At 42.3% G+C, this 72,089-nt stretch overlaps 1 non-coding gene across 1 annotated transcript; it reads right to left on the reverse strand.

The window, feature by feature from the left end:
* Positions 1-21,280: 21,280 nt before the first annotated feature.
* On the reverse strand, positions 21,281-21,399 carry LOC145417104 (5S ribosomal RNA). Its single transcript, XR_013900417.1, has one exon. It is a non-coding gene; the product is annotated as a 5S ribosomal RNA (ribosomal RNA).
* Positions 21,400-72,089: the final 50,690 nt, after the last annotated feature.

The following is a 72,089-nucleotide window of genomic DNA, read 5'->3' on the forward strand; positions in this document are numbered from 1 at the left end:
GCAATGGAAATTACGAGCGAGTCTGATCGTCGCACTGGCACTAGTTCGCTCTTGGTACTCTGTCATTTATTATTCATAAAACCCCTCACACTTTATATTTCTATTACTATATAACACTTATATATATCTACAGTCTTTATCCATAAGTTTCCTTCAGTAGTATTAGTTTATTGTCACTGTAGGGATTCAATTTCTTTCAGTAAAATACGTAGCATTCACTTTCTCGTCCTGTATACTAGCAATGAGAGTGAATGTCACTTTCATCTTCACTCTCATAACTCATAGCATTCAGACATGCTAGAGTGAAACTTACACTTTCATTACTCCTAGGGTATATACTCGTATTCTTATAATACTACTCATTTACATTTCTATTTACGTTCTCTATTTTATTTACGTTATTTACATTTCTATTTTATTTACACTGTGTTATGCACTGTCACTTGAAGTAACTTATAAAACTATTTTCCATTGTTCACGTATATTTACATTCATTACTTTCACTTGCTGTTTACACATTATTTACACATTAATTACAATTCCACTTGCACTGTTTTACTCAATAGAAATATCGTAGTCACTCTTTTATCAATTGTCAGCCCTGTACCTCTTTCCACACGAGGTTTAGTAGGGGGTAAAGGTCACAGGGCCCTTTGCATGGGAGTGAAAAAGTCCTTGAAGTCAGCAAGGAGAAACATACGTACCCTCACTTCGGAAGATGAGAGTAAACTGATAACGGAGGGCCGGGGTGGAGGCCTACTTAGGGGATATTCAGAGCTACCAATGTTAGCTCTTGAAACAGCTATGTCTAGCACTGAAATGATTGGCAGGAAATCTAGACAATACATTATAAATTAGGTAGTTCCAGGTGAATGTAAATATCACTTAGGCTTCTCCCTTCCCTCCTTACATGTATATTTATTACGAAAATAGATTATACGGCATATTTCAAGGGGAAAAAAACAGCGAAAATTAGCGAACGAGTGCACGTGAGGTGTTGTCAGGTGATAATTAGCCAATTCCAGGTGTATGGCACTCTCACTTACCTTATTTCTTTCTTGTATATATTATTTGGTATAAGAATAGGACATAGGGCTTATTTCAATGGATGAAATCAGTGAAAAATTCCAGGGAAGATTTACTTAGCGTAGCATGGCCGGGCAGGCGAGAGGGTAGGGTAATGGAGGTGGGGTAGGGAGGGGAGTCAAGAACGGGGAGAAATGGCTAAATTGTCAACAATGGATGGGAGTACAGATGAGATTAGGAGTGCTGACTAGTGTTGGACATTGGCAGTACTGATAGATGATACAAGCCCCCACTTGGAAGCCCGGGTGAATTCAAAATAACACAGAATCACAAAAGTGACGCCCCGCGGTATGATCCCTTGCTCCCAAGCGTCACGAAAATGATGCCCCGCGGTTAAGGGGCTAGAGAACATTATCGCTGAAGGCCAAACCGGATGACAGCAAAGTGGTGCATTAAAATAAAAGGTTCAATTATCGTTTAAGCCCCCAACCTCATTTTATTTTATTTTTTCACATACCTTATGATTTTAGTGTTTTCTGTACGACTGTGAATGTAAATTTTACCGCAAAATGCTCGTTTGCCAGTTTTGGTCCCCCCCCTCCCTACTTCAACCCACCTGAAGCGGTAATGTTGTGATATACTCGGCCAAAAAAAAACTATTACATAAATCACTAAAATAGCTAAGAAAAATAATCAAATGTTTGAATAAATTTGTTTATCATTAACCTAACCTAACCTAAACTAACCTAACCTAACCTATATAACCTAACCTAACCTATATGAAACTCCGCTTTATCAACTGAACTAACCTTATTTCACTGGCTGTTTGCTTGCCCGTGTGGCTTGTGAAGACAGGCTGCAGCGACGAAGAAGCAGTGGAATGTTGCAGTGGTATTCTCTTTTAGGAAAAAATATCTAGCGAAATACTGACGGAAGTACTCGGTAGAAGGCTGTAATCACTTAGAAATATGATAGAATCATCATCATTTTCGTAAAACGTTACGGTAACTTCGTAAAATCCATAGTCACAAATCGAGCAGGAGCACTGGACTGTCACCACAGCTAGACTAAATTCAAATTAAAATGAATGCCCTCCTAGGCCTAATTAGCGAAAACAGGTCTGAAATGATTGGCCTAAAACAAAGAAAATTGTAAAGAGATCGCTCATTGGCCATACTCCATGATTCATTCAAAATGGCCACCCTTGACATCAGCTCGCTGATTGGCCGCCTCTCCAGGCCTGGAAAGCGCGGTGGAAACCAACGTACACACGCACTCATTACTTACCAGATCTGGCCGCGATAAGACCACTTTCGTACCAAAATTTCAGAAAATTAAAAAAATTCTGTATTGCCATTATTAATGCGTTGCAGTGGTAAGTGTTGGCACTCAAAATTCTTGTCATTGGGAGAACTATCCATTAACAAACAAAATAATACTGAATTCCGTTAGGGGCTGAAACAATAATATCTATATACCTAGGCTGCTTCCCCCAAGGAAAGGGAGGTATCTGAGACAGGACGACACACTCCCAATTTACTCACCCACTCAAACACATTCATTTGCATGTTAGCCCCAAAGGGAAGAAGGGACAGACCCTCACCACGCCACACTGCACGAGGGTCAACTGCACAGTGCAGTCAGTGACATCCGCAACAGGGCCCGACAGCAGAGCTGGTTTACCCCTGCCACATCATAATACACCCATCCCCTTACCTGCACCTGCCCTGATCAGCTGATCAGACACATGCGGGAGAATATCCCCCCAGGGCTGTGTCATCATTTATTCATTCACAGTTTCTCTCCATTAATTTCTATCACGCACAGCCATTCTTCCTTGTTCAACAGACATCCCTCTTGCATCCAACACTCTCTTCACACTGTCCATCCATCCTATTCGTGGTCTTCCTCTCAGCCTTAAACCTCTCACATCAAACCTAGTTATCTTTTTCACCAATCGCTCATTATCCATTCTCTACACATACCCAAACCATCGCAGCACTCTCTGCTCAACTCGATCAGCCATTTCCCACACAATTCCAGTTCTCCTTCGCACTTCATCATTTCTCACTTGATCCATATGCGTCACTCCACACATACTCCTCAGACACCTCATCTCCATTACATTAAAATGTTTCTTCTCTGCTACACTAATTTTCCGTGTTTCAGCCCCATATAATGCAGTCGGTACCACAACACCCTCATCAGCCTTCTCTTTACATCCATTCTAAGTGAATGACATCTAAACACTTTTTTAATTCCTCCCAGCACTTTCCTACTTCATTCATTCTAAACTTCACTTCTGCATCTATTCTTCCATCCACTGCAACACGTGACCCTAAATACTTAAAACACTCTATCTCCTCTAGCAACTCACCATTCAAAATTATATTCATCCTCTTACCATCTACCAACCTCGTACATTTCATCAATTTACTCTTATTCTCATTTACTTTCACTTTCTTCCTTCACACACCCTTCCAAACTCCTCTACCAACTGTCTCAATCTCTCCCCTGAATCAGCCACCAGTGCAGTATCATCTGCAAACAGCTGCTGCTTCAGATTCCACTCTCTGCCATCAACAGTCACCAGACTCAGACCTCCACCTAATACTCTTGCATTCACCTCCCTTACAACACCATCCACATAAATACTAAACAACCAAGGCGCCAACACACATCCCTGCCGCAGCCCCACTCTCACGAGAAACCAGTCACTCACAGTATTTCCCACTCTTACACACGCTGTACTATTTACATAAAAACTTTTCACTTCTTTTAGTAACCTACCATCAAGTCCATACAATCTTAAAACAGTCCACAAAGCCTCCCTATCATATCTATCACATGCTTTCTCTAAATCCATGAACGCCCAAAACACATCCTTACCTTTCGCTAAATACTTCTCACACACCTTTCTCACAGCAAACACCTGATCCACACATCCCCTCCCTCTCCTAAAGCCACACTCCTCCTCACCAATCATTCCCTCTGTACCCTCTCTAACTCAATTAACATCTACCATACACCTTACATACAACACTCAACAGACTCATACCCCAAAGGTAGTACATTCATACTTATCACCCTTACCTTTATACAACGGGACCACACAAGCACTTGCCCAGTCAATTGGCACCATACCCTTCAAAAAGCATACATTCAACAATCTTACTAACCAGTCACCAATAGTCGCACCACTACTTTTCAGACATTCCACAGCACACCCATCCATACCAGCAGCTTTCCCTTTTTTCATCTCCTTTACTGCCTCCTGCACTTCCTCCTTCATGATCAAAGAATCATTCAACTCTCCCAACACAGTTATTCCTTGCACCCTTCCATCCGCCACAATCTCAGCCTCCCTTTCCTCCTCTACATTTAACAATCTTTCAAAATACTCCACCCATCTCTTCCTTACTGCATCCATCACAATTAACATCCTTCCATCCTCTGCTTTTACTCGCTCTTGCTTCCCAGACTCTCCCTTTTGCACCCTTTTCACCTCCTTCCAGAACATTTTCTTATTCTGTTGAAAATTCTCAGTCAACCATATTCAATACCTCTCATCTGCTGCCACTTCAGCATCACACACAGCTCTTCTTGCCCTATTCCTCTTTTGCTTATATCTCTCATATGACACCTCATCCTTCCTCTGCAGCCACAGTTCATATGTATGTCTCTTCTCAGCCACAGCCATACTTACTTCCTCGCACAACCATTCAATTCCTTTTCTTACACCATCACCCACTCATCTCACACCACACACCTCTTCTGCATGCCCCACTGTAGTGACCCAAAGGGTTTTTTCATTGATATTATGACCGAAATCCCTCCGAGAAAACATAGCGTAACTGTTTTCCCTAATTGCTGGTTCCAAATTGGTGTCAATAGGAAATAAGTCCAAAGTACTCATAGCAATCTACTACTGTATGGGAGAGGAGAGAATAATTTAGTTGCCCCACTGAACAAGAAGGAGAATGGGTTTGTTTACCTTTTTAATTTTAGTCATTAAGAAGATTTTCCCACCATTTGTGATAAAATGTGATCTGACAAATTGCCAAGAGTTACTTACTAACAAATCTGTAATTTTTCTAATACATAAACCTAATATGGAGTGTGAAAGAACCATGGCTTAGGTTCTTTTGGGGTTTGGGACGACCTTGATCAGCTCTTTGTCTGGGGAGAGGTAAAGACTGGGTGTGTGGGCCGCGTCTGTTTCTTGGAATATTAGGGGTAAGATTATTTGTCAGTGGCCAAAATTAAAGTACAATGAACTAATGAGATAGTTGTGTATGGTATATACTGTCAAAATATCATGCCAGTATCCCCAAACTAGACCAAGCTTTGTTCTTTTCACTCAGGGTGAGGCACATGAAGCCCCCAGTTTTATAAGAGAACAAAGAAAGGAACACGTTTATGTAAGTTACAGTACTTATACCAATATCAGTGAATGTATCATGACATAGAAATGTACTTAACTGTGAAATACGTTGTTAAGCTAAGGAGTAAGATAAGAATACTCAGTGTATGTTTCTTATTATCCAAAGTAAAGCCAAATTTTGGTTGGACAGTGAGTAACATTAAGCATTAAACGTTCCTAAGTATAATGTTGAATTTATAGGAACGGTTCGAGTGTTCGAGTGCTGGAGGAGATTTACCAAGAGTTGGTCCCCCAGAGTCGTCAGGGACGGTTTCTAGGCCATGGACAACTTAGGAACCGGATCCAAGCAAGGAGGGATAAGTGAATGACTGATGATGCTGTGATAAGTGGATGATTCATGGTGCTATATTAAGGATAAGTGGATGCTGTACTTAGTACTCAATATATTTTTCTCATTTTTTATACTGTACCATTCTAGAATTAATAAGTAACGTAAGTCCTTAATCTGAGTCTCCTTTATAATTATATACCGTCTCACAATGATCATGCACTGCGCAGTTACCCCTTTTTTAATTAGTAAGAGGAATTTTAATAATAATAAGGGCTAACCTTGATCGGTCGAGGATTCCCTGAAGTCTGAGATAAGAGAGAGATTGGTGAGAAGAGAATCAAGACAGACCCTTAGTAGAAGAAGAAGGGAAAGACCTTACACCACCACAGCACTCTTAAACAACTGCCATTCCTCCTCCACCCTGCCATTCTCCTGAGTTTTCAATGTGTTCCACTTATCTTTCAATTTCTCCTGATACTCTATCATTTTCTCTCTTTTATCCAACTCACTCACTTTCAAAACCTCCCTGCCACACCTAACTCTCCTAGCTCTCACCCATCTCTTACCTTCTTAACTTTCCCTACACCAGGTAGTGGTCAGGCATATCTCCACCCTCCCCTCTCAGAACTCTCACATCCAACAATCTTCCTATTACATTCCTAGACACAATCACATAGTCCATCAATGCTCTATCAACAACCCTTCCACCCTCCTGTCTCTCCCATGTATACTTATATCTTTCTTCTCAGACAAGGTATATCCAATCACCATGTCTCGCTCAACACACATTTCTATCATTCGTTCCCCCATTTTCATTTCTTCCAGGCACACCACGCATACCAACTACACCAGCTGCTACATTTTCCACTCTAGCATTCAGATCTCCCATCATTACCACATTCACATTCGCTCCAAAACTCTGCAGACACTCATTAACATCATTCCAGGAAGGCTCCCTCTCTTCTTCATCCCTTTCGTTACCAGGCCCATATGCACTCTCAAACACCCATAACTCACGTTCAAATTTCGCTTTCACCCACATCAGTCTCGATGACACCTTTTTCCATTCAGTCACACACTGCCGTACTTTCTGACCCACTAACAAGGCCACACCTTCTCTTGCCCTTCCTCTATCAACACCTGACAATCTTCCATTCATACTTCCAAACTTAGACTCACCTTTCCCTTTCAACTTCGTTTCACTCAAAGCTAACACATCCAACTTTCTTCTCACAAACATTCTCCCAGTCTCCTCCCTTTTAGTCTGAATCGTACTACATCCACGTGTAATGCCACAAATTTAGTATTCATGTATGTGTTTAGAGATACTGTAATTTCTAAGTTAGATAGGGTGTAACCTGAATACTAGTCTATAAATTCCTGTCCTAAGTAGTAATTCATATGTTAATGACTGATGTAGGGTTAACTTTATTTTTATATGCATGCATCCCTGTATCTATGCATTGGGTGATGTAGTTGTGGATGTTGAGCTATGGGAATTCCTCCGTCTGGTCGAGTAATGAATAACATATGCGAGCAGTCTTTCTCCTTGTTGTGCGTCGTTGTTGGGCGCCAAGTTTAAACCTTAAACAGAGTAATGATCGGTATACAAATCTCTCTGTATCCTAGTTGTGAAATGCTTACTAATGAAGCTGCTAGAACCCAAATATGTAAGATTAACAGTCAAAAAGGCCTAAATAATGTCATTTGTGAGGATTTAATGGTCCCACTTGCCTTAGCCGTCACTAGATGGCATAAGCTGCCCCAAATTCAAGGCAGGATAGTGGTAAAATCAGTACTTAAATTAAGTAAGGATTGAATCCCAAATTTTCCCCAATCCAATCAAAAGTCCTTGCGTCATGTGTACACTGCTAAATAAATTGTGAAGAGAATTGAAACCCACTATATTTTAAAAACACCACCTCATTTGACCTAGCAGTGGCGTCTCTGGCGTACCCGGGAGGCCGCACTTGCTGCTCACACATCATGTGTAATGGACGTTGGTTCAAGTGAGCTGTCCACATTTCTCCTTTCCCCCCCCCCCTCCTTTTCCTTGTTTAATCCTTACTTGAAGTGAACCATATGAAGTAATATTGCTAAAAACTTAACGTAGACTTGCTGCTCACACATCGTGTGTAATGGACGTTGGTTCAGTCCCCAGACACCGGCTACGTCAGAGTGTGCACGAGGCCTTCTCGTGGTATTGCCCATAAACTCGAACATACACACGTACACTACCCATTAATTATTGTATAAACCAAATGTAGTTGAAATGGTGTTATTGATCTATCAAGTGAACTTTTTTTTGTAGATAAGGAATAGACATTTGAAAAGTGATGTGATCTTGTAACGGAAAGGCAAAGTTCAAATCCATTAACCGTTTTCTTTCTCTTATATTAATATGTTAGAAAATTAGGAGCGTGGAAAGGGAACTTAGTGGTTGTGAGCAATAATGTGATTTTGAGTGTTCCTCGAGGCTAAGCAAGCCCGAGTGATTATGTACTATTGGTGATTATGCAATTTTGAGTTGTTCCTCGAGGCTACACAAGCCCGAGTGATTATGTATTCCTGGTGATTATGCGAATTCGAGTTGTTCCTCGAGGCTACACAAGCCCGAGTGATTATGTATTTTTTTTGGTGCTTATGCATTAATGATGATTTTGAATTGTTAATAATTATGAATTGTTAGTGATTGGGAATTATAGTGAATTGCATTATTACAGAGTACTATACGGACGAAATAGAACACGAGTAATTATTTTTATTGGTTCGAGGCTATGCGAGCCCGATAAGACAACCCAAGCTCATAAATGTCCCTTTCTTGAGGCTATTGTCGAGCCCAAGAATAACTGACAATAAAGAGTGAGGTACGATGACCTCAGAAATCGCTTGAATGTACCAAATTGTTTCGCCTGGTGACAATGTTGTAGGAATGATCACCCAGACCATGGTTTTAATGTACAACCCCCTTTTTTTTTTTTTTTTCATGACTAAAGGTCATGTAATTAAAAATGTCTTTTGAAAACCAGTATAGAATTATTAAAGTATGTCATTTTTATTTGTGTTATACCCAATCAAGGGAATTATGTCCTCTCCTGCCTAACTCATTCCCCTTCCAATTCAAGATTCCTCCGCTTTGGGAACGACGACCACACGTGGTATTGACTTAATCTCGACTCGGCCAAAAACTACAAACGCTACCAAAACTATCTTAAACAATTATCCTTTACCATACCAAGTAAAAACACCAACCCCCTCCCCCTTTTGTTTTACTGAAGTGAATTTTCTATTAACCAAGGAGGGGAGACTAAGTCGAGTACCATTTGTATTATCAATAGGTAAGTTAACCAGTACCAACAACCGGTAAGATTATAAATCCTAACATTACACTGATGAAACAATAACGGTGGAAGTAAATTCATACCGTTACACTGGTGTCAACCGGTGGGATAAAATTTTCAGCGTTACACACGCACATTCGTAGACCCAATCTTCAGGGTACGGGGCACCGAGGCAAAGCAGCCTAGGTGCCTTCGTGGGGTGATGGATGTCCTTCCTGTCGTCTGGTACCATTCTTTGAAGGCATGGTTCGCAGCTGTGATCTTCAAAGACTGGTTTCACCGTCACTTCGTCAAGGAGGTCAATCATTACCAGACGAAGACACTGGGAATCCCGCGCGACTAGGTAAAGGCCCTCCTTGTACTCGACAATGCACCTGCCCACCCATGCGACAAGGACTTGGTTGCTGAAAATGGCCGTATTAGGTGCATGTTTCTGCCACCTAATACGACTGCTTTCATCCAACCAATGGACCAAAGAGTGATCCTGGCAACAAAGCGCCTATACCATCGGAAGTTCCTGGACAAGGTGATGGTTGTTCTCGAGGACGAGGACGAGTGCAGGGAGGGACGGGACACACGAGGCAAGCGGACTTTGGAAAACCTTCGCCACTACATCATCAAGTCTGCGCTGTACAACTGGGCTAGTGCATGGAAGGAAGGCCCTGTGAAAACTCTGGAAAATGGTTGGTCTCGTCTGCTTCTCGGAACGGATGTGGAGTACGATTTTCTAGGGTTTGACGTGGATGACATCCATGCACGGCTACGTACGCATGGTGACGATGTAGATGTGGACGATGTTCGTGAGTGGTTGGATGACGACGAGGGCGATCCTGGGTATCAGACGTTGTCTGATATCGAGATCGCATCTTCGGTTGCAGGTGTCAGTACCGAACTTGAAGATTCCGATGCTGAAGGCGACGATGATGCGGACTCCTCTCAGTAGGACACTGCTCCAGCCGTCCCCAAGCTGAGTGCACTCCGGGAAGATCTAGAGTTCGTCCTAGACTACCTGGAACACCCAGACTGCGACAGGGAGATGGGGCCCTTGGGACTCGTGGAGGAAGTGCGTGCTTTCAGGCAGCGCATCATCAATCGTCAGAATCGTCGGTCATTGCGTCAATCAACCATTGACAGTTTTTTCAGGCCCGTGACCCCCGCTGTGCCCAGTCCTGCTCCACTCCGTAGCCTCCCCAAGACAGACCCTTATGCTCCGAGCCACAGCCCAGCACATCAGCCTCGGTGGAGTCACTGCTCGACGTGAGTTTGCGGCTGTCTTCAGAGTCCTCTGCAGTGGGTACGCCATCACCACGACCCAGCGATGCACCCCTAGGTCGCCTGCCAGTGATACTCTCGGTCTCTGAGAGTGAATAAACAGCAAGAACTTCTCCACTAGACCACACGGGAATTTTGAGTGTTGTGCAGTGAAAAAAACTGTGTTGTGTTAAGGAATTAAAGTTGTGAGAGAAAAGACTCCATAGAAAAAAAATTTAACGTAAATAGACTTGTTTGTTTTGGCTTTGGAAAATGAAAAGAATGGAAAAAGTTAAAGTGCAACACTTAGTAAGTTACAATGGAGCATTATTTAGACAAAAGTGCACACTGTGAAGAGAACGGACTTCTGTGTGTTATTGACTAAGTTCAGTGCAAGACTTCAGGAGCAGTGTACTGCAAGTGCTTCAGGAAATTGTTCTTACTGTCAGAGTCTGAGAGGAGGCGGTTATTCATCGAGGTGGCCAGGGACTTGCTGTAAGTAGCCAGAATGTTTCATACTGTACTTTTTTCCATACTATACTTACCTCATTTCACTCTTTAATGTCCTTTATTGGTGTGAATAGGGTGTTAGTAGCTATGCATGTGCAGTAGGAATGTGTTTTTCTGAGTTAGGCTAGGTTAGGGTCCATAAGTACCAGAATGTTTATTTATGTATGAACATACTGCTAAACCCTCATTTTATGTTTCTTTTGCATTTATTTCAGTTATTTATGTGCCTTATTGGTGTGATTTGGGTCTTAAATAGGTGCTATGCATGTCCAGAGGGAGTTGTATAGGTGTTTCTCTGAGTTAGGGTCCATAAGTACAAGTCCATAAGCTGGGGCCCAATATCCGGACAAAACCAATAACCGGACCTACCTATGGCTCTATTACGTCAGATATTGGAGTGATTATTGTATATATATATATATATATATATATATATATATATATATATATATATATATATTGTGTGTGTGTGTGTGTGTGTGTGTGTGTGTGTGTGTGTGAGTGTGTAATTTTTGCCACCGAAAGATCCACCGGTGACAATATTCAGTCTCATTACTCATACACTCCATCAGACAGTTGGCCAATATGGAGATATCCATGCAATGGCCCTTGAGATTTCTGATGCATTCGACAGAGTATGGCACTATTCCCTGTTATCCAAACTCCCTTGCCACGGCCTAGCATCTTTTCTTCCTCTAATCTCCTCATATATCGGCCATAGAAAAATAAAAGTAAAGGCAGATGATGTTTATTCAAATTTTTATTCAGTTAATGTCAGTGTGCCACAAGGATCAGTACTGGCTCAAACCCTGTTTCTCATTCATAATACTGATCTGTTGTCTGTTTCCCATAATCCCATAATTCCATTCAGTGAAATAATGTTCCTTTGTGGTTGGCAGTGCCTGGCCACAGCAAGGTGAGGAGAATAATGTGGAGACTTGGTTCCTGGATGGAAGATATATTTGCATCTCTCCAACCACTTAACAAGGGCACCATAGGCTCCACTTCCTCTGGAATGTCAATACTTTTAGAGATAGAAGTACTGATTGCAGTGAAGGTAACAATTAGAGGAATCAGGCAATTACTATCGATTGGTAAACTGTGTATATTTGGTTTTAATGCTGGTAAAACCAAATTGATACAGATAACTGATCAAGAGATATTGCCTAATTCCTAAATTGCCTTCACTGCAACCCGCATTCCTGTTTCAAACGCTACTAAAATTCATGGCCAGTCACTTGACAGCACCCTCAGTTGGATTTTTCATTTTATATCACTTGATAAAGCCTTCTCAGTGAAATTGGATTAGTGTACAGAGTCTATAACTTTTTGACTGACGAGCAGATAGCTACAATTTACAGGAGTCATGTGTGCTCTCAGCTAGAATATTGTTCACCCTTGAGGAATGGATGTAGGGAGGCTGCACTAAAACATCCAGATAAATTCAAAACAAAGCCATAAAAGCAGTTAATAACAGCTATTATCAATAAGCTACCTCCCTTGCAAGTTAGAAGGAATGTTGCCTGCCTTGCATTATTTTACAGATACTTCTGATGTGAATGCTTAGATGAAGTTGCATCCATTGTGCTTTTCCATGCCTTCCCCTGTACTACCCAGGCGTCTGGTAGCGCTAATGACTTGACTGTGACACTGCCATATTGCAGAACTTATTCCTACCAAAATTCCTTCATTCCTCGAACAGTTTCTCCTAGGAATTCGCCTACCCAGATCAAATTCCCCACAGACTTCAACCCAAAACAATTTAAGTCCAATTGTTACATTTTTTTTTTTTTTAATTGAATGAAGGACACCTGTAGTCTATTCTATAGTATATTTGCAATTCCTTTCTCTGCTCATCTTGGATATATATATATATATATATATATATATATATATATATATATATATATATATATATATACTCGAACATAAGCTGACTCAGGTATTTCGGTAACAGGCTGAATATAACACTTACTTCAGCAATTACATACTGGACTGACAAAAACAAAAGTTTCATGAACTGACTGATCCAAGTAGAGACATTCAAATGATAGCTCTGTCGGGGTTACTGCATATGAAACACGTAAAAACAACACTAAACAGTAGTACTCATAAAACACACCATTTGTTGCATGTAGAAAAAGTGAAATGCAACACGGAGCGGTATTACATGCCCAGGACTCTGCTTTTAACAACAGTCATAATTTAGAGATAATATTGACATCAGTAGTAGGGAAAACGATTCAAGCCCACCCCTTTCCTTCGCTCGGGAGCGTGCTTTCCCCCTTACTCTCTCTACTACCCTCGGAAGGGGTAGGCCAATTTTTCTTACTGGTCCGAGCCGGTGGGGTTATCTGGTGATTTTAGGTCTGCTCAAGCGGAGATGGGCGTGAGGATGTTTTAGTGCCCAGACGATTTATTGTATAACGTCGTCATGGGCAATGTTATGGTGAGGTACTGGTTGGTATTCAACAGATGGTGTGAGCTTAACCTCAGGTGGTGAGGTGATGAGGGTTCAGGGCGTTGTGGTGCTGGTCGTCAATGGACGGTGGTAGATCAAAAGATACTGGATGATCATGAGTTCTGTCTATCTGTCTATTGCCAGATGCCTCAATCCCGCACGGGGTGGCAACAAACAATTCGCCTCCACGTCGCTCTGTCCCCCGTCATTTCACTGCCCTGCTCCCAACTAACACCCCCCTCTCTCATATACCTCTCCACTCCATCCCTACATCTCATCCTCGGCCTCCCCCTCTCTCTTCCCCCCTCCACCTCACTCACATACACTCTACTCGTCAGTCTCTCACCCTCCATCCTCTCCACATGGCCAAACCACCTCATTGTGTTCCTCCTAACGCTTCCTATCACATCCACATCTACACCACAACGCTCCTTTATATCCTCATTCGTCAGCCTGTCTCTCCATGTGACTCCATAGGCTCCTCTTAAATAACTCATTTCCACTGCTCTCACTCTTGACTTGTGTCCTTTCAACAACGTCCAAGCTTCACTTCCATACGTTAGAGTTGGTATCACAATACCGTCATGCAGCAACTTTTTCACCTTCATGCTCACTTCCCTATTTCTTATCACTGCTTTCAAGGAACCAGCAACCTTTCTTCCCTGCTGTACCCTTTCAAGCACTTCACCCTCCAAACCTCCATCCTTACTCATCACACTACCCAAGTACTTAAACGTACTCACATTTTCCAATTCCTCACCATCCAACCTCGCTGTACGTTCACTGACTTCACCTCTCTCAAAGACCATCACTTTACCCTTCCCTACATTCACCTTTAGCTTCCGTTTCTTACACACTCTCTCAAACTCATCCAGCAAGCCTTGCAGCTCCCCTTCGTCTTCACTCAACAACACAGTATCATCTGCAAACAACAGTACAGGGAGTTTCCAAACACTATCCTCTCTCATCAGGGCCACTCCAACATCCACTACCCTCCCTTGTACCTCTTTTATTACCCCATCCATGTACAGATTGAACAACCATGGAGACATGACACATCCCTGTTTCAACCCAACTTTCAAAGAAAAAAATTGATTTAGTTCACCATCCACACGCACTGCAGCCTTCGCACCATTGTACATACTCTTCACAGCATTCAACAACTTCCCATCTACTCCATATATTCTTAACACTTTCCACAATCCTTGTCTATCCACCCTGTCATATGCTTACTCCAAATCCATGAAAGCTGCATACAACTTCTTTCCCTTCTCTAGAAACTTTTCCACTAAAGATCTAAGAATGAATATCTGATCTGAGGGGGGGGGGGGTGAGTTGGGAGCAGAGCAATGAAATGGTGAGGGACAGGGCGACGTGGAGGCAATTTGTTTGTGGCCACCCTGAACGGGATTGAGGCGTCTGGCAATAGATAGATAGATAGATAGACAAAGAAAAAGGGGAAAAAGAAGTGTGTGGTAATTATAGGGGCATTTGTCTTCTTAGTGTAATAGGAAAAGTGTATGGTAGGATACTTATTGCCAGAGTTAGAGAAAGAACAGAGAAATTAGTTGCAGAAGGACAGGGAGACTTTAGGAAGGGAAGAGGTTGTGTAGATGAGATATATCATTCTTGGATCTTTAGTGGAAAAGTTTCTAGAGAAGGGAAAGAAGTTGTATGTGGCTTTCATGGATTTGGAGAAAGCATATGACAGGGTGGATAGACAAGGATTGTGGAAAGTGTTAAGAATATATGGAGTTGATGGGAAGTTGTTGAATGCTGTGAAGAGTATGTATGATGGTGCTAAGGCTGCTGTGCTTGTGGATGGTGAACTGAGTGAATTTTTCTCTTTGAAGGTTGGGTTGAAACAGGGATGTGTCATGTCTCCATGGTTGTTCAATCTGTACATGGATGGGGTAATAAAAGAGGTACAAGGTAGGGTAGTGGATGTTGGAGTGGCCCTGGTGAGTGAGGGTAGTGTTTGGGAACTCCCTGTACTGCTGTTTGCAGATGATACTGTGATGTTGAGTGAAGACGAAGGGGACTGCAAGGCTTGGTGGATGAGTTTGGTAGAGTGTGTAAGAATCGGAATTTAAAGGTGAATGTAGGGAAGAGTAAAGTGATGGTCTTTGAGAGAGGTGAAGTCAGTGAATGTACAGTGAGGTTGGATGGTAAGGAACTGAAAAATGTGAGTACGTTTCAGTACTTGGGTAGTGTGATGAGTAAGGATGGAAGTTTGGGGGGTGAAGTGCTTGAAAGGGTACAACAAGGAAATAAGGTTGCTGGTTTCTTAAAAGCAGTAATAAGAAGCAGGGAAGTGAGCATGGAAGTGATAAAGTTACTACATGACTGTATTATGATACCAACTCTAATGTATGGATGTGAAGCTTGGATGTTGTTGGAAGGACACAAGTCAAGAGTGAGAGCAGTGGAAATGAGTAATTTGAGAGGAGCCTGTGGAGTCACATAGAGAGACAGGCTGACAAATGAGAATATAAAGGAGCGGTGTGGTGTGGATGTGGATGTAATAGGAAGTGTTAGGAGGAACACGCTGAGATGGTTTGGCCATGTGGAGAAGATGGAGGGTGAGGGACTGAGGAGTAGAGTGTATGTGAGTGAGGTGGATGGGGGGAGAGGGAGGGGGAGGCCGAGGATGAGATGGAGGGATGGAGTGGAGAGATATATGAGAGAGAGGGGTGTGAGTTGGAGCAGGGCAGTGAAATGGTGGGGGACAGGGCGATGTGGAGGTTATTTGTTTGTGGCCACCCAATGCGGGATTGAGGCGTCTGGCAATAGATAGATAGATAGACGAAGACCTTTGACCCTGAATGACCTTGAAAAGTCCAGCTCAAGGTCACAGATATTCAGGGTCCTATAAATCGATATTGGTTGAAGATAGAGAAATATTTACTATTGTCAACAAACAGGAAATCCCATATGGGTTTTTAATTGGTACCTTCATCTTTGACCGTAAGTGACCTTGGAAGGTCAAACTCAAAGTCATGGATATTCAGGGGGCTATAACTGGAAACTCGTTGAAGATAGAGATTTTTTACTTTTACCATGGTATAAGAAATCTCATATGGGCTTTCATTTGGCAGCATGACCTTTGACCTTGAGTGACCATCAAAGGTCAAATGTAAGATCATGGATTTTCAAAGCGTGTAACTTGAAAACATTTGCACCATTACTTTAGACACTGACACTTAATGGGAGAAACGAGTAAGTATTTAACAACAACAAAATTGCTGCTGTTGGGAGAGGTTTGTTGTGCCTGGCTCTACTTGTTAGATAGTGGTTTGGTTATATGAACCCTCTGTTTTCAGCATGTCAAACCCTCAGTTGTGTCAGTTGCTACAAAAAGCTCATTTCCCTTAGGATACTCCCGGGGATGGGTTATAAGTGACTTCATGGCTGATGCCTGTCCAGAATAGCGACTAGCTTTCAATAGTTTTGTTTCCCAATTTGTACTCTATTCGGCTGAAGATTCATAAGACCGTTATTGGTAAGGGAGGTTTCACTCTAGGCCAAAATGAGTTCCAACTTCCTTCCCTCTCTTACCACGAGATTATAAGTAATTCCTTGATGAGAGAAGGGATAGGTCCTATTTTGGAAAACGGCTTGAATGCCGCCTGATTTCTTCAAAGTAGTTCCTTTGTAGGTTTGTACTCCTAGTACAGTGCTCGAATCTATTGACCGAGTAATCTGCTTCCATTCTCGACTCCACTTGAAATATTCCATGGTGTTATGTAAGAAGAAATGTTTATTTCAGTGCAGTTGAAGGGTTATATTCATATTTTCACCTCGAAGACTGAGAACCTTTTGATTCTGATCCGTTAACCAGGCGTTTAATAGGCAAGTAAATCGTGGAGATTGGCTTTTCATTTATTTAATAGTCAACAGGGACATTAAGGAAAAAACTGTAGTGAGCAGACATTGCAGTCCATTCGCATAAGACATCACAGGATACCACAACTGACTAGATTACAGCTTACAGGTAAGATGTCCACCAATATCTGTCCCACACGGTCACGTCCGCTGTCGAGAACATACCCTCCATATCCAAAGAGATGTTGCAATGAGCGTGGGCGATTGATGAATATTTTGACGTGGGGTTTCTTATTGTGAATCATCCATTTCAGGGTAGTAGTACTCGCTGTGATGTCAACTGCATCTTCATGACCGTTGAGTGAGGGTTGCTTTTGTACTTTGTCATTAGTACAGTATCTCGAATCACATAAGGTCCAGTTGGAAAGATGATGGTAAACTCTTCATCTTCTTATTCCTAGATCGAATGGTTGTTACGATCATCGATATTTGGTACATATCTAAGCTGGGAAGTGCAGTTTCATGTCTTTCGTGACCATCGTGGTGAGTGGATGGATACAAGTCGCACTTAACGTTAGACGTATTGCTGGTCAGCAAGATACTTCAAGATTCGACTTACATAGAGATAAAAAACATAACCTAATTCTTTAACCTAGGGTTAGTAACCCAAACTAATGCATACTCATTTTATTTTGTATGTTTGTATTTTTGAGATGTTAGTAACCTGAACCTGGACAGTTTCAGGTCACCAAGTTCTACTCACCATCACCCAATTAAGGCCAGCAGTTATGGTCAGCAAGTGTTAGCAGTCTTGGCGTAGGGTTACTATCCTTAACCAAACCCATACTTTTTTTTTTTTTGATGGGTTAGTCATCCTAACCTAGTGTTCTAAACTTGACCTAATCATGCTTTGTCTTACAGTAACCGAGAGTAGTTATACCCACCATCACCTAATTAAGGCCAGCAGTTAGGATCAGCAAGTGTTAGCAATCTTGTCTTAGGGTTACTACCCTTACCCTAACCCATACATTTTTTTTTAGGGGGTTAATCATCTTAACCTAGAGTTTGTAAATTTCACCTAATTATGCTTTGTCTTACAGAGACCGAGAGTTAGTGTCTTGATATTATCCTTCAGTATGTGGCACTTATCACCTTTCCCGCACAATGCCACTTTGGTGGCATTCCACCCTCACTAATAGCGTTGTTTTAATACCTTATGGACAGAAACTGCTGAATAAAATTCCTCTTTACTTCTTCCTCATTGCTCAGAGTCTCAAAGTCAAACAATTATGCCCTTAAACCAACGAATTCCACGACCGGTTTCCCAATCGTCTCATGCTTCTTCCCCAACACCTTATTCTCGTTCGAAAAACGCCTGTGATCTGCAGTGTAGTTGGGCGTGTCAAAGACGTCTAATCGCATTTCCTTGTCTTTGCACAAGTCACCCGTTTATATGCAGTAGCACTGCACTCCGTGTTCGTGAATAAGAGCTGTGTTCTTTCTCCACTGGCATTTTTCATGTGCCCATAGCAGAAGTCGTACATTAAGATCTTGCTCAGTTACAAGATAGATATGCCTGCATAAATCGGTTTACTGAACATCAGTTTCGTCTTGTATATATGGAAGGTCATTAGGTTCTCTGTGAAGATTTTAAATCCCTAAAAGTTGGGTTTATTAACGAGCTTTCGCTTTCCTTCCTGGCTTTTGGTCAACTCTACATCTACCTGACCCCTCACATTCTCCAAAGTCTTACCGAAGACGAGTTGTTTGTGAGCTTATAAGTCTTTTTCGAGCTCATTCGTAGCCTGTTTTCGGTTCTCTGTATTTAGCCCAGTGTAGGACTTTGTGCATGGACTCTGATCGATGACTACAGGAACGAACTTTGGTTCTGTAATATTAGGATTGCACCTGCTATGAGAAGTCTCTTTTTATCGTCCAGTGAGATGGTTGTGGTTTCTCTCTTTACCATCTTTCTCATAGAATTCGCAACTGGCAGATGTAGCACTTGGTCACTTCCCTGTGGTGAGGCAACTCTTCTTCTGATAAAGCCATCGGTGTGTTCCTTTTAATTAGTTTACAGATCCTCTTACTTTCTCTCGTGAGGTAGTCCACGAATGTTTTAGAGAGATCAGTTCTATTGTAGGTTACAAATTTGGAATGTGCATCACTGCCACTGCATGTTTTACAGCAGCACAGGCTATTCGGTTGATGCACTTACAGGACCATGGTGACCATGGTGTAGAATTTCTTTGGAACAGGATTGAATGAGTGATTTTTTTTTTTCAGGGTACTTTCAGAGTGAGCAAAGGTCTATCTATATCTATCTATAGCCCAACGCCCTAATCCCACAAAGGGTGGCCGCAGACAAAATGTCTCCAAGTCGCTCTGTTACCCACCATTTGACTGCCCTCCCTCCCAACTCACTCCCCCCTCCCTCATATACCTCTCAACTCCATCCCTTCACCTCATCCTCGGTCTTCCCATCCCTCTCCCTCCCTCCACTTCACCTACATACACCCTCTTAATCAGTCTTTCATTCTCCATTCTCTCCACATGTCCAAACCACCTCAGTGTATTTCTCCTAATTCACAGTCACATCCACATCCACCCCACAATGTTCTCGCACTTCTTCATTCGTCAACCTGTCCCTCCATGTCACTCCACATGCTCCTCTCAGGTAAATCATTTCCACTGCTCTCACTCTTGACTCGTTCTCCTCTAACAAGGTCCACGCCTCGCTTCCATACGTCAGGGTAGGGATCACAATACTATCATACAGTGACTTCTCAGCTTCCATACTCACCTCCCTGTTTCTCATCACCACTTTCATTGAACCAACAACCTTCCTTCCCTGCTGTACCCTTTCAAGTACTTCATCCCCCAAACTTCCATCCTTACTCATCACACTACCCAAGTACTTGAAAGCACTCACATTCTTCATATCCTCACCATCCAACCTCACTGTGCATTGTGTAACTTCATTCCTCTCAAACACCATAACTTTACTCTTGTTTACATTAACTTTCAGATTCCTCTTCTTACATACTGTCCCAAATGATGTTTATGATGGTTTTGAAATTTTAACGGACCTTCAGCTAACTCCAGCTTCACAGGTGTATGAACTTTCCAGATCAATTTGTGATTCTCTTGCAATTCCTGCATGTAGAAACAGCTTAGGCAATGGGGGCAAGGGTAAGTTCTGTGCTTGTGGCTTTTATTGATGAATGGACTCAAATTTTGCATAACGATTGAGTGACATGTTTCATGTTTTGATATGAGAAATAGATTCACTTGTTTCTCCTTTTCAAACTTAGTGACCCTGTGTGAGTACAACACTTCTTCATCGTCTAAGCAGTGTAAGACTGATACGTTGTTCTGATTCTCAAGTCTGTTAATTTGTATTGACTCGAGTGGAAAGGGTATGGTGCTCCAATCGTGCTTCTCCGCCTCTACCCATACCCTGCCGAAGATTCTTTGAGGGTTCTTATCCAGACATCATGCACAACCAATGCGCAGTGAAAACATTTTTGTCCATTATTTTGCAGGTTATTGAGTTTGTAGTAAGAGGTCTCGTACTTTAATGGCTTTTGAACGTCTGACAAGGCTTTCAGCAGCTCGTATCGAGCAACTTTAATCTCCAGCCCAAGATATTTACTTACAATCCATCCCGACCCTTCATGCATGAGCATCGCTCCGATTTCATCAGTCTTCTGGGTCATGTTTGCCATCGCTTCGAGCTGAGAACGATGTGTTATCGGTCTAATAGACCCACCAATGAACCAGTTTTCTTTTATCAGTTTCTCTTAGTCTGGTGTCTTCTCATAGAACTCGCCATGGAAGCTGATGGAGAGCTTAAGTTCTTGTAACATTGTTCTTTCACTCGATGGATAATCTCCGTTATCATATTCCAAGTGATGAACACCTATGGATCTACTGCTTTAACCCGACAACTGCGGCATTAGGTCTCCTCGTCAACCCCCCTCCCCCCATCAGCAAAAAAAACAGGAAAAATAATTTTTCCTCACAAATAATTTTTCATTCATTCATTGCCAGACGCCATGTATCCCAAACGGGGTGGCCAAGGGCTTAGAGTTAATTGTTTTACAAGGAGGGGCACTAATCCTCCACCAACCCCACTTGACACGTAGGGATACCAACAGCATCTGGTGTTCCCAGGCGGTCACCCATCCAAGTACTAACCAGACCCAACGTTGCTTAACTTTGCTGATCGGACGGGAAGCGGTGTACTCAACGTGGTATGGCCGCTGGCAAATAATTTTTGCTTGTATGAAATGAAAGAGTGCATGGAAAAGTCTATGGAAAACAAATATGAGTCCATTATTTATCTTAGATCAGCCGTGGTGAAGTAATGAGGACATTCCTAGTCTGCCTCCCCCCCCCACCATGCAGAAAAAAAAAAACAAGATTCTTTTCTCAAAAATAATTTTTGTTCATATGAAATGAAAGAGTGCATGGAAAAGTATAAGAAAAGCAAATATCTATCTGTCTATTGCCAGACGCCTTAATCCCGTGAGGGGTGGCCTCAAACAAATCATCTCCATGTCGCCCTGTCCCCTGGCATTTCATTGCCCGGCTCCCAGCTCATACCCCTCTCTCTCATATACCTCTCCACTCCATCCCTCCATCTCATCCTTGGCCTCCCCCTCCCTCTCCCCCCCTCCACTTCACTCACATACACTCTCCTCGTCAGTCTCTCACTCTCCATCCTCTCCACATGGCCAAACCAATGTGTTTCTCCTACCGCTTCCTATCACATCCACATCCACACCACAACGCTCCTTCACATCCACATTCGTCAGTCTGTCTCTCCATGTGACACCAGATGCTCCTTTCAAATAACTCATTTCCACTGGTCTCTTGACATCTGTCCCTCAAACAAGGTCCAAGCTTTTCTTCCATAAGGTAGAGTTGGTATCACAATACTGTCATGTAGTAACTTTTTCACTTCCATGCTCACTTCCCTGTTTCTTATCACTGTTTTCAAAGAACCAGCAACCTTTATTCCTTGTTGTACCCATTCAAGCACATCACCCTCCAGACTTCCATCCCTACTAATCACACTACCCAAATACTTAAACACACTCCCATTTACCATCTCCTCCTCATCCAACCTCACTGTACATTCACTGACTACTTCTCTCGAAGACGATAACTTTACTCTGCCCAACATTCATCTTTAGGTTCCGTTTCTTACACACTCTCCCAAACTCATCTACCAAGCCTTGCAGCTCTCCTTCGTCTTCACTTAACAACACAGTATCATCTGCAGACAACAGTACAAGGAGTTTCCAAACACTGCCCTCTCTCACTAGGGCCGGTCCAACATCCACTGCCCTACCTTGTATCTCTTTTATAACCCCATCCATATACAGATTAAACAACCATGGAGACATGACATATCCCTGTTTCAATCCAATCTTTAAGTAGAAAAATTCACTCAGCTCTCTATCCACACGCACTGCAGCCTTAGCACCCTCATGCATACTCTTCAGAGCATTCAACAACTTCCCATCCACTCCATATATTCTTAATACTTTCCACAATCTTTGTCTATTCACCCTGTCAAATGCTTTCTCCAAATCCATGAAGACCGCGTACAACTTCTTTCTCTTCTCTAGAAACTTTTCCACTAAAGATCTATAAATGAATATCTAATCTACACAACCTCCTCCCTTCCTAAAACCTCCCTGTTCTTCTCCAACTAATTCCTCTGTTTTTTTCCTAACTCTGTCAATAAGTATCCTACCATATACTTTTCCTATTACACTAAGAAGAGAAATCCCTAAGATTACCACACACTTCTTTTTTCCCATTTCCTTTGTACAAGGGAATAATTACACCTGACTTCCAATCCACCGGGACTCTACCTTCCTCCCAGGCCAATCTTCACATCTTCCACATCCATTCTACTACTATCTCTCCCCCATGCTTCAGCATTTCACCACAATATCCATCAATTCCTGGGTCTCTCCTAATTTTGACTTTCTTCATTGCTTCCACAACTTCCATCCTACTGATTTCTTCCTCTCTTTTCACATCCCTCCTTCTCCCAGCCATTCCCCAGCCACTTATACTCGCATTACTTTCATTCTCTGTGTTCAGCAATTCCTTATCGTGTTCTCTCCATCTGTTCACCTTTTATCCCTTCACCACTAGTAATCTACCAATTTTCTTTCATTCCCCGACTAACTTCATCGCCACCTTGTCTAACTTGTATAATCGCTGCCAAGTTTCAGCACCAGGCTACTTACGTCAGTACAATAAACCAAGGATCCATCTATCTTGAAATATGGCGCAAATTCTTTTCCTCTATTTCCGTACCAAGAGAAAGTTGTGTCTGGATGCAGTTCTGCTGCATCTTTGGGGAGACCGAGGTCTCCTACTATATCTTTAGGTTCATCCTGAGAGAATGTCAGTGGTTCGTTGCTTGAACACGTTGGGACAAAGTATTCATCATCTACCGCGTAACTATTTTCCTCTGAGCGAGTTTTTACATTATCATGACTATTAAGTGGAGTAGGGATTAGTAGATCAGGTCCATGTGGTACAGGTCTTATTGCTGATGGAAGATTAGTGAATTTTTACATAATCAAAACTATTACGTGGTGTAAGGATTGGTAGAGAAGTTCAGTGTGGAACAGGTCTTACTGCTGATGAAAGATTAGGATAAACAATTGCTTTTCATTCTTTTTGTTGTATCCTTGAATTTTGGAGGAATAAAAAAAAAAAAAAAAACAATCGTTACGGTGATTTTTGGGCTCACTTCTTATCATCGTAATACCAAAAAGCCTTTTTTTTTTTTTTTTTTTTTTTTTTTTTTGTTTCTCAACACTGTCAGAGCAGACACTGTGAGGGGCCCGCTTTTTGTTGCGGTCACCAAGTTTTATTCCAAAGTAAGCATAATGAGCTCCTTTTTTTTTTTTTTTTAAACAAAATCTATTATGATCTATCTCTGTTTATTCACTACAAATTTTCCATAAATGTAGCAGCAATGATCAGGACTGTTCACACAACCTCTAGATGCCATAACATGATAGTTAACAGTACAACAACAACTGTAAAGAAAAAACACTCCAGTATCACTACTTCAATAAAACACCACTATTTTCAATAAATATCACTATAATGAAAAAAAGAAACTCTTTGCTGAAAGTAATTTACCAGCGCGCTAGGAAACTGAGTCACATCGAGATAGGTTTGCTGCAATCCAGTACTGTTTTGACTCATGACTGTTGTGTTCCAGCTGTATTCTGGCTTATTCTCTCCGACAAGGACAGTATGCTTTCACCCCTGTTTGTTTGTTGGTTAGTTTATCTGTTAGTAGGATTACACAAAAACTAAGAGAGATTTGGACCAGATTTGGTGGGTAGGTAGCCCACGTCCCAGAGAACAATCGATTAACTATTGGGACTAATTTGTATTGTATTACAGACTCTGGATCCGGAAAACATTTTTGGTGGAACCCTACTCAGTGATAAGAAAACCTAACCAATCATGAAAAGTGGTTGGAAATTACATTGCCCTTGTCGGACAGATGTGCTCCACTGAGTGTCTGTCTAGTTACAAAAAAAAAAAAATAAATAAATAATAATAGTAACTTGTTTTAATCATGGATTTTAATATCAGAAAATACTAAATTCAAACATATTATTGTAATATAATATCCTTATGTAAATAGTTAAATAGTACAATATGAAAAAAAAAATCACAAAAACTAAAAAAAGGTCATGAAAAAATGTTACTTGATGGAGAAAAATGGTTTCCATTGTTTAATTCAGCGCCCAGAAGTATATAAAATCACATAAAATAAAACAATTTTCTCGCTGTAACCCTGTGTTACCAGCTCTGACAATAATTGTTGTGGCGGCTGGAGTGTTTTGATAAATATGGCAGTGTTTGTTTACATCGTAGCTTCTGGGGTATGAATGGCCTGACAAACCCTGTTATTAGGATCGTATTACAGTATTTAAGATTCCCTGTCCAAAATAGGCTGAAGTGGTTGGTATATAAAGTATGTGTATGTTTTATACATATATGACGCATAGCTGGAGTTCTCGTAACATTTATAATTTACTCAAATAATGTATATTATTCAGTTAGGTATGTGCCTCGAGCTTGGTTCAGGCTGGGTGAAGCTTAAGTGCACTGAAACAACTGTATTTTGTGTGTGCAAGGAAGAGGGAACCAAAGGCAAGAAGCCCACAAATTGTTCCTTCCAAGAAGAAATAAAAACAAAATAAAAGAGCGCCAAATTCAAGATCCGTTCATTTCTAGATGCCTGGACACACTGCGTATAAAAGGCTGGAAGTCATAGGTAGTAGGAATTATAGACAGAGGAAGACGGTTCCAAAGCTGACTTGTTGCAAACGGGAAGGACTGGGAGCATCGGTTAACTCGGATTAGAGAACTGGATAGAAAAGTAGGTATAAGGCATGGTGTGCACTCAGTAAAGCTAACATACAGCAAAATATACACTAATTCACATGTTTTGCTGAATTTTAGTTATATGTATATGTTACTGGCAGATTGTGAAATGACATGAAATCAGTCATTTCGTGAAATTTGTAGTCAGTTCGTGAAATGACTATATATTTGATTGGGTTAATTGGCATTAGGTTAATTTAGGCTGCAGATTGGTTAAGTCGCCATAATTTAGGTTAAGTTTTTGTTTGATTAGGTTAGATTAATTTAGATGATAATTAGCCATAATTTACCTACCTTGCATAACTTAGCATTCATCTAAATTTACGAGACCTAACCAAACCTAACCTAATCAAACTTAAATTTAAACTAGATTATCCCAGCCTACCCTAACCGGAGACTAAATTAACCCTTCCAAATTTAAACTTATTCTATGAAATGACTTGGCATTTCACGAAATGGCTGATTTTACCATCTGCCTGCAACATATACAGTAGGCTATATATCTGGCGGATTCCAACGAATGTCACTTCCTTTTTCAAGTTCGAGTAATGATAGTATTTAAGATATTTATTTTAAAACGTTTACTAACGTTATGGACGCGTATTGTTAATATGAAAAATGAAAAGGCGAAAAATTTTAATGCCCATATTAAAGAAGCCCCCATTCCTTCATAGTGACACACACTCCTCGTCCCTTCTCCTACCTCTTACGTACTGTACCTTCTGCTTAGGCCTTCCGCTAGTAGACGCACACACTCATCATCCATGCCCACGTATCCTTTATCTGTGTACTTACCTAATTGTTCTTACCTAATTGTATCTTTACAGGAATGAGTCAAGCTCGTATTGTCCCGTGTCTTAAACCATATTTATCGTACACATCCTTAAATTTTTGAATTGTTTTAGCACAAACTATTTCATCTGGTAGTGCATTCCACTCTGTTTGGGAAACTAAATTTCCTTACGTCATTATTACCTCTCTTTTTATGCAGTTTTTTGCAGTCTCCTCTTGCTGATGCATCCCCATAGGTTAAGTAATCATTTATGTCTATTTTCTCCTTCCCTCATATGCATTTATATAGCATAATCATGTCCCCTAAATAGCTCACTTGGTAAGCTGCTGTACTCACGCAGTTGCAAGGGCTGGTTCGAATCCTTTCTCCCCTGGGGGTAGGGGGGTTTTCAAGAATACTCCCAGTATCCCTGCTTGTCGTAAAAGGCGACTAAAAGGGTTGGCGGAGGGTTAGTGCCCCTCCCCAAAAAACAACTAACTAGAAAAACAAACAATATGCCTCGGACAAGGACTGACCAAACGTTGTCGACCAAGGACCGGACAAAGGTCATGGTTATCTGAACGTGGAATGTAAGGGGAACGAATGATGAGGTGAAAGAGAGAGAGATTATCCAGGTGCTTGAGGGTGCGAGAGTGGATGTATGTGGAATAACTGAAACAAAATGTAGAGGAGAAAGTGTGAGAGAATGAGAGTATGGATGGGGTATATGTGCAGGAGTAGGTGAGAATGAGAGGGCAAAGGAAGGAGTATGTATAGTTGTGAGTAAAAGATGGAAGAAGAGCATAAGACAATATGGATCAGTTGGGTCAAGGATTGTGTGGGTAAAGTTGAAAGTTGGAATACAAATGTGGGCGATTGTGTGTGTGTATGCGCCAACGCAAGATCGTGCTAGAAGAGTGAGAGAAGAGTTCTGGACAAATGTGGAAGTGTGCATGGAAAAGTTTGGAAGGAATGAGAGAGTGTTTTTGATTGGTGATATGAATGGTAAAGTTGGGAATGTGAAGGTGGATGGAATAGTTGGTGAGTGGGGTGTGCCTGCTGAGATAGATGAGAATGGGAGTGCGTTAGTGGACATTTGTGCTGGGAGGGGGTTGGTGATAACCAATACCCTCTTCAGGCATAAAATGATCCACAGGTATACATGGCGAGTGATGAGAAGGGTGGGTGGTGAACTGAATGAAAGGAAGGCAATGATTGATTATGTGTGTGTGGATGAAAGGATGCGAAGATGTGTAAATGATGCAAGAGTGTATAGAGGTTGGGGGAGTGGACTTTCTGACCACTACTTGGTGGTGGCCAGAATTAGAATGCAAGTAAGATGGAGGAATAGAAGAAGGGAAAGACGAGAGGAAGGAGTAGTTGCAAGGAGAGTGGAAAGGTTACAAGAGGATGAGAAAAAGGCAGAGTATAAGAGAGAAGTGGAGGACGATTGGGCAAATATGAATTGGAGCAGATGGGAGACGTGGAAGGTGTGTGTAAGATATTTACAGAAGAAATATGTGCAGCATGTGATGTGGTGTGTGGAATGAAGAGAAGATGGAGGGGGGTGCAAGGAACAGCTTGGTGGACTGAAGAGGTGAAACAGGCTGTGGCACAAGAGAAGAAAGCATACAATGAATGGATGAGAAATAGGGGCATGGAAGAAGTTGAGAGGCGTAAGAGAGAGTTATATGTGGAAAGAAAGAGAGAGGTGAAAAGATTAGTAAGAGAGAGTAAGAAGAGAGTGGATGAGGAATTTGGAAGGAATTTGAGTGTAAAGCGGAAGGACTGTAAGGAAATGTTCTGGAGAGAAGTGAAAAGAGTAAGACAGGGTGGAAGTGAAGTTAGCAGGGGAGTGAAAGATAAAAATGGTAGATTACTAGTGGAGAAGGGAGAAAAAGTGAGCAGATGGAGAGAACACTTTAAGGAATTGTTGAACGTAGAGGATGGAAGTAATGCGAGTATAAGTGGCTGGGGAATGGCTGGGAGAAGGAGGGAGGTGAGAAGACAGGAAGAAATCAGTAGGATAGAAGTTGTGGAAGCAATGAAGAAAGTTAAATCGGGGAAAGCCCCAGGAATTGATGGAGTGTGTGGTGAAATGCTGAAGCACTGGGGAGAGATAGTAGTAGAATGGATGTGGAAGATGTGCAGATTGGCCTGGGAGGAAGGTAGAGTCCCTTATGAATGGAAGTCAGGTATAATTATTCCCTTGTACAAAGGAAAAGGGGAAAAAGAAGTGTGTGGTAATCATAGGGGCATTTGTCTTCTAAGTATAATAGGAAAAGTGTATGGTAGGATACTTATAGACAGAGTTAGAGAAAGAACAGAGAAATTAGTTGGAGAAGAACAGGGAGGCTTTAGGAAGGGAAGAGGTTGTGTAGATCAGATATTCATTCTTAGATCTTTAGTGGAAAAGTTTCTAGAGAAGGGAAAGAAGTTGTATGCGGCTTTCATGGATTTGTAGAAAGCATATGACAGGGTGGATAGACAAGGATTGTGGAAAGTGTTAAGAATATATGGAGTAGATGGGAAGTTGTTGAATGCTGTGAAGAGTATGTACGTTGGTGCGAAGGATGCAGTGCGTGTGGATGGTGAACTAAGTGAATTTTTCTCTTTGAAAGTTGGTTTGAAACAGGGATGTGTCATGTCTCCATGGTTGTTCAATCTGTACATGGATGGGGTAATAAAAGAGGTACAAGGTAAGGTAGTGGATGTTGGAGTGGCCCTGGTGAGAGAGGATAGTGTTTGGAAACTCCCTGTACTGTTGTTTGCAGATGATACTGTGATGTTGAGTGAAGACGAAGGGGAGCTGCAAGGCTTGGTGGATGAGTTTGAGAGAGTGTGTAAGAAATGGAACCTAAAGGTGAATTTAGGGAAGAGTAAAGTGATGGTCTTTGAGAGAGGTGAAGTTAGTGAATGTACAGCGAGGTTGGATGGTGAGGAATTGGAAAATGTGAGTACGTTTAAGTATTTGGGTAGTGTGATGAGTAAGGATGGAGGTTTGGAGGGTGAAGTGCTTGAAAGGGTACAGCAGGGAAGAAAGGTTGCTGGTTCTTTGAAAGCAGTGATAAGAAACAGGGATGTGAGCATGGAAGTGAAAAAGTTACTACATGACAGTATTGTGATACCAACTCTAACGTACGGAAGTGAAGCTTGGACATTGTTGGAAGGACACAAGTCAAGAGTGAGAGCAGTGGAAATGAGTTATTTAAGAGAAGCCTGTGGAGTCACGTGGAGAGACAGGCTGACGAATGAGGATATAAAGGAGCGTTGTGGTGTGGATGTGGATGTGGATGTGATAGGAAGCTTTATGAGGAACACACTGAGGTGGTTTGGCCATATGGAGAGGATGGAGGGTGAAAGACTGACGAAGAGAGTGTATGTGAGTGAGGTGGAGGGAGGAAGAGGGAGAGGGAGGCCGAGGATGAGATGGAGGGATGGGGTGGAGAGGTATATGAGAGAGGGGGGTGTGAGTTGGGAGCAGGACAGTGAAATGGCGGGGGACAGGGCGACTTGGAGGCGATTTGTTTGTGGCCACCCCAAACGGGATTGAGGCGTCTGGCAATAGATAGATAGATAGATGTCCCCTCTTTTCCTTCTCTCCCGTAGTGTTGGTAGATTCAGTTTTTTTAGTCTTTCTTCGTAGGTAGATTCAGTTTTTTTAGTCTTTCTTTGTAGCTTAGATCCCTTAAGCTTGGTATCCATCTTGTAGTGGACCTTTGAACTTTTTCAATCTTGTCTATGTGTTTTTTGAGATGAGGACTCCAGACTACTGATGCACACTCCAAGGTTGGTCTGATGAATGATGTTATTACCTTTCTTAGCATGTTTTCATTTATGTATGTGAACGCTATTCTCATATTAGCAAGCAGTGTATACATGTTCCGTACCTTCTCACTGATGTGGTCAGCCGGAGATAGTCTGTTATTGATAATCACACCTAGGTCCTTCTCTCTTTTTGATGTGTGTAGGGTTTTATTTCCTAACTTATAATCCCAATCAGGTCTTTTCCCACTTTTACGAAACTTGATTACATGACACTTGTCCACATTGAATTCCATTTGCCATGTACTACTCCATTCATGAAGTTTATTTAATTCTTCTTGTAACTCTTTACAAGAGTCTGTGTTAGTAATTCTCCTTTGTATTTTTGCATCATCTGCAAACATATTTAGATAACTTTCATTTCCAGTGTTACTGTCTTTATCATTTATATACACTAAAAACATGATTAGTGCCAGCACTGAGCCCTGTGGAACTCTGCTCGTCACTTCTCTCCATGATGAGTAATTTCCCCTTAGTACTCTTCTCATCTCTCTTTTTTATGAGAAAATCTTGCATCCAACAATACAGTATGCCTCAAATCCCTCCTTGATGGTACAGTTTCCATAAAAGTCTTTGGTGTGGTACTGTGTCAAATGCTTTCTTGAAATCTAAATAGATACTGTCCACCCATCCTTCTCTTTCCTGTAATCTGTCTGTTACTCTGTCATAGTAGCTCAACAGTTTAGTAACACATGATTTTCCTTTTCTGAAACCAAACTGTCTTTCTGTTACCATATTGTATTCTTCTAGATGATTTACCCAAGCTTTTCTTATAAGCTTTTCTAATACCTTGCTTACAACACTGGTTAGTGATACTGGTCGGTAGTTGAGTGGATTTTGTCTATTCCCTTTCTTGAATAAGGGAACAATGTTTGCTTTCTTCCAAATATCAGGTAGTTTACCTTGTCTCAAGGATTTCTTGAAAATTAAAAGTAATGGTTTACTTAACTTCTTTGCACATTCATGTAGCACCCAACATGAAATTTTATCAGGACCATTTGCCTTTCCTTTGTCTAATTTACTAAACTCCTCCTGTATTACTTTTTCTGATATTTGTATATCTGGTAGTACGGTATGTGTGGGCATGCATGTTCCATATAATCCCTCTCAAAATATTTTTCTTTTGTAAAAACTGATTGGAAATTCTTATTTAGTGCTTCACAAATATCCTTCTCTTGTGTATAAGTGATTCCCTCGTCCGTAATGGATTGTATTTTATCTTTTACTTTGGTTTTGCTTCTGATGTAGCTGTAAAATAGCTTCGGCTGATCACTGCTTCTATTTATGATATCCTCCTGAAACTGTTTTTGGGCTTCTCTCCTTATTCTTGTATAATCGTTTCTTGCCTGTTTATAGTTGTTATATGCCCTTTCACTATTGTGTCTTCTGTATCTATTCCACAACAAATCTCTTTTTTCTTTTGATTTTTTACATTCTGTATTGAACCATTTCTTTATTTTCTTTTTTGCTTCTTTGTGCTGTGGGATGTACTTCTGGACTCCTATTTCATAAAGTTCACAGAATTTTTTATATATAGCATTTAAATCTTGTCCTCTAAGCTCCTTTTCCCAATCAATTTCTAAGAAGTACTTCTTTAGGTCATGATAGTTTCCCTTTTTATAGTTTAGGCTCTTTCTGTAACTTTCATTGCTGTTAACTATGTCATATGCAATCCTGAAGTTGCAGTTTAGTACTGCATGGTCGCTTTTGACGAATGGAAGGTGATATATTAAATTGTCAATATCATTTTCATGCCTAGTAAATAAAAGATCTAGCATTGAGGGTACATCGAGTCCTCTTTTTCTGGTGCTTTCCCTTACATGTTGCGGTAGGAAAAACTCCTGCATGAGATCCAGGAGCTTTTGGTCCCAGCAGCTTTCTTGGCTTATTGTATCTAGAGTATTCCAATTTATATTTGTATTAAAAACTCCAGTTAGTATAATTCTTTCCGATTTCTCTTCCGTTCTGTGTAGTAATGCTCTTAAACTCTGAATTGTACTTTCTGCCAGGTCCTCATATTCGCCTCTTTCCCATGTGTTTGATCTAGATGGCACGTACAAATTGGCTACAATTACTCTCCCTTCAGATGTATTGATGTCTACTGCAATCAGTTCTACTTGTGAGGGTATATCTAGTTCTATTTCTTTGACTTTTAGGTTTTTCTTAGTTAATATTATAATTCCTCCTCCTTTTTTTAAGTTCCTATCTCTTCACCATATATATATTGTATTCCTCTAAGTTTAGGATGTCATTTGATATCCTTGATGTTAATTTTGTTTCAGTTAGGCATATTATATGTGGTTCATTTTCTCTGATATAATCATTCCTCTCTAATAAGTTAGATACCATTCCATCCACATTTGAGTACATCAACTTAATCATCTTGTTTATGTACTTATCATGACTTGGTTCTACTACCTTCCTCCTTTTTATTCCCTCCTGTTTATGTACCACTTTCTTACCTGCAATCAAATTACTTTGTAGAAAAAATGTATTCTCCTCCTCTGATCTTCCCTCATTTTTTGTTTTTGTTTCCTCCCTCGTCTCTTTCAGTAATTCCAGTTCCTCTTCTGTTAGACATCTTTTTATCCATACATTTTTGAACTCCTCTTTTTCCATAAGATTCTTTGCATTTTTTAGTATCTCCTTCACAGTGTTTACACTCTGGAAGGTTACCTTTAGGGGTCTTGACTTGTTTCTCTCATATTTCCCTAACTTTTTGTGTTCCTCTATGTCTTTACAACAGATTTCCTCTGATACTTCTTTCAATATGCTCATTACATTTGCCATCTTCTTTTTGTCTCTTGAGATCTTGTTTCTTACTGTGTTTTGGGCATTTATGGATTTAGAGAAAGCGTATGATAGAATTGATAGGGAGGCTTTGTGGACTGTTTTAAGATTGTATGGACTTGATGGTAGGTTACTAAAAGGGGTGAAAAGTTTTTATGTAAATAGTAGAGCGTGTGTAAGAGTGGGAAATGCTGTGAGTGATTGGTTTCCCGTGAGAGTGGGGCTGCGACAGGGATGTGTGATGTCGCCTTGGTTGTTTAATATTTACATGGATGGTGTTGTAAGGGAGGTGAATGCAAGAGTTTTAGGTGGTCTGAGTCTGGTAAATGTTGATGGAGGAGAGTGGAATCTGAAGCAACTGCTGTTTGCAGATGATACTGCATTGGTGACTGATTCAGAGGAGAAATTGAGACAGTTGGTAGAGGAGTTTGGAAGGGTGTGTGAAAGGAGGAAATTGAAAGTAAATGAGAATAAGAGTAAAAGTGATGAAGTGTACGAGGTTGATAGATGGTAGGGGGATGAATATAGTTTTGAATGGTGAGTTGCTTGAGGAGGTAGATTGTTTTAAATATCTAGGGTCACATGTTGCTGTGGATGGAAGAATAGATGCAGAAGTGAAGTCTAGAATTAATGAAGTAGGAAAGGTGCTGGGAGGAATGAAAAAAGTGTTTAAATGTCGTTCGCTTAGAATGGATGTAAAGAGAAGGCTGTATGAGGGTGTTGTGGTACTGACTGCGTTATATGGGGCTGAAACATGGAATATGGGTGTAGCAGAGAGGAAAAGTTTGAATGTAATGGAGATGAGATGTCTGAGGAGTATGTGTGGAGGACGCGTATGGATCGAGTGCGAAATGATGAAGTGCGAAGGAGAACTGGAGTTGTTCGGGAGATGGCTGGTAGAGTTGAGCAGAGGGTGTTGCAATGGTTTGGGCATATGGAGAGAATGGATAATGAGCGATTGGTGAAAAAGATAACTAGATCTGATGTGAGAGGTGTAAGACTGAGAGGAAGACCACGAATAGGATGGATGGACAGTGTGAAGAGAGCGCTGGATGCGAGAGGGATGTCTGTTGAGCAAGGAAGAGTGGCTGTGCGTGACAGAAATAAATGGAGAGAAATTGTGAATGAATAAGTGATGACGCAGCCCTGAGGGGATATTCTCCCGCATTTGGTCTGATCAGCTAGTCAGGTCAGGTGCGGGTAAGGGGATGGGTCTGTTATGATGTGGCAGGGGTAAACCAGTTCTGCTGTCGGGCCCTGCTGTGGATGTCACTGCTTGCATTGCGCAGTTGACCCTTGTGCGGTGTGATGCGGTGAGGATCTGTCCGTTCTCCCCTTTGGGGCTAAGATGCGAATGAATGTGTTTGAATGGATGAGTAAATGGAGAGTGAGTCGTCCTGTCTCGGCTACCTCCCTTTCCTTGGGGGAAGCAGCCTAGGTATATAGATAGATAGATAGATCTTCTATACCTGTGATTACTATAGATTTGTTGATATCTGCTGAATCTCTGACTAATTTAGGATTATTTTGGATTATCCTCTTCACTTCCTTTTTAATGCTTTTTTCTTCCACCCTTGTTTCTAAGTCTTTCTTTACTTTCATCATTTCAGCATATGTGGTTTCCACATCATTTTTGTAGCTTTGCACAGCTTCATTCACCTGTGTTATCTTCTTCTCAATATCACTGCTCTGATCTTTCAGACTGCTTACTTGCCTAATTGTCTCTGTATTATTTTTGAACTCTTCCATAATGCTCTCGTGGTTGACTACTGTACTTGCCATTTCACTAATTTTTCTCCTAAGTGAACCCACTTCTACTGTCAGCTCATCTATGGTTGTGTCTTTCTTGTTGACTTCCTTTCCTAATTTTTCTCTTTCTTCCTTTTGCATGTGCATCTGTTTCTAAATTTCATCAGTCTCATTCTGAAAAGCCATCTCTAGTCTGTGTACTCGTTCCACCAGTTTATTGTGAGTTTCCATTTCAACCAGTTCCTGGTAGAAATCACAATCCTGCTTTCTACCTTTATCCTTTTCTTTTCCAAATTTGCTTTACTTCAGTATGTGGTCATTATGCAGTACTAAAAGCACATATAGTACTTACATTCCCTGATGCAGTCGTAGACTAAACAAACGATCAGCTGATTTAGTGCATTCTTACGCTACTTTGTTTTCTTTACTGTTTGAACAAGTCTTACTTAAAACTTTTTCTTTTTTATATTAGAACACCATTTAGTCTAACCTGGTACAGTGCTTGACTCATATAAAGATACTAATTTAGGTAATGCCACTGGCCAAGTTGGCCAGGTATGGAGTGGTGGCGACGTGCGTCTGCTCCCCTCGGTGCCTCATGTGTGTGTGTGTGTGTGTGAAAACTTGCAAATCACCTTTTTGAAACTTAGTGGTCGGGTGGCAGGTTGATAGGGGCAACAATGAGGTAGAGAGGGTGAGCGAGGTAGATGGGGTAGATGGGTGGATGGTTCAGAGTGTGGGGTGGCTAGTTTGGGTGTTTGGGTGGACAGTATGACTGTGGTGAGTTCTTGGTCAGAGTGAGTGGGTGCGGTGCGTGGACACTGTGGGTGGGTTAGTGGAGAGAGCGAGTGGGTGGACGTGGTCGATCATTGGGTAGGTGAGAGGGCAGGGTGGGTCTCTGCTTGAGTAGGTGGATGGGCAGGGTGGTTCTGTGGGTTTGTGAGTCGGCGGGCAGGCAGGTTGACTGTGACAATGGGTAGGGTGTACAGGGCGGTAGGTGGGCAGTATGAATAAGTAGGGAGGATGGGTTGGTGGGATGAAAGGGTGCGTGGGCGAAGTTAACGTAAGAACATAAGAAGAGAGGATAACTGCAGTAGGCTGGTTGGCCCATGCTAGGCAGCTCCTAGAAGAGTAACTGAAGTACTAGAATGAGATAAGGACAGCAAAGAAGAAGGCTCTCTCCCGTCCTCCAAATCCTCCAGCCGAAGCCGGCAGGAAAACGTCAGAAAGAACACCAGGCAGTATAGAAAAACTGGCTTGGACATTTTATAGGAAAGTGTGAAAGGAAAATAGAGACTACCGTAGTGTAACCTGAAAAGGAAAAAGTGTGAATTAGTATTGGTTATAAGATTTTTTTTTTCTATATCCACCCCTAATTTGTCATATGCTTATCTAGCCTATGCATGAAACTCTCAATGGAAGAGGCAGCAACTACTTTACTAGGAAGCTTATTCCATTCGTCTACTAGGCTACTCTATTACCAAACCAATTTCTACCTATTTCCTTATTGAAAAGGAATTTTTCTAGTTTAAAACCATTACTTCTAGTTCTATCCTGTATGCTAACTTTAGGTACCTTGCTAATATCTCCCTTATTTATACCCTTCATCCACATAAACACCTCAGTTAAGTCTCCCCTTACTCTACGCCTCTCTAGCGAGTGCAGGCTTAGTCTTTTCAGTCTGTCTTGTTACAACCTCAATACTGTCTAGGGGATGGTGGAGGCAGTAACATTCTAATTTTAGATCCTTGCTTAGACCCCACCCAAGCAGGGAAAGGTATATTACAAAATGAATAGGAAAAGAGTACCATTTTTAATTTAATATTACTTTAAGACAACCCACAATTAACTTATACCCATCACCATAAATGATTATAAAATATACAAAATGAAACAAAGTGGAACAGGGTCAAGTTGACACAAAAGCTGAGCAGAGTCTATACTGCATTAATGAGTACTACTCGTAGCTCTAAGATTAGCACTGACTTCCAGATTATTATTATTTTTTTTTTTTACCTATTGACGATTGGGGTCAAAGCCCCTGGTCATTAAGGCCATATATATATATATATATATATATATATATATATATATATATATATATATATATATATATATATATATATATATATATATATATATATATGTATCACACACACACTTCCATGCATATATACAGACACACTTTCATGCACACGAACATATATATATATATATATATATATATATATATATATATATATATATATATATATATATATATTGCCAGGCACCACAATCCCGCAAAGGGTGCCCATTTGACACTGAGTTAGTTGTTTTACAGGGAGGGGCACCAACCCACCACCAACCCACTTGTTGACACGTAGTGAGCACGTATGGTTTGGTTATATGGTTACCACCCAGCATTGTAAATGGTTTCTTGGCTTACAGGAAACCTTTTGGCTTGTCACTCAATGTAAAGCCACCTGTAAAGGAAAGAAAAGGAATAAGAAGTGACAGGAAAGATAGGAGAAATAGGAAGAGAGGAGGGCAGGCACAGAAAAAGAATGGTAAAAGCTAAGAAAGTAGGCAGCACTACATCAAGTGAGTGGATGATGGTCGCCACCACCTACCATATATATATATATATATATATATATATATATATATATATATATATATATATATATATATATATATATATATATATAATTTTTATCTATTTTTTGTATTTTTATTTTTTTATTTTTTTTTCTTGGTTTTATATTTTTTAGACCTTATATTATAAAGAAAAAAACTAATCTAAAGACCCTAGAACTAATCACCTAACAGACAAATCGCTAACCTATACTAAATCCTACAGAGACAAATAGCTAGGCCTACACTAATGGTAAAAATACCTAGACTAACAGAACACCATCAGCTGCAGATATGTAACGCTTTTCTACATTACATACCTGCACTCATCACCTGCTGACTGTCAGTCGAGGCACAACCAATTGTAGGGGACATCAGTATATGAAAGGGAACCAGACGAGTCAGGAACAGTTCCACATACGTCAGCTGTCGGCCCTAATTAGGACAACTTAATCAAGATGGTATAATGTATTTACATAATATGTACAAGAACTGAAGTACCTCGCCCAAAAGACCACCATCGACTGCAAGTGCCTGATACCTTTCTGTATTGCACACTTGCACTCATCAGCTGGTGACTGTCAGTCGAGGAACGGGGTTTAATGTAGGGGACATCTATATTAGAAATAGATCATTGGGAGGAGGAACTATTTCAAATATGTCAACTGTCAACCTTAATTAAGAATACGATATTTACATATTTACAGTCCATAAAAACCGTAACCATATAGTAAAAAAGTCACAATACTCTGATCAGTCCAGTCTCTCTCAAGAAAGCCATCAATTTATCAGTCATAACAATATCCCCATCACCCAGGATGGTGGAAAAGGTGAAGGGGACGTCTGCTGAGCCAACAGCGCAGGATGATATGACTGATAGATAACATCGCATCACAGATGTCACATTGCGGTGGGAATCGTTTTTCCATAAAAGGTATTATGTGTGTTAGGATGGTGGCATTAAGCCGCAAACGAGCCAACACTTTTTCTTCCAGGCAACTGAGATGGTTGGCAGTGTCCCAGTCTCCAAGGTACGGCTTACATGTTGGAATATTTAGTCTGGTCCACTGACCTTGCCACAGAAGATTCATTGATTTCTTTTCGAGAGAGAGACTCGACCGTAGATCAAAAGGAACGTCCCAAGTCTCTTTGAGCTCTACAGCCGACTTTGCAAGTAAGTCAGCCTGATCATTACCGTACATACGATAATGACCAGGCACCCAGATCAGCGTGAAGGACTTGTTTTATGAATGCAGTTTATTAACAATGCGGCCCTGGATCTCATTAGAATCCGTAGTGCAAGATGCAATCGCCTGAAGGGCTGATTTCGAGTCTGAAAATATGACAAATGAGTCATGCCTAGAATTGAGAGCATAGTCTATGGGTTTGTCAATAGCAAAAAGTTCGGAGGTAAACACAGATGTATGAGTCGGCAGAAGATACCTGAGGGCACATTTGATCGACCATACATTAGCACCCACACATTCACTCGACTTGGAACCGTCTGTGTACAAATGGTGGGACCCCAAGTGATGAACGATGATGTTATGAAACAGGTGGTGGACCTCCGCCTCTGGCGCCTTGGCCTTTGATGCTGGGAGCCATGATACGTCAACGGTAAAGCCAGGTGGCTCCCAAGACGCTGTATTTTTTGTCACCAACTTATCACAGTCACTGAGGTCCACACCAAGCTCCTCAGTCAGTAAGTGGAGATGAACGGCAAGTGGCCAACACACCCCCCGCATGAGATGGTGGTATTGACACAGGGGGGGTACAGGCCACATTGCTGATATTACTTTTCTTTGATGTTCGTATGCCTTATGACAAGGCCAGGTTGTCACGGCAAATACCGAGGGGTGGCACATTCGCCTCCACTTCCGTACGAGCTACACGGGTACACTGGATGGCTCCAAGACACATTCACAAACATATTTTCTGCAACACATCCAATCTTTTCAGTGTGGCATCGGATGCAGAGCCATATACCTGTGTGCCATAGTCTAGCTTTGATCGAATAAGGGACTTATACACCATTAATAAAGATTTTCTGTTGGCACCCCATGTAGTACCTGCTAAGTACATGAGGACATTTAAAGGTTTATCACAACGAGCAATCAAATTATTAACATGAACTTTGAAGTTCAAACGACGATCAAAATGTATTCCCAAAAACTTTACAGAATTTGGAAATGGTACTGCCTGATTATCCAAAGTTAAGCACAAATTAGGTACGTTACGAGTCGTAAAATCTACAACGGGACACTTAGGGATGGAAAACTTAAATCCCCACTGCAAGGCACATTGGTAGACAGAATCAAGGGTTGCTTGAATCTGCCCAGCCGAAAATTGTGCATTATGGGAAGAGTGCCATATTGCACAACCGTCAGCATAGAGCCAGTATTTAAGATTCCTCGGGATGGGAGTTGATGACAAAATATTGATCATAATTCTAAATAAAGTAGGACTAAGCACACTTCCCTGCGGCATCCCGTTTTCCTGGATAAATATATCCGATGTTATGTTATGGGGCAATCTGACAGAGAAAGTCCTGTCTCTTAAGAAATTTGAAATAAAAATAGGCAAATTTCCTCTTCAACCATAAGCATAGAGCTTCATCAGTATACCATGTCGCCATGTCATATCATAGGCCTTATGGATATCCAAGAACACCCCTATCATGAATTCTTTATTGGCAGATGCCTCTGAAATACAATGCTCCAAATTCATTAAATGATCTAGTGAACTTCTGTATTTACGGAAGCCACATTGTTGATCATTTAACAAATTCTTTGACTCTAAAACAAAAAGAAGCCTATTGTTTACCATTCGTTCCATGACCATACATAGACAAGAAGTCAACACAATAGGACAAAATGAAGTGGGATTCATAAGACGACCAGCCTCTTTGGGTATCGTTATGACGTGTGAAAAGTGCCATGATTTTGGGAACGTTCGAGACGCCCAAATCTCATTGTACAATGCTAACACTTAATCAGGTTGTCCTGATTAAGATGCTGGATCGTACTGTACGTGATGGTGTCTGGTCCAGGGCTGGTGTCTTTACAGGATTTAAGGGCAAGGAGCAGTTCATCTAGTGTAAACTCTTGGCTGTACAGGGAGTCTACGTCGTCTGTGGCAAAGTCTATGATCTGTAGACCAGCCGTGCATTTATGATGTTGAAAACATGGATCATAATTGGCTGAGCTACTTACATTAAAAAAACTCCTGGCAAGGATGTTAACAACGTCCACGGGCTCGTCATGGATGGTGTTGTTCACCTGCAGGGTGGTGACAGGGATGTATGGGCCTTTATTATTTAATATTCTTATAGTGGACCAGACTTTACTTAATGTAGTAGTTCGAGTCACTGTGGACACAAAGGAATGCCAGGAGTCACGTTTGGCCCTTCTTATTGTTCTCCTTGCCTCAGCCCGTGCTTGTTTGTATGCAATGAAATTTTCCTCTGTAGGCTGACTATCAAAAATCCTGTATCTCCTATTGCATTTCCTTAATGCTTGTTGGCAATCCGGCATCCACCAATGAGCTCTATGCTTCACCTGAACTGTAGAAGTCTTGGGAATAGCAGCCTCAGCTGCGTATAATATGGAATTAGTTACATTTTCGACCTTAACATCTATGGTCTCCCCAGATATATCTAAATTGGCGATCCTTGAGAAGGATCCTCAATCTGCTTTCTTATAGTTAAATTTTGGAGGTGGAGGGTCCGAAACGATGTCGCGTGTATAAGAAAGACAGATGGGTAAATGATCACTTCCCAAGGAATCGTCATAAGGGTCCTACGAGAAATCATGATGTATACCAGGGGAGGCCAGAGATAAGTCAATGGCCGATAAGTTACCAGTACGATCACCTACACGAGTCGCTATACCATCGTTCAGAAGACAGAGGTTGGACTGTAGTATTAGGTCGGCTACTTGGTCCCCACGAACATCGATCGTCAAGCTGCCCCATTGATAGTGGTGGGCGTTTAAATTGCCCAACGCTAACTTATTTCCAGGCAGATGTTCAAATAGTGAATTTAAAGCATCACTATCAATGAGGCCATGTGGAGGACAATAGAGAGTGCATATAGACAGATTCGTGTTATTAAATTTTACTCTACATGGGACTGCTTCCAGAGCAGAATTTGGAGTCACTTCCGTTTGTGGGTGTGATTTGTGTGTGTATAAGGCAACTCCGTGGCCTTCATATCTTCTATATGAGTGGTAGTGTCTGAACTGCCGAGGATCAGGATGATCCTCCAGGCGAGTCCCCTCTAAACAATGTCTGGCCTGTGTATTGAAAGCAAGATTGCTATATTGTGTAATTTATTCCCAACACCTCTACAATTCCACTGTAATATAGTGAAAGCGACGGCTTAAGATTTACGTTGAGGGCCAGTGTGCTTAGGCTTTTTTGCCGCCCGCCAGCAGGCAAGCAACTACTGGCGGACCTATTCCGGTGCTTGCTTACGAAAACCTCCATATTTTCATCAATAACAAGGGTTCCAGATTCCACCGAGGAAGAGCTACCCTTTCTCTCCCTCGCTGGGCCAGGAGCAGGAAGAACATGAGGTCGTGACTTGGTAGAGGTGGTCATATTACACTTACTGGAGTTGTCAGGCTTCGGTTTAGGCTTGACTGACTGAGGGGCAGCAGCAGCCTGAGAGTAGGAAGTTGTAGCAGGGGTGCCAGTTTGAGAGGTGGATTAGACAGGAGGCTGAGATGGAGAGGTAGAATGTGTGGCAAGAGGAACCGGTTCAGGGTCAGTCTGTGTTGCAGCAGAGCACATCACGAGACGGGACATCACCGCCAAAGCATAGGACCTATTCGACTTAGGAGTTGCATGCAACTCCTTCACCTTTTTCCTTGCTTCGTAGTAGGAGATATCCTCAGTCGCCTTCACTGTGCAGACCTCTTTCTCCTCCTTCCACTTGGGACAATCCCTAGAGGAAGTGGAGTGAGCACCCTTATAGTGAAAGCAACAGATAGTCTCTGATGTGCACTGCTCAGCATCATGACCCTGTGTTGCACATTTGCCACACACTGACTGTGAAGCCCGACAATTCTTAGCACGGTGCACATATAATTGACACTTCAAACAACGGAGTGGGTTGGGATATATGGTCTTACATTAACAATTTCATAGCCAACTTTGACATGTGCCAGAAGTGAAACTTTTCCAAATTAATAGTGGCCATCTTCGTCCTCATGCCTTCGGAAAATCTGGTAATGAACCGGGCATCAATGATATCTTGCTGAGCAAGTTCCTCTATGATCTCTTCCTCACTCATCACCATGAGATCCATGCAAGTGATAACACCCTTGCAGGAATTCATGGATGTTGGGATCTTGGCCTCAACATCATAGCAGTGAAACTTGCATAGCTTTAACAAGTCCTTTTAACTTGGGATGAATTACACGTCTTGACAAGGAGGTCTCCTTTCACAAGTTTTTTTACTTGTTCCACCTCCCTAGCAGAGCCATCAATAACCTTGATCATGAAGGAATTGAGGCTGCTCAAGGGAGTGGAACCTAGAGCATGGATGATGACAAACTCCGCATTATTTACATTGATGTCAAGAGGCTGACGAGTCTAGGGCTGTTCTGTCTGGGGGCTGTCAGTCAGGGGTCGGTCAGGACCACTGGGGGAGTCGGTAGGGGCGTCCTTCATAGTACCACTCCCCCCTAACGGGGGATGTGAGAAGGTGAGAAAACAAGCAAAGGACAGTCAACCTGGGACCAAACACCTAAGTCTGAGGTTGCCCTCTCAAACAACTCCAGGGAGGTCCGACCGAGTCAATTCATGCCCCAGAGCGATCAGTAGGGGGGACCCTCGGTGGGCAAGTAAGCAAAGGTAAACTCAGTATATTAGAACAGACACCTACTGTTCAAAACTAACAGGGAGTGGAGGTAACTGAGAACTAGCTAATCCTAAACGTCACCAGAAGGGTGAAAAAAAAAAAAAAACTATTGCCAGTAAGGCAGCCCTACAAAACTGGAGATGAACATAACGAATAACACGTCAGCACCCTCCACGGTCATGCATCAAAGTCCGACTTCCAGAAGTGGAGGAGATTAAATACCCCCCAGCTGGTCTGTCATTGGCCAGAAGCAAGAGTGCCCATATGATGATTGGTGCTCCCACCGGTAGTTTAAGAGACCCGGCCAAGTAGGAGGAGGCAGTTTATAAGATAGTTTGTATGAGCCGGCTTAAACAACATCTGGGATTGCCGGCCTAGTTTGGGTCGTTCCTGGGGTAAGATGGTAGGGCCGTGACACCTCCCCCCAAAAGATAAGGCTTTCCAGAGGAAGACTTAAGGAAAGGGTGAGGATTGTTGAGGCGGGGAAGCTCGGGACAGGGTATCCGCCAAGATGTTCTGCGTACAGCTGATGTCATATTTCCAGTGGGTACTGTTGAAGGAAGAGGGACCAGCGTAAGAGACGCTGGTTGGTGTGTTTTACCCTCTGAAGGAATATCAAAGGGTTGTGGTCTGTATAAACCACCAACGGCTCCACCTCAAAGATGTAGCAGCTGAATTTCTGTAGGGCATTGATGAGCCCAAGCAGCTCCTTCTCAACTGTACTGTAGGCGCATTGATGGGGCTTCATTTGAGAGGAGTGGTAGCAGACAGGGTGTAAGAGGCCATCGTCTAGTTGGGGCTGCAGCAACACTGCTCCCATCCCAGTCTCACATGCATCTACATGCAGGACAAATGGCATGGAGAAATTAGGAGACTTTAGCACAGGTTCATTAGTCAGGAATTCTTGAAGGGCACCAAATGCCCACTGACAATCATCACTCCAATGAAACTTAACCTTGTTACTAGTTAACCTTGCTAGGGGAGAAGCAACAGAAGCGAAGTTGGGACAAAATCTACATTAGAACCCTACCATACCTAGAAAACGTTGAACCTCTTTTCAATTGGTAGGAATGGGAAAAGATAAAATGGCTTCTACATTAGCTGTTTTGGGTTTAACTACTCAATTTCCCACAATATGTCCCAAGTAAGTAACAGTTGCTGAGAAGAACCTGGATTTTGACAAATTAACAGTTAAGTCCCATTCACTCATGGCCTTGAAAACATTATCCAGTCTGTGATGATGTTGCTCCAAGTCATCCACCACCACCAGAATATCGTCAAGGTAGATGCTAACTCCAGGGAGACTTCCTGTAACTCCATTCACCATTCGCTGAAAAGTACTAGGAGCATTCCGTAGACCAAACTGCATCACTGTGTACTCGAATAACCCAAAGGGAGTAATGAAAGCAGAGATTTCCTGGGCATTCGGAGTGAGTGGTAGCTGGTAATACCCCTGCAACACATCTACTTTCGTCACATACTTAGCCTGTCCCACACTATCAACCAGATCATCTACATGAGGCAGAGGATAGGCATCAGGTACTGTCAAAAGATTTACTTGCCTATAGTCTGTACAGAACCTTACACGTCCACCTTCTTTCGGTACGAGAAGTGAAGGAGATGCCCGTGGGAAACAGCTGGGTACAGCCAAGTTGTTTTGCAGGAGGTAGTCGACTTCTTGACACATCAGTTCAGTCTTCTTAGGACCTATCCGATAGGCAGGTTGTGCTGGCTGAACTCTTAATATAATTTCGAAAGGACTGTATATATCCTTCAACTGTAATGGAATATACATCGAAAATCGCCTTCTTAATTGCTTCATAGACGGAGTCTAGAGACAGGGCGAGAAAAACTTTAGCAGCCTTACCAGTTAGTTTCGGTTGCAGTAGCCACTTCCACTGCTCAGGTGGCCAGTTCAAATGTTGAGCAGTGTTTTCGGACAGTCGGAAATACCCATCCAGATCAGCCCCCACAAACGCTGGAACAAGCTTCATGTTCTTGGCCAAATCGGAACCTCGAGGAGCCACATTTTCAGATATTTCCTTTACTTGATTCTTCAACTGAGGTAGTTGTAGCACATGCTGTCTTTCTTTCTCTCTTTCTTTTTCTCTTCCTCTTTCCCACTCTCTCTCTTGCTGCCTTTCCTCTCTCTCTTGCTGCCTTTCCTCTCTTCCCTTTTCTTTTATTAGTTCCATTCCAACCGCAATCTTTCCAGAGCAAGTTGCTCATCTTTCACCACTTCTTGACCACCACCGTTTTCCTCATTATCAACCTTCCCATTCTATATCGGAATGTCAGATTTTCTGAGCTCACCAAATAATTTAGGACTAAGTTGGCTCGTTGGTTTCGGGTCATATACGGTATGTCCCATCTACAAAGTAGATAGGTCACTTCATCTTTAGTAGCGTATTTAAAGTTACGTACCTCACTAATAGGGTCTTTCTCAAAGTTCTTAACGTTAAAAGACATTCTTAAATTATTGAGAGAAACAAGAAATACAGGAATGCAAAAATTAATTGGGATATATAAGTAATAATTAAGGGATCACGCGTGATGAAATGATTAATGAGAATGACTGGTGCACCTTTTTTTTTTTTTTATGCGAGGAAGAACGAACCAAAGGCCATGAGCCCGCAATAAGAGTTCCCTCCAAGAGAAAAACAAAATACAAGAGAGCCAAATTCAAGATCCATTCATTTCGAGATGCCTGGTGTGACTTATTATGACGAACTTAGTGGATCTCTTCATATAAACATCCTACGATATGTTTAAGGTAACCAGGACAGTGATTACAAGAGATCGTGCCCTTATGTCACCCTGGTACAATAGTACAAAGTGATGGGGTAGACTAAGGTTTGAGCTTTATAAGTCAGACACTGAATAAGCCATGATTCGTTTTAAACGAATGAATATTTGTCTCAGCTATTTAATTACGCTGAGTGAATGTAGCTTTGTAGCTAACGTGGGAGAAAAGAGCTACATTACCGAATCTGCTCGAACTAGTTGGGGTTTGCCTCCCAGCTTGAGGAGAATTGGACAACTATGACAACCATAACATGAGTACTGTGGAAGTAAACAAAACTGAGCCAATAAATATGGCATGGATACTTTTTCATGGCAAACAAATTTAAGTTAAGGTTAAATAACAGAAGTACAACATAATTCTGAGCAATATCCCTGACAGACAACCAAGTCTCATTACAACCTCAATGCAGGCTTGGGGATGGTGGAGGCAATAACAATCTTATTTTAGGTCCTTGCTCAGACCCCACCCAAGCAGGGAAAGGTATATTAGAAAGTGAATAGGAAAACAAGAGTACCATTCTTAATTTAATATTACTTTAAGACAAACCCACAATTAACCTATACCCATCACCATGAATATATATATATATATATATATATATATATATATATATATATATATATATATATATGAGCCTCTGTAGTACAGTGGTGAAGTGTGCGTTTTCGTACACTGAAGAATGAGGGTTCGCGCCCCGCCAGGGTAATAAACTTTGGGAGCGTTCTTCTGGCCACGTACTGCATTGGCGAACACAAGGGGTGCTGTGGTTGAACCTTTGTCACATACTAAAGTATGCTTGTACCCAGTCGGCTTGCACGGGCCGATTACTCTTGGTTCACAGACTACACACACATCCAAAGCCACTCCAATACAACAATTACACTTACAAACACTTCTCACCCTATATACAATCTCTATTAGACAGCTTAAGCCACTTGGTAGAGATGCATTGGCTGTATCGTCCCCATTTCGGTAGGGATAGGCCGGTCCTGCAGTGAACACTCAAACGGCTGATGAGATAAGATATATATATATATATATATATATATATATATATATATATATATATATATATATATATATATATTGTATCTATATCTGTCTGTCTATATTATATCTATATCTATCTACATTATATCTATAGCTGTCTATGTATACCATATCTAATTATCTACAGTCTATCATATCTATATTTATATCTTTATTATATCTCTATCTATCTATTTTATACCTATCTGTCTATCTATATGTCTATTATATCTATCTGCACTATATCTATTTATCTAATATCTATGCATCTATCTATCTATAACTATATTTTGTCTCATATCTATATATCTATCTATCTATATTATATCTATCTACTGTATCTCTATTATATCGATCTTTCTATTGTATCTCTATTATATCGATCTTTCTATTGTATCTCTATTATATCGATCTTTCTATTGTATCTCTATTATATCGATCTTTCTATTGTATCTCTATTATATCGATCTTTCTATTGTATCTATTCTATCTCTGTATATACATATCCTTAATATAATGATAACTGTTGCCTAACTTTTCACATCAATATCGGGTCCAGCTTCCCTCTTTCTCAATCACTGCTTTGCAACCTGTCAGGCATGGAGCTTACAAGGCCACGGATGAAGTCATGTTGCGCTGGCAAAGTTCCCCCTGGGCGTTTACGTGGTTAAGGAGTTCATTTCTTGTCCTCTCGTCAGTCCTGGCTGCCAGGTATTAACCATTTCAGCCCAAACGTATTCTATTACATTTAGATCGGCCCCTTTGGCGAGCCAGTCTAAGAGCTGAAGTGTGTCTTGTCTCTGAAACCACTGCTGTACTACACGTGCTGTGTGGAAGGGGCACCGGTCATGCATGAAAATAATAGGTCCATATGGGAACGGAAAACCCTTTGCGCGTAAAGATGGCAGGAAACTTTCCTCCAGGATATGGACATATTGGTCAGCAGTAAAACGCCCCTCATTGCTGGACAAGTCACCCAGGCCATGTAGAGTCAGGTACACCCAGATGTTACAGGTAACGTGACCCGATCGTGCCTCATCACAAATGTTGACCCTCTCGTATCTGCATGTGAAATATATATTTACGTTTTTTTTTTATTATTACAGCCATTAGACAGAATACTAGGAGATGACATGTCCCCCTAACCTTATATTATTTAGAACTGATCACATTTTTTCTTGGCACTAATGTCTTTTTACAAAGAAAACAGAGGCAAAGAGTAGAAGGAATGATATCTTTTTCCAGGACAATATGAATTGAATAAGACCTGATTATTTTAGATGCCTGGTCATATTGCCTTTAAAAGGATGGAGGGGTATGCAGACTGCGGAAGAAAGCTTCATTATTGACCTATTCCATACGTAAAATCTGAATATCGGTTAATCACTGTAACAGAGTGATAGAAAACAGATGACTGCAACGAAGACAGCCTGGAGGGGGCAATAAGAGTACGGAATTTTATCAGTAATAAAAATGGTAATATCATATACCTGGTGTTGTTTCTCCTCCAGCAGTGAACCCTACCATGCGAGGTGGAGGAGAAACGCTTCTCAACCGTGAAATGACTCGCGACCAAAAGTCTAGGTTCTCCTGGAAGTAGCGTTGAACAAAGGCTAACCTCCCCTCTCTGTGTTGTTGTGTCAGGCGTTTCACCCCATCACTGCACGGAACAGCCCTGCAGAGGCGATTGCTTGACTGTGGTTCATGGCTCTGCTTGGCCAGACAGACCAGGGTTACACAACAGCAACAACAGCTATACATCAGGAGATGGGAATTGAAGTTTCGTTCTTAGAATGATTAGGACTGATTTGTATGTGACCGACATAAATCAAAACTCTGTCAGTTCCTTCCAAAGAAACGTAAACACACAAATATCCATTCCATTGAGATGCCTGGACACACTGCGTTTGAAATAATTGGGCACTGTGCATTGGAAGAAGACATGCTGAGACATTTCAACAAATAACTAGTCGTATACAAGAAAGACCGATTACTAGTTAACGGTTGCATTGCAGAGTGGGTGGGAGGATGGGGCAAGGCTAGTGCCTCGTTTCAGTCATAATGGGGGAGAGATGCAAGCAGAGAATTCAGATGAACAGTGGTGTGTGTGTGTGTGTGTGTGTGTGTGTGTGTGTGTGTGTGTGTGTGTGTGTGTATGTGTGTGTGTGTGTGTAGAGAGAGAGAGAGAGACCGACGGTTATGTAGTTATGTTGGGGAAACATCATGTAGGCTACTTCATCAAAAAAACATATGATTTCCATTATTCCTTAGACTCCACCAATCGTCTTCATCTGGTTTTGAGTATGAATATGAGTTTTAACAGTTCTGATATTTCTTAAATGTTTGAATATCTTGACTGCATACAAATTATTTTTAGCTGCTTGGATTTTCCTTGAAGCGGTAGAACAGGTCATAGATACTGAGCTAAGATGGTTAGCTGAAATAATGCCCGTGTCTAGGGATTAAGACATGTGATAACTCACTAGCTCGCCTAATCACACTGATTCATAGCCGAACTTCTTATATTCTGTTATGTGCATTTCTGCTATTAGTACTGTATTTTATTTTTTAAAGCACGCGAATATAAACATACTTTCATCATTTAATCAGCAGTAAGATTGACTGATACCTAAGAGTGTGAAAATATAATTCTCAATTCATTTAACAGTCAGTGAGCGAATGACACTGCTTTGATATTAGCTAAATTCTGGTTACTCGTGGGAGGTTCGAAACTGTAGCCTGTCGTTTGGGAAGGAGGGGCCGAGACTAGCGCCTTCCACATTGGGTGTAGTACGAATTTCTGAACGGAGCTGTACGTGAGTCGGAGTTTGAGTTTGAGTCTGAGTCTGTGTCGGAGTCTGGGCCAGGACAGGCGGAGAGATGTGACTGCACGACCCCAAGGGTGTAGAAGAGGATTCGACACTCCTCGGGGCCGGTAACAGCCTTGAGGGACCCACGGCGCAGCTCGGTGAGGGAGAGCAAGGCCCGCCTGAAGTTCCCCTTGGCAAACTCCCACTCACCGGACTCCACTGGTGCCGAGTCCTCATTGTGGCGTAGCTGGTTTTGTAAGAGCTCCAAGCCATGCTGGGTGAGGGAGGCAAAGTTGTCCCAGGAAAGTTGCCGGGCCGACCTAGAGGGCTTGGAAGTCTCAGATGACTGTCCCGTTGATGGAGGAGGGGGGACAGCAGGAGCCGCCACAGAACACACAGAGGAGTTAGCAGCACAAACCTCATAATGATAATGAGATTTCAGCATCCCCAACCTCCATGGGAACCTCAGGTAGTGGCTGAGAGGCAGACTGGCGGGAGATAGCATGCCCTGGTAGCTTGATCCTTGTCAGGGGAATGGAGGGTTGCTGCTGCAGCACCCACGGGATCAAGGAGGTGGGGGGACGAAGAGGGCTCAGGATGACTATGACGATAACGACGAGGAGGATGAGCCCCCTTCCCAGGCCTCCTCTGCATCACGGGTGTGGAGGGAAAAAAAAAGGGAATCAAGATGGCAGGGAGCCCGTTGGCCTGGAAGATGGCAGACAGGCGCTAGGCTAAAACTGCCAAATCTCCTCCCAAGAAGGCATTGGCAACCTCAACACACATGTCAATGATGGTAGAGGCAGAGGAGGCGGGGAAGAAGGCAGGAGCAGCAAGAGGAGGCTGACGCCGACGATGATCACGGGGAAGGGCGTGGGGAGATCCCCGCACTGCCTGGCCTGCAGGACCGGTGACGGAGGCAGCTGCAGGGCCCTTGGCATCCTCTCCTACAACAAATTCCACCTTCTCGCCAGAAGCAACAGAGAGCACAGGGTGGGCATGGTTTGGGGTCATGATGGAGGAGCGGTGGAGGAACACATCCTCCCCCATGTCCCGGCGAGTTACGAAGCCGTAGCCCCTCAGAACGTGAAAGCACTTAATCTTCCCCACAACCTTGGCTACCATGGTCCTCTCTCTGAGTTCAGCTGCTGGACCTGTCCGTCCGTCCGTCCGTCTTCCTAGTTCAACTCCCTATCCGACTTCCAGATTATTTTTTTTATTAATATTTTTTTTTGGCCTATCAACCATTGGGGCCAAAGCCCTTGGTCATTAAGGCCGTATATATATATATATATATAGATAGATAGATAGATAGATATAGAAATATACACACACACACACACTTCCATGCATTTGTACAGACACACTTTCTTCATGCACGCGTAAATATATATATATATATATATATATATATATATATATATATATATATATATATATATATATATATATATATATATATATATATATACACACACACACACACACACATTTCCATGCATATATACAGACACACTTTCATGCACGCGTATATATATATATATATATATATATATATATATATATATATATATATATATATATATATATATATATATATATATATATAAAATAATTTTTATTTTATTTATTTTTTTTGTATTTTTTTTTTTAAAGACCCTAAAACTAATCACATAACAGACAAATCGCTAACCTATACTAAATCCTACAGAGACAAATAGCTAGACCTACACTAATGGTAATAATACCTCGACTAACAGAACACCATCGACTGCAGATATGTCATGCCTTTCTACATTACATACCTGCACTCATCACCTGCTGACTGTCAGTCGAGGCACAACCTAATATATATATATAAATATATATATATATATATATATATATATATATATATATATATATGAAAGAGAACCCGACGAGTCAGGAACATTTCCATAAACGTCAGATGTCGGACCTAAATAGCACAACTTGAACAATATGATATAATCTATTTACATAACTTGTACAAAAAGCGAAGTACCTCGCCCAACAGACCACCATCGACTGTAAGTGCCCAATACCTTTCTATTTTGCACACTTGCACTCATCAGCTGGTGACTGTCATGCGAGGAACGGGGTTTAATGTAGGAGACATTAATATTAGATAACACCGCATCACAGATGTCACATTGCAGTGGGAATCGTCTTTCCATATAAGGTTTGATGTGTGTTAGGATGGTGGCATTAAGCCACAAACGAGCCAACACTATTTCTTCCAGGCGACTGGGACGGTTGGCAGTGTTCCAGTCGCCCAGGTACGGCTTACATGTTGCAATATTTAGTCTGGTCCACTGACTTTGCCACAGAAGATTTATTGATTTCATTCCGAGAGAGAGTCTCGAAAGTAGATCAAGAGGAACGTCCCAAGTCTCCTCGAGCTCTACAGCCGACTTTGCAAGTAAGTCAGCCTGCTCATTTTCGAAGGTACGACAATGATCAGGCACCCAGATCAGCGTGAAGGACTTGTTGCATGAATGCAGTTTATTAACAATGCAGCCCTGGATCTCATTAGAATCCATAGTGCAAGAAGCAATCGCCTGAAGGGCTGATTTCGAGTCTTAAAACATGACAACTGAGTCATGCCTAGAATTCAGAGCATAGTCTATGGCTTTGTCAATAGCAAAAAGTTTGGATGTAAACACAGATGTATGAGTCAGCAGCCGATACCTGAGGGCACATTCAGTCGACCATACACTAGCACCCACACATTCACTCGACTTGGAACTATCCATGTACAAATGGTGGGACCCTACGTGATGAACGATGATGTTACGAAGCAAGTGGTGGACCTCTGCCTCTGGCATATTGGCCTTTGGTCCTGGGAGCCATGATACATCAACGGTAGAGCCGGGTGGCTCCCAAGGCGCTATATTTTTTTACACCAACTTGTCACAGTCACTGAGGTCCACACCAAGCTCCTGAGTCAGTAAGTGGAGGCGAACGGCAAGTGGCCCATGCATCCCCCTCATGAGATGGTGGTATCGACGCAGGTGGATACTGGCCACATTGTTGATATTACTTTTCCTTGATGTTTGTATGCCATATGATAAGGCTAGGTGTTCATGGCGAATACGGAGGGGAGGCACATTCACCTCCACTTCCATACAAGCAACACGGGTACACCAGACGGCTCCAAGACACATTCGCAAACATTTATTCTGCAACACATCCAATCCCTTCAGAGTGGCATCAGATGCCAAGCCATACACCTGTGTGCCATAGTCTAGCTTCGATTGAATAAAGGAGTTATACACCATTAATAAAGATTTTCTGTCGGCACCCCATGTAGTACCCGCTAGGTACTTGAGGACATTTAAAAGTTTACCACAACGAGCAATCAAATTATTAACATGAATTCTGAAGTTCAAACGACGATCAAAATGTATTCCCAAAAACTTTACAGAATGTTGAAAAGGTACCGCCTGATTATGCAAAGTTAAGCACAAATTAGGTATGTTACGAGTTGTAAAAACTACAATGGCACACTTAGGGATGGAAAGCTTAAATCCCCACTGCAAGGCCAATTGGTGGACGGAATCAAGAGCTGCTTGAATCGGCCCAGCCGAAAATTGTGCATTATGGGAAGAGTGCCATATTGCACAACCGTCAGAGTAGAACAAATATTTAAGATTCCTTGGGGTGGGAGCTGACAACAGAATATCATTGATCATAATGCTAAATAAAGTAGGACTAAGCACACTATCCTGTGGCACCCCGTTTTCCTGGATAACTATATCCGATGTTACGTTACGGGGCAATTTGACAGAGAAAGTCTTGTCCCTTAAGAAATTTGAAATAAAAATAGGCAAAAATTCCTATTAAACCATAAGCTTAGAGCTTCATTAGTGTACCGTGCCGCCATGTCATGTCATAGGCCTTATGGATGTCCAAGAACACCTCTATCATGAATTCTTTATTGGCAAATGCCTCTGCAATACAATGCTCGAAATTCATTAAATGATCTAGTGAACGTCTGTCTCTACAAAAGCCACATTCTTGATCATTTAACAAATTCTTCGACTCTAAAAGAAAAAGAAGCCTAATGTTTACCAACCGTTCCATGACCTTACATAGACAAAAAGTCAACACAACAGGACGAAATTAAGTGGGATTCATAAGACGACCAGCCTCTTTGGGTATCGGTATGACATGCGCAAAGTGCCATGAATTTGGGAACGTTCGAGATGCTCAAATCTCATTGTACAATGCTAACATCTTAATCAGGTTGTCCTGATTAAGGAGCTGGATCATACCGTACGTGATGGTGTCTGGTCCAGGGCTGGTGGCTTTACAGGAATTAAGGGCAAGGAGCAGTTCATCAAGCTTAAACTCTTGGTTGTACAGGGAGTCTACATCTTCTGTGGCTCAGTCGTGCATTTACGGTGTTGAAAACGCGGGTCGTAATTGGCTGAGCTACTTACATGAGAAAAACTCCTGGTGAGGATGTTAGCAACGTCCACGGGATCGTCATAGATGTTGTTATTAACCTGCAGGGTGGTCACAGGGATGTATGGGCCTTTATAATTTAATAAATTAATAGCGGACCAGTCTTTACTGAGTGGGGTCGATCACTTCACCGTGGACAGAAAGGACCGCCAGGAGTCACGTTTTGCCCTTCTTATTATTTTCCTTGCCTCAGCCCGTGCTTGTTTGTATGCAATGAAATTTTCCTCAGTGGGCTGACTGTCAAAAATCCTGTATCTCTTATTGCATTTCCTTAATGCTTGTTGGCAATCCGGCGTCCACCAATGTGCTCCATGCTTCGCATGAACTGTAGAAGTCTTGGGAATAGCAGCCTCAGCTGCGTGTAATATGGAATTGGTTAAATTATCGACCTTAACATCTATGGTCTCCCCAGATATATCTAAATTGGCAGTTCTTGAGAATGATCCCTGGTCTGATTTCTTATAGTTAAATTTTGGAGGTGGAGGGTCTGAAACAATGTTGCGTGTATAAGAAAGACAAATGGGTAAATGATCACTTCCCAAGGAATCATCATAAGGGTCCCACGAGAAATCTTGACGTATACCAGGGGAGACCAGAGATAAGTCAATGGCCAAAAAGTTATAAGTACGGTCGTCTGCACGAGTCGCTCTACCATCGTTCAGAAGACAGGGGTTGGACTGTAGTATTAGGTCGGCTACTTGCTCCCCACGACCATCGATCCTCAAGCTGTCCCATTGATGGCGATGGGCGTTAAAATTGCCCAACACTAACTTATTTCCATGCAGATGTTCAAATAGTGAACTCAAATCATCACTATCAGTGAGGCCATGTGGAGGACTGTACAGAGAGCAAATAGACAGATACGTGTTATTAAATTTTATTCCGCACGCGACAGCTTCCAGGGTAGAATTTAGAATCACTTCCGTTTGTGGGTGTGATATGTGGGTGTATATGGCAACTCCGTGACCTTTATATCTTCTGTACGAGTGGTAGTGTTTGAACTGTGGAGGATCAGGATGATCCACGAAGTGCGTCTCCTGTAAACATACAATGTCTGGCCTCTGTATGGAAAGTAAGATTGCTGTATTATGTATTTTATTCCTAAGAGTCTTACAATGCCACTGTAACACAGTGAATGTGGTGGTTTAAGGTTTACGAGGGTGGCCAGTGTGTTTAGTTTTTTTATGCCCCCCATGACCAGGCGAGTGGCTACCGGGGGACCTTTCCTGGTGCATGCCGATGGAGACCTCCATATTTTCGCCAATAACAAGGCTCCCAGACTCCACCGAGGAAAATCTATTCTTTCTCTCCCTTGCTGGACCAGGAGTGGGAAGGACATGAGGACTTGACTGTTTGGTGAGGGTGGTCAGATTAATCTTATCAGACTTGTCGGACTTCGATTTTGTCCGCACTGACTGCAAAGGAGCAGCGGCAGCCTGAGAGTAGGAAGCAGCGACAGGGATGTCTGTAAGAGAGTTGGAATGTACAGAGGGTCTAGACTGAGATGCAGGGCGAGTTGCATGAGGAGCGAAGGTAAGGTCAGTCTGTGTCTCCATGGTGCACATCACGGGACGGGGACACAACCGCCGATGCATAGGAGATATTAGGTTTGGGAGTTGCATGCAACTCCTTCACCTTCTTCCTAGCATCGTTAAAGGATATGCCCTCCGTCACTTTCACTATGCAGACCTCCTCCTCCTCCTCCTTCGACTTGGGACAAACCCTCGAGGAAGTGGAGTGTGTGCCCTGGCAGTGAAAGCAACACTCAGTCTTGGATGTACAGTGGTCAGCAGAATGTCCTACAGCCGCGCACTTGCCACACACCAAGTTGGAAACCCAACAAGTCATTTCATGATGCCCATAAATCTCGCATTTTTCACAACGAAGGGGATTGGGATTGTACGGTCTCACATTGATAATTTCATATCCTACTTTCACATCAGTAGGAAGAGATACTTTGCCAAATGTCAAGACTACTGTGGCTGTCTTCATCGTTATGCCTTCCTGGAAACGAGTTATAAAACGGACATCAATTACATCTTGCTGAGCAAATTCACGGATGATGTCATCCTCTTCCATTACCATGAGGTCCCTGCAGGTGATAACACCTTTGCAGGAATTCATGGAATGAGGAATCCTCAGCACAACATCATAACAGTGGAATTTGCTCAACTTCATCAAATCCTTTACCTGGCGCGAGTTTACGGTCTTTACTTAAAGGTCCCCACTAGGAAGGTTTTTCACCTGTTCCACATCACCGGCTCACCCATCAATCACCTTCTTGATGATAAAGGGATTGAGGCTGAACAGGGGAGTGGAACCAACCGCATGAAGTAAGACAAATGATGCGTTATTTACATTAATGTCTAGCGGGGTATGTGTCTGGGGCCGTTCAGTCTCGGGGCAGGCTGTCCGTGCAGCAGTCGGGGGTTGGTCAGGACTACCGGAGGCAGTAGAGGCATCCGCCATAGGAACCACTTCCCCCTCGCAGGGGAAGTGAGAAGGAGAAAAACGAGCAGGGGACAAAGTACCCGGGAAAGACACACCTAGTCTGAAATTACCCTCTCAAACCACTCTCGGGAGGACGCGCCTATGTATAACTCACACCCCAGAGCGATCAGTGGAGGGTACACTCCAGACCAAAGGCAATCTCATTAAACAGATACAGACACTTACTATATCTCTAAGAAGGGTAGGGAGGAATATGAAGTCTAGCTAACTTAAGTTTATTGAGGGTAGGTGCAAAAAACTATTGCCGGTGGGGCAGCCCTAGAATCTGGAGGAGAGTTCAGCACACATCCGCTCTCTCCGCAACAATTCATCAAAGTCCCTCGACTTCCATTTTTTTTTTTTTTTTTGGCCTATCAACCATTGGGGCCAAAGCCATTGATTATTAAGGCCATATATACATGTATTTACATTTACACACACACACACACACACACACACACACATATATATATATATATATATATATATATATATACATACAATCCATGCATATAAACATACACACTTTCACCCACACGTACAGTCATGATTACTAATCTCTGACCAGAGACGCGTGGTGGGCAGTGTTATGACCACACACAAGCCACGCGTTCGAACACAGCCTCTACACTACTGGGCGGGGCAAAGAACTGTAACCAGGTGATCTGAGGCTTACAACTCCTCATATCTTTGATATTACCATATTCTTATGGTTTCTCCTCCATAATATAATAATCTGTTTATTGACAGGGGCCGACATTTCTTCAATCAGTCTGCAGTTTAGCAATTTCCAAGAAGTAAAAAAACACGTGCCACCATACGTGGGTACTGGCATCATATATACCGTAATAATTATTTATGAATTAACGGCATTAACCGGCACACATTTTGACCAGAGGGGACATGCAGCTAAGACGTCGCGTAGGAATAGGGAAACCATTCCCACTGGATGGCAACGACATAGATATAAATAAGACTAGATGCCGCATCGCCAATGCTTCATTACAGCGGCTATGCGTGTGCGGCCGCCATGTTGGAGCGGTCAAGCATGTAATAGTGGGGCTTGTTTTAGAGTGGATTCAGACTATGAAAATGAATGTTGTTGTAGTGGAGGTGGTGATGGTGGTTATTGTAGTGGTAGTGGTGGTTGTTGCTGTGGTGGTGGTGGTGGTGGTGATGGTGGTTTTTGTTGTCATGGTGGTGGTGATGGTGGTTTTTGTTGTTGTGGTGGTGGTGGTTATTGTGTTGGTGGTGGTGGTGGTTGTTGTGTTAGTTGTGGTGGTTGTTGTGTTAGTGGTGGTTGATGAGGTGGTGGTTGATGAGGTGGTGGTTGTTGTGGTGGTGGTTGTTGTTGTGGTAGTGATGGTCGTTGTGATGGTGGTTATAATGGTGGCTGTTCTCATGGTAATTGTGGTTGTTGTTGCTGTTGTGGTGGTAGTGGTGGTGGTGGCGGTGGATGTTGTAGTTGTTGTGGTGGTGGTTGTTGTGGTGCTCATTGTTGTGATGGTGGATATAGTTGTTGTTGCTGTTGTTGTTCTGGTGGTGATGGTTGTTGTGGTGATGTTTTTTGTGCTTGTTGTCGTTGTTGATGTAGTGGTTATTCTTGTGGTAGTGGTTGAGTTGGTTGTTGTTGTTGTTGTTATGGTGGTGGTGGTGGTTGTGTTGATGGTGGTTGCATTGGTGGTAGTGGGGTTGTTGTGATGGTGGTTGTGGTGGTGGTTATTGTTGTGGTGATTGTTGTTGTGGTTGTTGCTGTGGTGGCTATTGTGGTGGTTGTTGTGATGGTGGTTGTTCTTGTTGTGGTTGTTCTTGTGATGGTGATTGTTGTTGTGGTTATTGTGGTTGTTGCTGTGGTGGTTATTGTTGTGGTTGTTGTTGTGATGGTGGTTGTTGTAATGATGGTGGTTGTTGTAATGATGGTGGTTGTTGTAATGATGGTGGTTGTTGTTATGGTGGAGGTTGTTTTTGTGATTGTTGTGGTGGTTATTGTTGTGGTGGTTGTTGTGATGGTGGTGGTGGTGGTGATTATTGTTGTGGTGGTGGTTTTTGTTGTGGTGGTGGTTTTGTTGTGGTGTTTGTTCTTGTGGTGGTGGTTGTAATGATGGTGGTTGTTGTGATGGTGTTTTTGTGGTAGTTGTGGTGGTGGTTATTGTTGTGATGGTGGTGGTTGATGTGCTGGTGGTTGTGGTGATGGTGGTGGTTGTTGTTGTGATGTTGGCGGTTGTTTTTGTGATAGTGGTTGTTGTTGTTGTGGTGGCGATTGTTGTTATGGTGGTGGTTGTGGTGGTGGATGTGGTTGTGGATGTGGTGGTGGTGGTTGTGGTGGTGGATGTGGTGGTGGATGTGGTGGTAGTGGTGATGGTGGTGGTGGTTGTGGTGGTGGTGGTTGTTGTGGTTGTTGTTGTGGTGGTTGTTGTTGTGGTGGTGGTTGTTGTGGTGGTGGTTGTTGTTGTGGTGGTTGTTGTGGTGGTGGTTGTTGTGGTGGTGGTTGTTGTGGTGGTGGTTGTTGTGGTGGTGGTTGTTGTGGTGGTGGTGGTTGTGGTGGTGGTGGTTGTGGTGGTGGCTGTTATGGTGGTGGCTGTTGTTGTGGTGGTAAATGTTGTGGTTCCTGGTTCATCTGAAACGTGAACTCGGTGGACAACAGGCTTAAATTTCCCTTCTGCAACCCACCATCCTCCTTTCGGAGGATAGGGAAGCAGTAGAGGGACGTTTGCATAACCAGACAGTTGAGCCGCTCGTGATATCAGTGTCACCATAGATATATTCCGACGCTTTCTGCACCCAAAAGCAGCACAGTGCTGTTGCATTTCTAGGTAAATAGTGGTCAACTTTGACCATCGTCAGGAACACGACATCGTCTGCCACGACCGTTCCAAGATGGCGGCCGAGCAGACGCATCTAGTGTCATGCGGCATCTAGGCTTATTTCTATCTATAGGCAACGGGACCTGTTATCACCATAGAAAAACATTGTTCAAAGTAGTAGTAATAGTACTGTCAGTGATATAAGTATCATAAAGCATTCTTACTTAGAATATGTCGTGTGAATGCCGGCTGCTGTGATAGTTGTGGATATTTCTCTCTATAACCTACCAACAGCTCGGTTAAAGGCTCGCCTCAAGAAATAGGTCAGTGAAATAATAGACAGATTAATAAAACACGGTATGAAATTCAAATATCATCATGCACTCATTGTACAGTAGACTAAAAATAACAACTACAGTATAACCAAATTTGTCTATTTCTTACCTTGCATATATTACTTGAGAAAGTAATGTAATATGTGAAACAAAAGTGCTTCAGTGATGCTTGGAAAATTGTTTATTGAAGCACTGAAGCACTAAACCTTTCTGGAACGATGGTTGAGCGTGTCTGACTGTGTAGCCTACACCTGGCCACGACTTTGGCTAACTCTCTGTCAGAGATTAGTGATCATGAGTGTACATATTTATATAATAATTTTTATTTTATTTTGTTGTATATTTATTTATTATAATTTTTTTTATATATTTTATATTTTTAATCTTACATTATAAACAAAAATGCCTAATCTAAAGAACCTGAAAATAATCACCTAACTGACAAATTGCTATCCTATACTAAATCCTGAAGAGACATATAACTAAACCTACACTAATGGTAAAAAGACCTCGACCACGAGAACACCATCGACTGCAGATATGTAATTCCTTTCTACATTACATACTTGCACTCATCACCTGGTGACTGTCAGTCGAGGCACAACCTAATATAGAGGACATCAATATATGAAAGAGAACCAGACTAGTCAGGAACATTTCCATATACATCAGCTGTGGGCCCTAATTAGGACAACTTAAAGAAGATGGTATAATGTATTTACATAATTTGTGCAAAAAGTGAAGGACCTCACCCAACCGACCATCATCGACTGGAAGTGCCCAATACCTTTCTATACTGCACACTTTCACTAGTCAGCTGGTAACCAGTCGAGGAACGGGGTTTAATGTAGGGGACATCTATATTAGAAACAGGTCAGTGAAAAGGAGGCACTATTACAAATTTGTCAATTGTCAATCCTAATTAATAGTACAATATATACATATTTACAGTCGATAAAAAACCAAAACCATACAGTAAAAAAGTCACATCATTCTGATCAATCCGGTATCTCTCAAGAAAGCCATCAATTTATCAGTCACAACAATGTCCCCATCAACCAGGATGGTGGAAAGGGTGAAGGGGACTTCTGCTGCGCTGCAGTAATTTATAAGTGAAGCGCTTTCACGAATAAATCGCCAGCAGCACTGGATGATATGACTGATAGATAACACTGCATCGCAGATGTCACAGTGCGATGGGAATCGTCTTTCCATATAAGGTTTCATGTGCATTTGGATGGTGGCATTAAGCCGCAAACGAGCCAACACTTTTTCTTCCAGGCGACAGGGACGGTTGGCAGTGTCCCAGTCATCCAGGTACGGCTTGCCTCTTGAAATATTTAGTCTGGTCCACTGACCTTGCCACAGAAGATTTATTGATTTGTTTCCGAGGGAGGGACTCGACCGAAGATCACGAGGAACGTCCCAAGTCTCCTCGAGCTCTACAGCCGACTTTGCAAGTAAGTCAGCCTGCTCATTGCCATAGATACGACAATTACCAAGCACCCAGATCAGCGTGAATGAATTGTTGCATGAATGCAGTTTATTAACAATGCAGCCCTGGATCTCATTAGAATCCATAGTGCAAGAAGCAATCGCCTGAAGGGCTGATTTCGAGTCTTAAAACATGACAACTGAGTCATGCCTAGAATTCAGAGCATAGTCTATGGCTTTGTCAATAGCAAAAAGTTTGGATGTAAACACAGATGCATGAGTCAGCAGCCGATACCTGAGGGCACATTCAGTCGACCATACACTAGCACCCACACATTCACTCGACTTGGAACTATCCATGTACAAATGGTGGGACCCTACGTGATGAACGATGATGTTACGAAGCAAGTGGTGGACCTCTGCCTCTGGCATATTGGCCTTTGGTCCTGGGAGCCATGATACATCAACGGTAGAGCCGGGTGGCTCCCAAGGCGCTATATTTTTTTACACCAACTTGTCACAGTCACTGAGGTCCACACCAAGCTCCTGAGTCAGTAAGTGGAGGCGAACGGCAAGTGGCCCATGCATCCCACTCATGAGATGGTGGTATAGACGCAGGTGGATAATGGCCACATTTTTGATATTACTTTTCCTTGATGTTTTTATGCCATATGATAAGGCTAGGTGTTCATGGCGAATACGGAGGGAGGCACATTCACCTCCACTTCCATACAAGCAACACGGGTACACCAGACGGCTCCAAGACACATTCGCAAACATTTATTCTGCAACACATCCAATCCCTTCAGAGTGGCATCAGATGCCAAGCCATACACCTGTGTGCCATAGTCTAGCTTCGATTGAATAAAGGAGTTATACACCATTAATAAAGATTTTCTGTCGGCACCCCATGTAGTACCCGCTAGGTACTTGAGGACATTTAAAAGTTTACCACAACGAGCAATCAAATTATTAACATGAATTCTGAAGTTCAAACGACGATCAAAATGTATTCCCAAAAACTTTACAGAATGTTGAAAAGGTACCGCCTGATTATGCAAAGTTAAGCACAAATTAGGTATGTTACGAGTTGTAAAAACTACAATGGCACACTTAGGGATGGAAAGCTTAAATCCCCACTGCAAGGCCAATTGGTGGACGGAATCAAGAGCTGCTTGAATCGGCCCAGCCGAAAATTGTGCATTATGGGAAGAGTGCCATATTGCACAACCGTCAGAGTAGAACAAATATTTAAGATTCCTTGGGGTGGGAGCTGACAACAGAATATCATTGATCATAATGCTAAATAAAGTAGGACTAAGCACACTATCCTGTGGCACCCCGTTTTCCTGGATAACTATATCCGATGTTACGTTACGGGGCAATTTGACAGAGAAAGTCTTGTCCCTTAAGAAATTTGAAATAAAAATAGGCAAAAATTCCTATTAAACCATAAGCTTAGAGCTTCATTAGTGTACCGTGCCGCCATGTCATGTCATAGGCCTTATGGATGTCCAAGAACACCTCTATCATGAATTCTTTATTGGCAAATGCCTCTGCAATACAATGCTCGAAATTCATTAAATGATCTAGTGAACGTCTGTCTCTACAAAAGCCACATTCTTGATCATTTAACAAATTCTTCGACTCTAAAAGAAAAAGAAGCCTAATGTTTACCAATCGTTCCATGACCTTACATAGACAAAAAGTCAACACAACAGGACGAAATTAAGTGGGATTCATAAGACGACCAGCCTCTTTGGGTATCGGTATGACATGCGCAAAGTGCCATGAATTTGGGAACGTTCGAGATGCTCAAATCTCATTGTACAATGCTAACATCTTAATCAGGTTGTCCTGATTAAGGAGCTGGATCATACCGTACGTGATGGTGTCTGGTCCAGGGCTGGTGGCTTTACAGGAATTAAGGGCAAGGAGCAGTTCATCAAGCTTAAACTCTTGGTTGTACAGGGAGTCTACATCTTCTGTGGCTCAGTCGTGCATTTACGGTGTTGAAAACGCGGGTCGTAATTGGCTGAGCTACTTACATGAGAAAAACTCCTGGTGAGGATGTTAGCAACGTCCACGGGATCGTCATAGATGTTGTTATTAACCTGCAGGGTGGTCACAGGGATGTATGGGCCTTTATAATTTAATAAATTAATAGCGGACCAGTCTTTACTGAGTGGGGTCGATCACTTCACCGTGGACAGAAAGGACCGCCAGGAGTCACGTTTTGCCCTTCTTATTATTTTCCTTGCCTCAGCCCGTGCTTGTTTGTATGCAATGAAATTTTCCTCAGTGGGCTGACTGTCAAAAATCCTGTATCTCTTATTGCATTTCCTTAATGCTTGTTGGCAATCCGGCGTCCACCAATGTGCTCCATGCTTCGCATGAACTGTAGAAGTCTTGGGAATAGCAGCCTCAGCTGCGTGTAATATGGAATTGGTTAAATTATCGACCTTAACATCTATGGTCTCCCCAGATATATCTAAATTGGCAGTTCTTGAGAATGATCCCTGGTCTGATTTCTTATAGTTAAATTTTGGAGGTGGAGGGTCTGAAACAATGTTGCGTGTATAAGAAAGACAAATGGGTAAATGATCACTTCCCAAGGAATCATCATAAGGGTCCCACGAGAAATCTTGATGTATACCAGGGGAGACCAGAGATAAGTCAATGGCCAAAAAGTTATAAGTACGGTCGTCTGCACGAGTCGCTCTACCATCGTTCAGAAGACAGGGGTTGGACTGTAGTATTAGGTCGGCTACTTGCTCCCCACGACCATCGATCCTCAAGCTGTCCCATTGATGGCGATGGGCGTTAAAATTGCCCAACACTAACTTATTTCCATGCAGATGTTCAAATAGTGAACTCAAATCATCACTATCAGTGAGGCCATGTGGAGGACTGTACAGAGAGCAAATAGACAGATACGTGTTATTAAATTTTATTCGCACGCGACAGCTTCCAGGGTAGAATTTAGAATCACTTCCGTTTGTGGGTGTGATATGTGGGTGTATATGGCAACTCCGTGACCTTTATATCTTCTGTACGAGTGGTAGTGTTTGAACTGTGGAGGATCAGGATGATCCACCAAGTGCGTCTCCTGTAAACATACAATGTCTGGCCTCTGTATGGAAAGTAAGATTGCTGTATTATGTATTTTATTCCTAAGAGTCTTACAATGCCACTGTAACACAGTGAATGTGGTGGTTTAAGGTTTACGAGGGTGGCCAGTGTGTTTAGTTTTTTTATGCCCCCCATGACCAGGCGAGTGGCTACCGGGGACCTTTCCTGGTGCATGCCGATGGAGACCTCCATATTTTCGCCAATAACAAGGCTCCCAGACTCCACCGAGGAAAATCTATTCTTTCTCTCCCTTGCTGGACCAGGAGTGGGAAGGACATGAGGACTTGACTGTTTGGTGAGGGTGGTCAGATTAATCTTATCAGACTTGTCGGACTTCGATTTTGTCCGCACTGACTGCAAAGGAGCAGCGGCAGCCTGAGAGTAGGAAGCAGCGACAGGGATGTCTGTAAGAGAGTTGGAATGTACAGAGGGTCTAGACTGAGATGCAGGGCGAGTTGCATGAGGAGCGAAGGTAAGGTCAGTCTGTGTCTCCATGGTGCACATCACGGGACGGGGACACAACCGCCGATGCATAGGAGATATTAGGTTTGGGAGTTGCATGCAACTCCTTCACCTTCTTCCTAGCATCGTTAAAGGATATGCCCTCCGTCACTTTCACTATGCAGACCTCCTCCTCCTCCTCCTTCGACTTGGGACAAACCCTCGAGGAAGTGGAGTGTGTGCCCTGGCAGTGAAAGCAACACTCAGTCTTGGATGTACAGTGGTCAGCAGAATGTCCTACAGCCGCGCACTTGCCACACACCAAGTTGGAAACCCAACAAGTCATTTCATGATGCCCATAAATCTCGCATTTTTCACAACGAAGGGGATTGGGATTGTACGGTCTCACATTGATAATTTCATATCCTACTTTCACATCAGTAGGAAGAGATACTTTGCCAAATGTCAAGACTACTGTGGCTGTCTTCATCGTTATGCCTTCCTGGAAACGAGTTATAAAACGGACATCAATTACATCTTGCTGAGCAAATTCACGGATGATGTCATCCTCTTCCATTACCATGAGGTCCCTGCAGGTGATAACACCTTTGCAGGAATTCATGGAATGAGGAATCCTCAGCACAACATCATAACAGTGGAATTTGCTCAACTTCATCAAATCCTTTACCTGGCGCGAGTTTACGGTCTTTACTAAAAGGTCCCCACTAGGAAGGTTTTTCACCTGTTCCACATCACCGGCTCACCCATCAATCACCTTCTTGATGATAAAGGGATTGAGGCTGAACAGGGGAGTGGAACCAACCGCATGAAGTAAGACAAATGATGCGTTATTTACATTAATGTCTAGCGGGGTATGTGTCTGGGGCCGTTCAGTCTCGGGGCAGGCTGTCCGTGCAGCAGTCGGGGGTTGGTCAGGACTACCGGAGGCAGTAGAGGCATCCGCCATAGGAACCACTTCCCCCTCGCAGGGGAAGTGAGAAGGAGAAAAACGAGCAGGGGACAAAGTACCCGGGAAAGACACACCTAGTCTGAAATTACCCTCTCAAACCACTCTCGGGAGGACGCGCCTATGTATAACTCACACCCCAGAGCGATCAGTGGAGGGTACACTCCAGACCAAAGGCAATCTCATTAAACAGATACAGACACTTACTATATCTCTAAGAAGGGTAGGGAGGAATATGAAGTCTAGCTAACTTAAGTTTATTGAGGGTAGGTGCAAAAAACTATTGCCGGTGGGGCAGCCCTAGAATCTGGAGGAGAGTTCAGCACACATCCGCTCTCTCCGCAACAATTCATCAAAGTCCCTCGACTTCCATTTTTTTTTTTTTTTTTTGGCCTATCAACCATTGGGGCCAAAGCCATTGATTATTAAGGCCATATATACATGTATTTACATTTACACACACACACACACACACACACACACACATATATATATATATATATATATATATATATATATATATATATATATATATATATATATATATATATATACATACAATCCATGCATATAAACATACACACTTTCACCCACACGTACAGTCATGATTACTAATCTCTGACCAGAGACGCGTGGTGGGCAGTGTTATGACCACACACAAGCCACGCGTTCGAACACAGCCTCTACACTACTGGGCGGGGCAAAGAACTGTAACCAGGTGATCTGAGGCTTACAACTCCTCATATCTTTGATATTACCATATTCTTATGGTTTCTCCTCCATAATATAATAATCTGTTTATTGACAGGGGCCGACATTTCTTCAATCAGTCTGCAGTTTAGCAATTTCCAAGAAGTAAAAAAACACGTGCCACCATACGTGGGTACTGGCATCATATATACCGTAATAATTATTTATGAATTAACGGCATTAACCGGCACACATTTTGACCAGAGGGGACATGCAGCTAAGACGTCGCGTAGGAATAGGGAAACCATTCCCACTGGATGGCAACGACATAGATATAAATAAGACTAGATGCCGCATCGCCAATGCTTCATTACAGCGGCTATGCGTGTGTGCGGCCGCCATCTTGGAGCGGTCAAGCATGTAATAGTGGGGCTTGTTTTAGAGTGGATTCAGACTATGAAAATGAATGTTGTTGTAGTGGAGGTGGTGATGGTGGTTATTGTAGTGGTAGTGGTGGTTGTTGCTGTGGTGGTGGTGGTGGTGGTGATGGTGGTTTTTGTTGTCATGGTGGTGGTGATGGTGGTTTTTGTTGTTGTGGTGGTGGTGGTTATTGTGTTGGTGGTGGTGGTGGTTGTTGTGTTAGTTGTGGTGGTTGTTGTGTTAGTGGTGGTTGATGAGGTGGTGGTTGATGAGGTGGTGGTTGTTGTGGTGGTGGTTGTTGTTGTGGTAGTGATGGTCGTTGTGATGGTGGTTATAATGGTGGCTGTTCTCATGGTAATTGTGGTTGTTGTTGCTGTTGTGGTGGTAGTGGTGGTGGTGGCGGTGGATGTTGTAGTTGTTGTGGTGGTGGTTGTTGTGGTGCTCATTGTTGTGATGGTGGATATAGTTGTTGTTGCTGTTGTTGTTCTGGTGGTGATGGTTGTTGTGGTGATGTTTTTTGTGCTTGTTGTCGTTGTTGATGTAGTGGTTATTCTTGTGGTAGTGGTTGAGTTGGTTGTTGTTGTTGTTGTTATGGTGGTGGTGGTGGTTGTGTTGGTGGTGGTTGCATTGGTGGTAGTGGGGTTGTTGTGATGGTGGTTGTGGTGGTGGTTATTGTTGTGGTGATTGTTGTTGTGGTTGTTGCTGTGGTGGCTATTGTGGTGGTTGTTGTGATGGTGGTTGTTCTTGTTGTGGTTGTTCTTGTGATGGTGATTGTTGTTGTGGTTATTGTGGTTGTTGCTGTGGTGGTTATTGTTGTGGTTGTTGTTGTGATGGTGGTTGTTGTAATGATGGTGGTTGTTGTAATGATGGTGGTTGTTGTAATGATGGTGGTTGTTGTTATGGTGGAGGTTGTTTTTGTGATTGTTGTGGTGGTTATTGTTGTGGTGGTTGTTGTGATGGTGGTGGTGGTGGTGATTATTGTTGTGGTGGTGGTTTTTGTTGTGGTGGTGGTTTTGTTGTGGTGTTTGTTCTTGTGGTGGTGGTTGTAATGATGGTGGTTGTTGTGATGGTGTTTTTTGTGGTTGTTGTGGTGGTGGTTATTGTTGTGATGGTGGTGGTTGATGTGCTGGTGGTTGTGGTGATGGTGGTGGTTGTTGTTGTGATGTTGGCGGTTGTTTTTGTGATAGTGGTGGTTGTTGTTGTGGTGGCGATTGTTGTTATGGTGGTGGTTGTGGTGGTGGATGTGGTTGTGGATGTGGTGGTGGTGGTTGTGGTGGTGGATGTGGTGGTGGATGTGGTGGTAGTGGTGATGGTGGTGGTGGTTGTGGTGGTGGTTGTTGTTGTGGTTGTTGTTGTGGTGGTTGTTGTTGTGGTGGTGGTTGTTGTGGTGGTGGTTGTTGTTGTGGTGGTTGTTGTGGTGGTGGTTGTTGTGGTGGTGGTTGTTGTGGTGGTGGTTGTTGTGGTGGTGGTGGTTGTGGTGGTGGTGGTTGTGGTGGTGGCTGTTATGGTGGTGGCTGTTGTTGTGGTGGTAAATGTTGTGGTTCCTGGTTCATCTGAAACGTGAACTCGGTGGACAACAGGCTTAAATTTCCCTTCTGCAACCCACCATCCTCCTTTCGGAGGATAGGGAAGCAGTAGAGGGACGTTTGCATAACCAGACAGTTGAGCCGCTCGTGATATCAGTGTCACCATAGATATATTCCGACGCTTTCTGCACCCAAAAGCAGCACAGTGCTGTTGCATTTCTAGGTAAATAGTGGTCAACTTTGACCATCGTCAGGAACACGACATCGTCTGCCACGACCGTTCCAAGATGGCGGCCGAGCAGACGCATCTAGTGTCATGCGGCATCTAGGCTTATTTCTATCTATAGGCAACGGGACCTGTTATCACCATAGAAAAACATTGTTCAAAGTAGTAGTAATAGTACTGTCAGTGATATAAGTATCATAAAGCATTCTTACTTAGAATATGTCGTGTGAATGCCGGCTGCTGTGATAGTTGTGGATATTTCTCTCTATAACCTACCAACAGCTCGGTTAAAGGCTCGCCTCAAGAAATAGGTCAGTGAAATAATAGACAGATTAATAAAACACGGTATGAAATTCAAATATCATCATGCACTCATTGTACAGTAGACTAAAAATAACAACTACAGTATAACCAAATTTGTCTATTTCTTACCTTGCATATATTACTTGAGAAAGTAATGTAATATGTGAAACAAAAGTGCTTCAGTGATGCTTGGAAAATTGTTTATTGAAGCACTGAAGCACTAAACCTTTCTGGAACGATGGTTGAGCGTGTCTGACTGTGTAGCCTACACCTGGCCACGACTTTGGCTAACTCTCTGTCAGAGATTAGTGATCATGAGTGTACATATTTATATAATAATTTTTATTTTATTTTGTTGTATATTTATTTATTATAATTTTTTATATATTTTATATTTTTAATCTTACATTATAAACAAAAATGCCTAATCTAAAGAACCTGAAAATAATCACCTAACTGACAAATTGCTATCCTATACTAAATCCTGAAGAGACATATAACTAAACCTACACTAATGGTAAAAAGACCTCGACCACGAGAACACCATCGACTGCAGATATGTAATTCCTTTCTACATTACATACTTGCACTCATCACCTGGTGACTGTCAGTCGAGGCACAACCTAATATAGAGGACATCAATATATGAAAGAGAACCAGACTAGTCAGGAACATTTCCATATACATCAGCTGTGGGCCCTAATTAGGACAACTTAAAGAAGATGGTATAATGTATTTACATAATTTGTGCAAAAAGTGAAGGACCTCACCCAACCGACCATCATCGACTGGAAGTGCCCAATACCTTTCTATACTGCACACTTTCACTAGTCAGCTGGTAACCAGTCGAGGAACGGGGTTTAATGTAGGGGACATCTATATTAGAAACAGGTCAGTGAAAAGGAGGCACTATTACAAATTTGTCAATTGTCAATCCTAATTAATAGTACAATATATACATATTTACAGTCGATAAAAACCAAAACCATACAGTAAAAAAGTCACATCATTCTGATCAATCCGGTATCTCTCAAGAAAGCCATCAATTTATCAGTCACAACAATGTCCCCATCAACCAGGATGGTGGAAAGGGTGAAGGGGACTTCTGCTGCGCTGCAGTAATTTATAAGTGAAGCGCTTTCACGAATAAATCGCCAGCAGCACTGGATGATATGACTGATAGATAACACTGCATCGCAGATGTCACAGTGCGATGGGAATCGTCTTTCCATATAAGGTTTCATGTGCATTTGGATGGTGGCATTAAGCCGCAAACGAGCCAACACTTTTTCTTCCAGGCGACAGGGACGGTTGGCAGTGTCCCAGTCATCCAGGTACGGCTTGCCTCTTGAAATATTTAGTCTGGTCCACTGACCTTGCCACAGAAGATTTATTGATTTGTTTCCGAGGGAGGGACTCGACCGAAGATCACGAGGAACGTCCCAAGTCTCCTCGAGCTCTACAGCCGACTTTGCAAGTAAGTCAGCCTGCTCATTGCCATAGATACGACAATTACCAAGCACCCAGATCAGCGTGAATGAATTGTTGCATGAATGCAGTTTATTAACAATGCGGCCCTGGATCTCGTGCGAATCCGTAGCACAAGATGCAATTGCCTGAAGGGGTGATTTTGAATCTGAAAATATGACAAATGAGTCATGCTGAGAAGTGAGAGCATAGTCTATGGCTTTGTCAACAGCAAAAAGTTCGGAGGTAAACACAGATGTATGAGTCGGCATCTGATACCTGAGGGCACATTCAGTCGACCATACGCTAGCACCCAAACATTCACTCGACTTGGAGCCGTCGGTGTACAACTGGTGGGACCCCAAGTGACGACCGACGTTATTACGAAACAAGTGGTGGACCTCCGCTTATGGCGCCTTGGTCTTAGGTGCTGGGAGCCATGATACATCAACAGTAAAGCCGGGTGGCTCCCAAGGCTCTATATTTTTTAACACCAACAGTGTCACAGTCAGTGGGGTCCACACCAAGCTCCTGAGTCAGTAAGTGGAGGCGAATGGCAAGTGGCCGACGCACTCTCCGCATGAGGTGGTGGTATTGACGCAGGTGCATACTGGCCACATTGCCGATATTACTTTTCCTATATGTTCTTAGTCCATATGGTCACGGCGTAGTCCAGATGGTCACGGCGTATACGGAGAGGAGGCACATTCGCCTCCACTTCCATTCGAGCTACACGGGTACACCAGATGGCTCTAAGACACATTCGTAAACATTTATTCTGCAACACATCCAATCCTTTCAGCGTGGCATCAGATGCCGAGCCATACACCTGTGTGCCATTGTCTAGCTTCGATCGAATAAGGGACTGATACACCATTAATAAAGATCTTCTGTTGGCACCCCATGTAGTAACCGCCAGGTACTTGAGGACATTTAACGGTTTATCACAATGAGCAAGCAAATATATTAACATGAATTTTGAAGTTCAAACGACGTTCAAAATATATTCCCAAAAACTTTATAGAATTTTGAAAAGGTCTCCGCCTGATTATCCAAAGTTAAGCACAAATTAGGTACATTACAAGTCATAAAAACTACAACAGCACACTTAGGGACGGAAAACTTAAATCCCCACTGCAAGGCCCATTGGTGGATGGAGTCAAGGGCTGCTTGAATTCGCCCAGCCGAAAATTGTGCATTATGGGAAGAGTGCCATATTGCACAATCGTCAGCATTAAGCGAGTATTTAAGATTCCTTGGGATGGGAGCTGATGACAGAATATCATTAATAATAATACTAAACAAAGTGGGACTAAGTACACTTCCCTACGGCACCCTGTTTTCCTGTATAAATATATCCGATGTTACGTTATGGGGCAATCTGACAGAGAAAGTCCTGTTCCTTAAGAAATTTTAAATAAAAATAGGCAAATTTCCTCTTAAACCATAAGCATACAGCTTCATTAGTATACCATGTCGCCAAATCATGCCATGGGCTTTATGGATGTCCAAAAACACTCCTATCATGAATT

This window comes from Coenobita brevimanus, chromosome 13, assembly GCF_032717465.1.
Source record: "Coenobita brevimanus isolate Jiangsu-jjx chromosome 13, ASM3271746v2, whole genome shotgun sequence".
NCBI classification, from domain to species: Eukaryota; Metazoa; Arthropoda; class Malacostraca; order Decapoda; family Coenobitidae; genus Coenobita; species Coenobita brevimanus.